Source organism: Pan paniscus, chromosome 9 (assembly GCF_029289425.2).
Source record: "Pan paniscus chromosome 9, NHGRI_mPanPan1-v2.0_pri, whole genome shotgun sequence".
Lineage (NCBI taxonomy): Eukaryota > Metazoa > Chordata > Mammalia > Primates > Hominidae > Pan > Pan paniscus.
In genome coordinates, this window is record NC_073258.2 from 7,798,772 (window position 1) to 7,870,860 (window position 72,089).

The following is a 72,089-nucleotide window of genomic DNA, read 5'->3' on the forward strand; positions in this document are numbered from 1 at the left end:
GTTCTTTGTTTACGAGGTCACCTCTACCAAGTACACTTGTGATATCTATAAAGAGTATCTCCTTGGTGGCCTCACTCTTCATGGGCTTTGAAGTCCTCTTCCTGCTGCTCTGAGTTGGCATATACATGTGAGTGCCCAAGAGTAACAACCAGGTGGCTTCACTGAATCCCTGCTTTTGTAAATTAAGTTTTTTTCTATTGCTGGAAGTGTCCCGCCTGTTGCTTACAATAAAGGCAGATGTATGGCATTAAAAAAAAAAAAAGAAATAATAGAAGTTAGGCAAGGATTGGGGCATGAAGGTTGAAAACAAGAAGGAAAAGGAGCCCAAGGAAATGCAAGTGTTGTAAAATGTGCTAAGTAGATGTCTGGGTGGCATTCCTCCATGAGAGAAAGCTTAAGGGGAGAAAGAGACCCTGAGTGTCTTCAAAACTCAAAGTTTTACGAACGGAATGATTAGTCTGGAGAAATCATTTTTCATCAATACAGGATCTCAAGTGTTTCCCCGCAATGAACCCAACCACACACACACACACACACACACACACACACACACACACACACACACTGGTGAGTGGACGACATTGTTTTACAAGTCATGATGCAGCGTCTTGGAATTACAGTTTTTTTTGTTTTTTGTTTTTTTTTTACTTCAAGCTATGGTGTTGAGTACATGATCCTAACCACCAATTAATTGTTCCTTTAAGCCCTTAACCTCTTGACACACATACACACACACTCTCTCTCACACAAAAGCGCCACACACACAATCATAAACACACATCAACACCACTCAGCTCCATGAGGTACACTCACTACTTTTATTAAACCAAGCACAGATACCAAGTTTTTGAGTGTGAATGCAGAAAGAAGATATATTGAGGTCGATTTTTCTCATAGATACTACTAAGATTATATTGTCTGGAATCTTATGTGACACAGAAAAAGAACAACTCTGCCATTTGGCCATTTGCTTGTGTTTGGACTTGTGAAGGTCTTTCCATCATTCTGTTATTGGAAAGCGGGAAAGTAGCATTTTCATGAGGATTCTATTAAAAACTAGGGACCATATGCAATACATCCAGACTATATTTAGTGTACAATAGAAAGCAATTACCATAGCAATTATGTTCCCTAGCTGTCTTCTCTCTTTGCAAACCCCAGCCCCCACTCAGCATGACATGGCAGGTATAAAAATAGGCAACTCAGACCCATTTCTGTAAAGGAGGAGAAGATTGTGTTAGGAATGGAAGAATGCCTGGGCTGGAGAACAGGGCTTCACAACAGTGTAGTGATAGATTCACCCACATATTATGTGATGTGGACCTCTGAGCCAGGTACTATCTCATTCTCCATGGTTGCAATAAGGTCGATTATAGATTCAATAAAGGAAGAGGTATCTCAACACTATAGAAAGAGTAAAATTTTCAGGGTTCAACAAGCGACCACCTAAGGGCAAAATATTTTCCTAAATTTTGACAAACTTTAAGTTCAAAAAGCTCATCTAGCTATGACAAAGTTTGACATAGTTAGATGAGCTTTTGATCTGTGCACTTTCCCTCGACCTTGACCACCAATCTTGACTTCACAAAAACATTGGAATTTGGGGGGATATGGAGGCAAGCCAAATGCAGAAACAGGAGGTCATGGTAAGGCTATGATGCAGTTTAGGAGCTATGTGATGTGTCATTTCTGTGACAGGATATGAGAGCTGCACATCTTTCTGTTTAGAAATTCCTGCCATATTTGTAATTCTCAATGGTCAGTCTCCTTGCTGGACTATAAATTCAACTACATGCCAGCTTTAAGCACAGTGCTTTGAAGAGAGTAGGAGCTTAAAAAATATTCTGTATTAAATGAAAAAATAAACTAAGCGTGAGAGGTATTTACGTGTCTCTCTATTCCTCTTCTCACTCCATCTTCATGTGCATCTCTGGATATCTCTGATTTTGTGCACTCTAAGGCAGCCCTCTAAGCTGTTTGCCCATCCAGCATATGACAGAAGACTCTTCAAAGTGAATGATCAAAGTCCCTTGTTTACAGGGTCCCCCCACCCTCTTCCTTCCTGAGCATGTGTTCTGGATATGCTGAAGCCAACCTCACAGGACTTTGTTACCTTTCCTAAGTTTCTATTGGTGAATTTCCACTTAATATAGTTTTATTAAATGATTTTAGTAAATAATTTTTAATCATTGTAGCTTCTATGGTGGATACACAAGGAGAAGCAGAGAGAGAGGGAAAAAAATTACGTAACAGAAGGCTACAAGGGGATTTCTCAAGCAACTGCTTCTTCTTGTCATTCTTGTCACAGCAGTGAATCTTGGGCAAATAAGGGACACTCAATAAAACCAAATGTGTCAATAATCATGCTTGTAATAACCTTGAATTCAAGTGGTAGCTTATCACAACTGCTAAATAACTTTTCTTCTTTGTCTGGTGAGTTCTGTAGACATTTAGAGTATAGGGCTGGCAACTGTGTTTAAAATAAGTTGTCTATTATATCAGGACTCCATGGAAACATCTAGTGAACCAGAAGGGCTGGTGGTGAGAACAGTGTTATTAGAATACCACTGGTGTTTGCCAGCTGTGGAAAACATGGGTATAGAGCATACACTGATGCCAAAGGCAAACCAATGCATGGCTGGTCCCGGCATGGCAACAAGTAACCAAATATGGGAGGAGAGACAAGATCAAGCATACTGTAGAAATCGCTGTGAAGAGATGCATTTAGATGAAAAGGTAACCCAATTCTGGTCTGCCAGTCAGCAACCATTTTCCTGTCTATGCACAGGATAGGATATGGCTGTACTACCTTGAAGTTTTTCACAAAGCACATTGATACACAAAAACATTATCGAGATGCACATGTCATCGGTTTGCCATGACAGGGCTCTTGGTGTGAATCTGACTACTGTCTTAACACACCTCCAAATGTGTTGAGGCCCTAATGAGAAACATACCTGATTTTATTCAACCCAAACTGATACATTTAAATTGTCCTGTAATTATTTTAAAAATAGATATAAGCTTTTGAGGGCAGATATTATAATCCAGGCATCACCTCCATTACCCACATTGTCTAGCACATTATAGATGCTTAGTATGTGCTGGCCTGATGACAGGATGAAGTTTAAGTTGCTAACCATTCTTAGAGGAACTCTGCTTACCTCTTGGGTTCTGAAGGGTCTGACTGTGACCAGAGAGGCATGAAGGGGGCAGGCTCAGCATGATCACCAGCACTGAGAACCACACAAACTGAAGAACTGCCAGGTGCTGGCTAGTGGGAGACTTAAGACCAACAAACCACCCTATGGAGCAGCCAGGTAATCAGCATGTTTGGGGGCTAACTGTTAATGGAAGAGTTGCTGAGGGGTATGCTTACTTGTCCAGTTGTGTGTGACTTAGAGATGAACCCAGTGGGCAAAATAAGAAACAGTATGTGAAGAGGATAGAGCAAGCCTTAAGTAGGAAGTTAAGGATGAGGGAAACAGGAAGGAAAATCAGTAGGAAAGTATAGAAGACAAAGGAGAAAGGGCCAGAGAAACGGAAGGAAGAATCTGAAAAGGAGCTCAAGGGAAGGTTCCTCTGTGGGTAGCCTGTTAAAGAAAAGGCTACATTACAGACTCATGACTGTAATCCCAGCACTTTGGGTGGCTGAGGCGGGAGGATCACCTGAGGGCAAGAGTTCGAGACCAGCCTGACCAACATGGTGAAACCCTGTCTCTAATAAAAATACAAAAAAATTAGCCGGGCCTGGTGGCAGATGCCTGTAATTGCAGCTACACAGGAGGCTGAGGTAGGAGAATCGCTTGAACCTGGGAGGCGGAGGTTGCAGTGAGCTGAGATCGCGCCATTGCACTCCAGCAGCCTGGAAGGCAAAAGCAAGATGAGAAAGAAATAGAGAAAGAGAGAGAGGTAGGGAGGGAAGAAGGAAGGGAAGGAAAGGAAGGAAGAGAAGAAGAAGAAGAAGGAGAAGGAGGAGGAAAGGAAAGAAGGAAGGAAGGAAATCAGGGTATTCACTTGAGATTCAAAGTCTTTAGAATAAAAATTAAAATTTGGGAAAATAAGTTTGTATTGATGACTAATTCCAATCCCAAGCAAGGGTCTCTGTGCAATGCAGGACTGGGAAGGTTTAGGCAGGGGTGCTATCTGATTCATGAGACAACAGGCACAAAGTTCTAGTCCCTGCCTGGACTTGGTGTCATCTCTTGAGCACATGCCTAATGGTCTCCTAACATTCCCCTCCCAAAGTTTGAAAATGCTTCCACCTCCCCCTGCAGTCCATGAACCAGGATAAAATTCTCTAGCAGCAGAGACCAAAGACAGTCTCTCAAGTCTCAGGAATGTGGTTCTGAAGGAAGAGAAGCTCTGACACACATACACATGCCACCTTGCAAAGCTACTTAGTGACACAGAGTTTTAGTTATTTCATTGTGAACTGGAATAAAATCATTTTGAAAGGAGATTTTTGAAGTTAAAAGCATTGCCAGAAAGGAGTCACAATCCAGACCCTAAGAGAGGGTTCTTGGATCTCATGCCCAATAAAGAATGTGGGGCAAATCCATACAGAAAAGTGAAAACAAGTTAATTAAGAAAGTAAAGGAGTAAAATAATGGCTACCCTATAGGCAGAACAGTCCTGAGGACTGCTGGTTGCCCATTTTTATGGTTATTTATTGATGATATGCTAAACAAGGGGTGGATTATTCATGCCTCCCCTTTTCAGACTGCATAGCGTAACTTCCTGATGTTGCCATGGCATTTCTAAACAGTCATAGTGCTGGTGGGAGAGTAGCAATGAGGACGACCAGAGGTCACTCTCGTCACAATCTTGGTTTGGTGGGTTTCAGCCAGCTTCTTTACTGCAACCTGTTTTTTCAGCAAGGTCTTTATGACCTGTATCTTGTGCCAACCTCTTATCTCATCCTGTGACTTAGAATGCCTAACTTTGTGGGAATACAGCCCAGTAGGTCTCAGCCTTATTCTACCCAGCTCCTATTTGAGATGGAGTTGCTCTGGTTCAAATGCCTCTGACAAAAGGAACAAAAATGTTGTTTCTGGTATGCTAGCACCCAGAATAGAGGCACTTGCAAAATATATGCATTCAAAAATGTATTTTTTTCACTTGTGCTTTCTGCCTATATCTATTTTTATGTCCTCATGCTTAAATCTTGACCAAGGCTATGCATTTTCCTATCCTTACTCAGCAGTTTGTGAGGAATCAGACATTCTTCAAAGTTTCACTTCTACCAGAGTAGAGCTACTTCTCTTCTAATTATATCTTACACCCCACAACTAACCCAAGCTTCACTTGGTTCTTTGCTCCTATGGAGACCCAGGCTCACTCAGAACTCTCTTTCTTTGTTTTTTCCTCTGCCATTCAGATTTGTTGCGTCTTCAACCAATAACTTAACTATGAACCAGCATGAAAAATCCTGTTAAGTGTTCTGTAGGCATCTTGAAACCTATTGTTTCATGCTTCTTCATACAGTCTTATGCAGTAGTTTTGGGAATTAAACAGTTTGGTTTACAATCCCACCTTCCACTTATTGGCTGCGTATCCTATAGCAAAGCACTTTATCTTTCTGTGTTTTGGTCCACTCATCTTTAAGTGGGGATACCAATAGTACCCACATGGTTGAATTATTTTAATGATTAAATACATTAATATGTCTAATGTGTTCAATAGTGCCTGGTCCATTGTAAGTATTATAGAAATCATTGCTGCTATTATTACTATAATCGTCATTGAAAATTTTGTGAAAATTAGACAATTTCACCTTTGGGCTGAGAATATACTGTGTCTGGCTCTGACAAAGAAAATAATAACCTTTAAAAAGCTCTCTCACAATCATAATACTTGAAGTTACACAAGATATTCTAACATAAAGACTTGTGTTTTATTCTCACATGCATGCTGTGAGAAAGCAGAGCATAGTAGAGGTTTCAGTTTTATCTGTCAAGAGCAAAATTTGAGGTTTCTAAACACTGAGTTACTCAAAATATTATGCTTTAAAACTGAAGGAAGCAAAACCTCAGCATAGGCCTTCTGAAAGCTTACGATGGCTTTTTTCTCCCCCCCCACCCAGGGCAAAGTGTTCTTAGGAGCAAGATGTTGGAATTTACACCATTCTTATGTGGATTAAGAGAGGTTTCCTTCTGAGGATGTTAGAAGCCTCTGCTCAGAAGCTTTTTCTTTCCGGATCATGCTTACAGATCTGATTACACCCAAGAAGCCTAAATTGTGTGTCAGCCAACTAGATGTGGACAAGATAGTTTTTAGCCTCCTTCTGGGACTAGATATTCATTCATCAAGATGAGTGCCTTTGAAGCAGAATCTGTGATAGGGTGGTTGGGCCACCTAGAGACATAAGGCCATGACTAGAATCTAAGGATGAAGTCTTTAAAAATAGGCATTCATTCATTTATTCATCCATTCATACATATAACCTGAGTCCCTACTGATATTCTAGTACTGAATGAGGCCAACATGATAGAAGAAGATATGTATGCCTATGTGTGTGGGGTAGTAGAAACAAAGTCACGGCTTAACAAATATTAATTAAAGTTATTATTACTAGTTAGTGGAATACTATTAACAATAATATTTTAGCAGCCACTATTTGCAAAATGTAACAATTTTAGGAGAATTACATCTATTATACCTCAGTAAAACTCTATGAAACAGACTTTTTCTATATTTTTTCTGGATAAAAAATAAAATCTGATAATTTGAGACATTTAAAAAAGTATACGACTAGTAAGTAGTTGAATTTTTAAAATTTTCCATTCAATATCCTAAATATGTCTATGATACAAATTTTAAAAATTATATATACTCCATGAATATTAAATATAAAGTAAAGACCTTTTATCCTTACCTTTCTATCCTCCCTGGAGATAATTTCCCTTTATAATCTGCCATACATGTCTCTGCATCTTTTCTACACATTTATATATACATACATGAACATACTCAAATAAATAGTCCTATTGGCTGGTAGCAAGAGCTATGTGTAGCACTGTTATTTCCATGACGCCACACTAAAATCAGTGCTGCTTGTCTGCATTTTTGTGTTATAGTGAATGTAGACTAAAATCCAAAATAAGTCAACAGTTGTTAAAAGTGATGACCTCATTGGTTTTGCTATCAACATAGAAAGAAAGGGAAGACATTTTCTCAGGATTTTTACTCAAGGAAAGGCAGTGGGGAAAGAGGCTTTGGTATTCTGTGTCAATCCGTATCAACAAGATCTTCAAACCTCCCTCTGCATGGCCCCAGGAGAGTCAGTGTTCTACAAACCTCTCCTGCCATCTTATGGTTTGTACAGCATGTGCAAGCTGCTTCTATAGAAATGCATATAGAAAATACAGGTATATAAATGCTAGAGGCTACCAAGTTGTAATTTAAAAATAATGCTCATAATCATCAATGTATTTATTATTATCATTAACAGTCACAGTCTTTTATAGTAAATCCTAAAGTTGAAGGTTTGAATGTTTAATGCTATGAAATATTAAATAAGTGATGATAGTATCTTTTATGCTGACTGTCCAGGATTGGAAATGCTACAGCAAAGTGAGATAGGCATTTTATGTATATCATCTACAAAGACTAAACTAAAATAGCTGGGTTGTCAGGTCAGAGCAATTTACAGGGAAAATTAAATTCAAATCTTCAGAGGAGCATTTGTTGATATGTCTCTGTCCAATTTGAGGGCAATAATTTAATGCCAGAAAATATCTATTCTTTTTTTTTTTTTTTTTTTTTTTTGAGACGGAGTCTCGCTCTGTCGCCCAGGCTGGAGTGCAGTGGCGCGATCTCGGCTCACTGCAAGCTCCGCCTCCCGGGTTCACGCCATTCTCCTGCCTCAGCCTCCCGAGTAGCTGGGACTACAGGCGCCCGCCACTACACCCGGCTAATTTTTTTGTATTTTTAGTAGAGACCGGGTTTCACCGTGTTAGCCAGGATGGTCTCGATCTCCTGACCTCGTGATCCGCCCGCCTCGGCCTCCCAAAGTGCTGGGATTACAGGAAAATATCTATTCTTTATCTCACTCTGTTTCTTTCATTCTTCCTGTCTTTCTCCCTTTCTCACTCTTTCTGTGTTTAGAAATGAATAATAGAATAACTAAATACATTTATTTGACAAGCGGTCATTGTTTAGTTGTTTGTTTATCTAATGAGAGGCTTCTCTATTTTAGCAACTACTGGGTACATAGAATACATTGGTGCATATATTCTCTGTTTCTACGAAGCTTGTATTTTAACAGGGAAAGGAAATAATAAAAAAGTAACAAAAATAATTACAACCTCATATAGCTGCTATGAAAGAAACAAAAAATTTGATGCCATAGAGAATAACAAAATTTATGTAAGCTAGTGTGACAAATGCGGGTTCTGAGAGGAGGTAATATTTCAGCTGTGACCTGAGAGTTGTAGAGGCAAAAGAAGTATTGCCATAGTGGTATTGCTCCTGGAGCTCTGGTTCAATGAGCAGACAGAAGGAAGAGAACCATATGATCATACTTCAGGAAAAAGACTTCCACATGATTGGGGCTACCCAAAGGGACTGGTTTTTCCAAGAGCAGATAATTTGAGTGATAAAAATAGTGATTTTGAACCCTTCCTTCTGCTAGCCCTAGCTATGGACCACCATGGATATTGAAGTAAGGGCTTTGTTTTGGAATTACTCTCCACACATTCTGAGTATATACAAGGGCACTGAAATATTCTAGAAAGTCCATAGCACATTCTGATGTTTATACTCTAAGCCACACAGCACCTTTCCCCGGATCTAGGGTCTTTCACATTAGGTTAATTTTTTAAAAACTCAAACACAGAAGTTCAAAAAAATTGAATATATAATTCTCATTCTCTGTGGCTCATAAACATTTAATAGAGACATTGATGAAACGTAAAACCCTGAGTTGTAGGCCGGTGATATAAAATTTCAACATAAAGAATGAACAAAATGACCAGAGGCAGAGGTACCCTGAGAGACAGTGATAGCTGTATCTAAAGAGTACTGACATAAAAAATAGAGAAAAACATGTATCTCATTATATCCAAAGGGTTACATAAGTTTTAAGAGTGGAAATAACATGAAGGACCCTAAACAATTAGGAAACAGAATTTGACTTGCTTCAGATAAAAGCTTTTAAAATATTTTATCTGAAACAAGTAAGCTTGTTCAAAAAATATAGGATATATGTGTACATAGTGAGATGATTACTTCAATCAAGCAAATTAACCTATCCATCAATCCAACACCTTCTATAGTTACCTTTTGCTTTTTCTTTGTGTAAGGGCATCTAACATCTACTGTCATAACAAATGTTTAGTTTACACTACAGTATTAAGTCTTCATGCCATACACTAGATCTCTAAACTTATTTATCCTAGACAGCTGCAAGTTTATAACCTTTGACCTACTTGTCCCTATTTTCTCTTTCTTTCTTCCCCTTTTTACACTGTTTCTATGCATTTGACCTTATTTTTCTTTTGAGATTCCACATATAAGTAATATCATGCCTTTATTTGTTTCTGTGTCTGGTTTATTTCACTTAGCAAAATGTACTCTAGGTTTATACATTCCCCCCATCTCCTTTTTTAAGGCTGAATAATATTGTGATATCATATATACATATGACATATATCACAATATCATATACAGACCTGTCACAGTTTCTTTATCTGTTCATCTATATATAGATACCACTTAGATTGTTTCCATGTCTTGGCCATTGTGAATAATGCTGCAATTAACATGAGAGTGCAGATAGCTCTAGAAAATGCGGATTTTATTTATTTTGGATACATATAGAGCAGAGGAATTTCTTCATCATACAATAACTCTATTTTTAGTTGTTTGAGAAACTTCCATACTGTTTTCTATAATGGCTATGTTAACTTACATTCCCACCAGCTATGCACAAGAGTTCTCCTTTCTCCACAGCCTCTCCAACCCCTATCTCTTGTCTTTTTTGATAATAGCCATCTCAACAGATGTGAGTGATACTTGTGGTTTTGATTTGCATTTTCCTGATGATTGGTGATGTAGTGCACCTTTTCATATGCCTGCTGACCATTTGCATGTCTTCAGAGAAATGTATATTCAGATCCTTTGCTCATTTTTACTTAGGTGACTATTATATTTTTTCATATTTAGTTGATTGAGTTCCTTATATATTTTGGGTATTAGACTTGTATCAGATATATGATCTGTAAATATTTTCTCCCAAACTGTTCCTTTTGATGATTGTTTTCTTTGCTGTGCAGAAAATATTTAGTTTGATGTTGCTCCACTTGTTTATTTTTGCTTTTGTTACCTGAGCTCTGGCACATTTTACAGAAAACAATTTGAAAATTTGTATGAAACCACAGAACACCCCCAAATGGCCAAAACAACAGAACACCCCCAAATGGCCAAAACAATCTTGAGAAAGAAAAACCAAGTTGATGGCAGCACACTTTCTGATTTCAAATTATATTACAAAGCTATAGTAATCAAAAAAGTATGGTACTATCATATAAATAGACACATAGACCAAATTGAACAGAATAAAGAGCCCAGAAATAAATTCACATATATACAGTCCAGTAATTCTCAACAAGGCCACCAATACAATAGGGGAAGGATAGTCTCCTCAACAAATAGTGTTGGGAAAACTGGATATCCAAATGCAAAAGAATAAAACTGGACCTTTACCATAAACCATAAGTCAACTCAAAATAGATTAAAGACATAAATGTAAGACCTGAAATCACAAAACTCCTGGAAGAACATGTATAGAGATAGCTGCTTGATATCAGTCTCAGCAATTTTTTAGATATTGTCTTGATTTGAAGAAAATTTTCACTGGAAGTCTATATTGACCGATTTTTTCTTTCACAAATAAAGTTCCAGTTTTTGAACCAAGATGGTTAAATAGGAACAGCTCTGGTCTACAGCTCCCAGCGTGAGCAACACAGAAGTTGGGTGATTTCTGCATTTCCATCTGAGGTATGGGGTTCATCTCACTAGGGAGTGCCAGACAGTGGGTGCAGCGCACCATGTGCCAGCCGAAGCAGGGTGAGGCATTGCCTCACTCGGGAAGCGCAAGGGGTCATGGAGTTCCCTTTCCTGGTCAAGGAAAGGGGTGACATACGGCACCTGGAAAATTGGACCACTCCCACCCGAATACTGTGCTTTTCCGAGGGGCTTAGGAAATGGCACACCAGGAGATTATATCCTGCACCTGGCTCAGAGGGTCCTACGCCCACGGAGTCTCGCTGATTGCTAGCACAGCAGTCTGAGATCAAACTGCAAGGCAGCAGCCAGGCTGGGGGAGGGGTGCCCACCACTGCCCAGGCTTGCTTAGGTAAACAAAGCAGCCGGGAAGCTCAAACTGGGTGGAGCCCACCACAGCTCAAGGAGGCCTGCCTGCCTCTGTAGGCTCCACCTCTGGGGGCAGGGCACAGACAAACAAAAAGACAGCAGTAACCTCTGCAAACCTAAATGTCCCTGTCTGACAGCTGTGAGGAGAGCAGTGGTTCTCCCAGCACACAGCTGGAGATCTGAGAACGGGCAGACTGCCTCCTCAAGTGGGTCCCTGACCCCTGACCCCCGAGCAGCCTAACTGGGAGGCACCCCCCAGTAAGGGCAGACTGACACCTCACATGGCCCGGTACTTCTCTGAGACAAAACTTCCAGAGGAACGATCAGACAGCAGCATTCACGGATCACGAAAATCCACGGTTCTGCAGACATCACTGCTGATACCCAGGCAAACAGGGTCTGGAGTGGACCTCTAGCAAACTCCAACAGACCTGCAGCTGAGGGTCCTGTCTGTTAGAAGGAAAACTAACAAACAGAAAGGACATCCACACCAAAAACCCATCTGTACATCACCATCATCAAAGACCAAAAGTAGATAAAACCACAAAGTTGGGGAAAAAACAGAGCAGAAAAACTGGAAACTCTAAAAAGCAGAGCGCCTCTCCTCCTCCAAAGGAAAGCAGTTCCTCACCAGCAACGGAACAAAGCTGGATGGAGAATGACTTTGACAAGCTGAGAGAAGAAGACTTCAGATGATCAAACTACTCTGAGCTACAGGAGGAAATTCAAACCAAAGGCAAAGAAGATAAAAACTTTGAAAAAAAATTTAGACGAATGTATAACTAGAATAACCAATACAGAGAAGTGCTTAAAGGAGCTGAAGGAGCTTTGGAGCCAAGGCTCAAGAATGACGTGAAGAATGCAGAAGCCTCAGGAGCCGATGCGATCAACTGGAAGAAAGGGTATCAGTGATGGAAGATGAAATGAATGAAATGAAGTGAGAAGGGAAGTTTAGAGAAAAAAGAATAAAAAGAAATGAACACAGCCTCCAAGAAATATGGGACTATGTGAAAAGACCAAGTCTACGTCTGATTGGTGCACCTGAAAGTGACGGGCAGAATGGAACCAAGTTGGAAAACACTCTGCAGGATATTGTCCAGGAGAACTTCCCCAATCTAGCAAGGCAGGCCAACATTCAGATACAGGAAATACAGAGAACGCCACAAAGATACTCCTCGAGAAGAGCAACTCCAAGACACATAATTGTCAGATTCACCAAAGTTGAAATGAAGGAAAAAATGTTAAGGGCAGCCAGAGAGAAAGGTCGGGTTACCCACAAAGGGAAGCCCATCAGACTAACAGCAGATCTCTCAGCAGAAACTCTACAAGCCAGAAGAGAGTGGGGGCCAATATTCAACATCCTTAAAGGAAAGAATTTTCAATCCAGAATTTCATATCCAGCCAAACTAAGCTTCATAAGTGAAGGAGAAATAAAATACTTTACAGACAAGCAAATGCTGAGAGATTTTGTCATCACCAGGCCTGACCTAAAAGAGCTCCTGAAGGAAGCACTAAACATGGAAAGGCACAACCGGTACCAGCCGCTGCAAAATCATTCCAAAATGTACAGACCATTGAGATTAGGAAGAAACTGCGTCAACTAACGAGCAAAATAACCAGCTAACATCATAATGACAGGATCAAATTCACACATAACAATATTAACTTTAAATGTAAATGGACTAAATGCTCCAATTGAAAGACACAGACTGGCAAATTGGATAAAAAGTCAAGACCCATCAGTGTGCTGTATTCAGGAAACCCATCTCACGTGCACACACACACACATAGGCTCAAAATAAAAGGATGGAGGAAGATCTACCAAGCAAATGGAAACAAAAAAAGGCAGGGGTTGCAATCCTAGTCTCTGATAAAACAGACTTTAAACCAACAAAGATCAAAAGAGACAAAGAAGGCCATTACATAATGGTAAAGGGATCAATTCAACAAGAAGAGCTAACTATCCTAAATATATATGCACCCAATACAGGAGGACCCAGATTCATAAAGCAAGTCCTTAGAGACCTACAAAGAGACTTAGACTCCCACACTTTAATAATGGGAGACTTTAATACCCCACTGTCAACATTAGACAGATCAACGAGACAGAAAGTTAACAAGGATATCCAGGAATTGAACACAGCTGTGCACCAAGTAGACATAATAGACATCTACAGAACTCTCCACCCCAAATCAACAGAATATACATTTTTTTCAGCACCACACAACACCTATTCCAAAATTGACCACATACTTGGAAGTAAAGCACTCCTCAGCAAATGTAAAAGAACAGAAATTATAACAAACTGTCTCTCAGAACACAGTGCAATCAAACTAGAACTCAGGATTAAGAAACTCACCCAAAACCACTTAACTACATGGAAACTGAACAATCTGCTCCTGAATGATTGCTGGGTACATAACGAAATGAAGGCAGAAATAAAGATGTTCTTTGAAACCAGTGAGAACAAAGACACAACATACCAGAATCTCTGGGACACATTCAAATCAGTGTGTAGAGGGAAATTTATAGCTCTAAACGCCCACAAGAGAAAGCAGGAAAGATCCAAAATTGACACAGTAACATCACAATTAAAAGAACTAGCTAAGCAAGAGCAAACACATTCAAAAGCTAGCAGAAGTCAAGAAATAACTAAAATCAGAGCAGAACTGAAGGAAATAGAGACAAAAAAAAAACCCTTCAAAAAATTAATGAATCTGGGAGCTGGTTTTTTGAAAGGATCAACAAAATTGATAGACCGTTAGCAAGACTAATAAAGAAAAAAAGAGAGAAGAATCAAATAGACGCAATAAAAAATGATAAAGGGGATATCACCACCGATCCCACAGAAATACAAAGTGCCATCAGAGAATACTACAAACACCTTTATGCAAATAAACTAGAAAATCTAGAAAAAATGGATAAATTCCTCAACACATACACTATCCCAAGACTAAACCAGGAATAAGTTGAATCTCTGAATAGACCAATAACAGGATCTGAAATTGTGGCAATAATCAATAGCTTACCAACCAAAAAGAGTCCAGGACCAGATGGATTCACAGCCAAATTCTACCAGAGGTACAAGGAGGAACTGGTACCATTCCTTCTGAAACTATTCCAATCAATAGAAAAAGAAGGAATCCTCCCTAACTCATTTTATGAGGCCAGCATCATGCTGATACCAAAGCCTGACAGAGACACAACCAAAAAAGAGAATTTTAGATGAATACCCTTGATGAACATGGATACAAAAATCCTCAATAAAATACTGGCAAACCGAATCCAGCAGCACATCCAAAAGCTTATCCACATGATCAAGTGGACTTCATCCCTGGGATGCAAGGCTGGTTCAATATATGCAAATCAATAAATGTAATCCAGCATATAAACAGAACCAAAGACAAAAACCACATGATTATCTCAATAGATGCAGAAAAGGCCTTTGACAAAATTCAACATCTCTTCATGCTAAAAACTCTCAATAAATTAGGTATTGATGGGATGTATTTCAAAATAATTGGAGCTATCTATGACAAACCCACAGCCAATATCATACTGAATGGGCAAAAACTGGAAGCATTCCCTTTGAAAACTGGCACAAGACAGGGATGCCCTCTCTCACCACTCCTATTCAACATACTGTTGGAAGTTCTGGCCAGGGCAATTAGGCAGGAGACAGAAAAAAAGGGTATTCAATTAGGAAAAGAGGAAGTCAAATTGTCCCTGTTTGCAGAAGACATGATTGTATCTCTAGAAAACCCCATTGTCTCAGCCCAAAATCTCCTTAGGCTGATAAGCAACTTCAGCAAAGCCTCAGGATACAACACCAATGTGCAAAAATCACAAGCATTCTTATACACCAATAACAGACAAACAGAGCGCCAAATCATGAGTGAACTCCCATTCAAAATTGCTTCAAAGAGAATAAAATACCTAGGAATCCAACTTACAAGGGACGTGAAGGACCTCTTCAAGGAGAACTACAAACCACTGCTCAATGAAATAAAAGAAGATACAAACAAATGGAAGAACATTCCATGCTCATGGGTAGGAAGAATCAATATCATGAAAATGGCCATACTGCCCAAGGTAATTTATAGATTCAATGCCATCCCCATCAAGCTACCAATGACTTTCTTCACAGAATTGGAAAAACTACCTTAAAGTTCATATGGAACCAAAAAAGAGCCCGCATTGCCAAGTCAATCCTAAGCCAAAAGAACAAAGCTGGAGGCATCATGCTACCTGACTTCAAACTATACTACCAGGCTAGAGTAACCAAAACAGCATGGTACTGGTACCAAAACAGAGATATAGATCAATGGAACAGAACAGAGCCCTCAGAAATAATGCTGCATATCTACAACTATCTGATCTTTGACAAACCTGAGAAAAACAAGCACTGGGGAAAGGATTCCCTATTTAATAAATGGTGCTGGGAAAACTGGCTAGCCATATGTAGAATGCTGAAACTGGATCCCTTCCTTACACCTTATACAAAAATTAATTCAAGATGGATTAAAGACTTAAATGTTAGACCTAAAACCATAAAAACCCTAGAAGAAAATGCAGGCATTACCATTCAGGACATAGGCATGGGCAAGGACTTCATGTCCAAAACACCAAAAGCAATGGCAACAAAAGCCAAAATTCACTAATGGGATCTAATGAAACTAAAGAGCTTCTGCACAGCTAAAGAAACTACCATCAGAGTGAACAGGCAACCTACAACATGGGAGAAAATTTTCACAACCTACTCATCTGACAAAGGGCTAATATCCAGAATCTACAATGAACTCAAACAAATTTACAAGAAAAAAACAAACAACCCCATCAACAAGTGGGCAAAGGATATGAACAGACACTTCTCAAAAGAAGACACTTATGCAACCAAAAGACACATGAAAAAATGCTCATCATCACTGGCCATCAGAGAAATGCAAATCAAAACCACAATGAGATACCATCTCACACCAGTTAGAATGGCAATCATTAAAAAGTCAGGAAACAACAGGTGCTGGAGAGGATGTGGAGAAATAGGAACACTTTTACACTGTTGGTGGGATTGTAAACTAGTTCAACTATTGTGGAAGTCAATGTGGCGATTCCTCAGGGATCTAGAACTAGAAATACCATTTGACCCAGCCATCCCATTACTGGGTATATACCCAAAGGACTATAAATCATGCTGCTATAAAGACACATGCACATGTATGTTTATTGCAGCATTATTCACAATAGCAAAGACTTGGAACCAACCCAAATGTCCAACAATGATAGACTGGATTAAGAAAATGTGGCACATATACACCATGGAATACTATGCAGCCATAAAAAATGATGAGTTCATGTCCTTTGTAGGGACATGGATGAAATTGGAAATCATCATTCTCAGTAAACTATCACAAGAACAAAAAACCAAACACCGCATATTCTCAATCATAGATGGGAATTGAACAATGAGAACACATGGACACAGGAAGGGGAACATCACACTCTGAGGACTGTTGTGGGGTGGGGGTGGGGGGAGGGATAGCATTAGGAGATATACCTAATGCTAAATTACAAGTTAATGGGTGAAGCACACCAACATGGCACATGTATACATATGTAACTAACCGGCACATTGTGCACATGTACCCTAAAACTTAAATAATAATAATAATAATAATAATAAATAAAATAAAAAAATAAAAAATAAGGTTCCAGTTTTTTCAGGTTTCCATTGTTTCCTCTAATAATTTTCTTGTATGCAATGTGTCTTTTTCTATGTCTGCTTTTAAGATTGGTATACATTTGTTGTTTATGCCATTTGTAAGATATGCATTTAGTTGTTTTATTTTTTAATTGACATTGCTCAAGATTAGCTAAAGATATGAATTAATAGATTTTCTTTATGTCCAGATTTTGAAACATTCAGTCAATAATTCCTCAAAAAATGTTCAATCCATTTTTTCTCTCCTTTTAGAATTCTAATTTCACATATGGTGGACAGCTTGATACTTTCCCATGAGTCTGGCTTTCTGGGTTTCTCTCCCTGGCGTCCTCTCTCATCATGTGATCTCCTTGCATGCACTTGCTCTTTGTCTGCTTTCTGCCATGTTTGGAACCAGCATGAGACCTTTATCAGATGCAACCGCCCGATCTTGGACTTTTAAGTCACCAGAATCATGAACCAAACAAAACTTAAAAAAAAAAAAATACGCTACCCAGACTCAGGTACTCTGTCATAGCAAATCAAAATATGCAAAATACACTAAAACTTTAGCCCAACTTGGAGTGGGGAGAAGAGATGGTTTCCCAAAAGGGGTCTCTCTGAAAAGTTTTCACAATGAAAATGAAAATCGGTTCCCTTTCATAATGACTGAAGAGAGGTAGGATGTTACGAAAGAAGGCGTTTCTGAAAGAGTTGCTGTGGGAAGATGTGGAGACTTCTCTGTAAACCTTCCAGACTCTCTGTGCACACACAGATGCAGGTGTCTAGGGAGGCAGGGGGATGGACAAAATGAATTGCAACACGAAAATTTCTTAGGGGCTGTGGACCCGTCCAGAAGACCCTTTTGGCAATCCTAACTTCTGTGGGTCTCTCCAGTCTGAAAGACCCGCATCGATCTCACACCACAAAATGGAGTTCTTCTGGGAAGGACTTGTTCTAACAGGCCTGAGAGTGAGGTGACCTTGTGGCCATTTTCTGTGACAGAGACACCTAAAAAGAGTCTGTTGTGAGTCTGGAGACATTGAGAACCCTGTGAGTAAGGATTTTATTTAGGTCTGTTTCTGGTCAGAGTGGGGATTTAAGGCTTGGTCAATATGATTAAGACTAAAGGCCACACACATAGATTTGTGTGAGATTACCATCTGTAAAAATCTGAAAAAGCTAAGAAAACCTATCTCTCTCCATCAATTTTAGTTTTTATGTGTTTGTAAGATGTAGATATGTCTATTTTGTGCATGAGAGAGAGGAAGATCATCCTCAAAGGAAGAATGAACTGGTTGGCAGCTTTCAGCTGTGTAGTGGGTATTGAGGACACGGGAAGGTGGTGCTGGAAGAAAAGCCACATTTTCTTGCGCCCTGGCGATAGTAGGGCCTTGGTGCTGGTCAGAATTTAAGCCTATCCTTGGGCTGAATGCTCCCCCTGGTGGCTACATTGGAAAACCACAGCATGTGTACAGACCTTGGGGATTCAGTTCTCCTGAAGGAATCTCCTACTTCACCAAGCCTGGCTCAGTGGGCTGGCTAGGTATCAATTCTGGATAGAGGTTCCTTAAATAAAACTTATACTGGCCCCTTGAAAGCCAGGCTTTCCACCCCACCATACCCCCACCCCACCTCTCTCTCTCTGTCGCTCGCTCGCTGTTTCTCTCTCTCTCTCTCTCTCACACACACACACACACACACAAACAATATTACATGCAATGAAAACCATTTGCACATTAACAAATAGGCACACTGTTACAGTGACACTTTTCACTTTTAGTAATGGATTTAGATTCTTTAATAATGAATTCTATCTAATACCTTAAAGGTTAAGGCCTGAATGACTCACACTAATGTGTTGATACTTCACCTTCCCCAACCATCATGCACCCACATTCACTTCACCTAATATTCGCATGATTACCCACGATGATAGAGATAGGTCCGAGGACTTGCTCCTTCATTGTCCCCATCATCCTCCTCTTGGCCTCCAGGCTTCAGAAACTACCTCTGCCTTCCTAGCCTGGGCTAGTGACCCTATTTTGGAAACTTCATTGAACAATCTAACATCTTTACTCAATGTGAGCTTCATAAAGGCAAGACCATGACATGTTTATCTGTCTGTCTTCAAGTTCTTGATCACAGTTTCTCGCAGGACGCACTTAATGCACGTCAATGAAAATTGATGAGAATGTTTAATGGAATTTCAGTCACACTTCAAAGAGGACTATTTTGTGATATGATAAAACAAATCTGAAGATCATTTAGAGCAATAAAGAATCAAAAATGCTGAGTTCTTTCATTTGGTTTTCAAATAAATCTATTGCTTGGAAACTGGTCCTTCAATTATATAATTCAGAGAAATAGAATATAAAGCTATTATACAGACGTTAGTTTTAAAAAGTAAGCAAATATTAGAGATCTCTAAATGGTAGGTTATCGACTAAACAGTATTGTTTATCTACGTAAAAAGCTGTCAATTACATATCTGCATCCAGCTTGATACACCAAAATAACATCTGTTTCCAGTGCAGACTTTAAATCCTTCCTGCATATTGTTAACAATGTACTCTGGAAAATATGATTGTTATCTCCTGCCTTTTTAAACCCAACCATCAAAATGTGTACCATGTTTGACGTGTCATATAAACTCATTCAGGGTCTTGCCCCTGCCTACCTCTACTGTTTTATTCCAAGGTATTAACTCTCTTAAATGTTATATTTGAGCACCGGAAAATCTTATACTTCTCAAAACACATAAACAACTTTTCCTCACCTCCATGCCCTTGCTTACACTACCCCTCCTTTTTGGAAATACCTTTCTATAAAGCCCTATCTGTGGTTGATTCTTACTGAGTCTTCATAGCTCAGGTTGGGGCCTTCCCTGGCCCTCACCTGTGGGCCAGGTGCTACCCACAAATATTAATATAATTGCTATGTCCATCTCTTACATTGCGCTAAGATAGTTGTTTTCCTATCTTATATGTGATAGATGCCCCTGAATAATAGCAATATTTGCTGTTGCTGGTAATAATAGCAGCATTGTTGCTGCTATACTGTCCTTGGCTAGGATCCCAGTGAAATAGGCTAAAATCATGTTCTTAATAAATGCAGGATTTTCTCAAATTTTTCTGGTAGTGGTGCCCTCTCCTACAAGCCTAAATGAAGATGCTCAGCTCCTTCCTATTGTACCCAAGCCAGAACCTTCCTCATAACTACAATTTAATAAGACATTCTGCTCTCTGCATCTTGTCCTATCACCCTGACTCTCCTACACTCTGGCCCTAACAACCAGTTACTTACCCGGTGTAAGGTGGTGCCACTTCTGTCTGGGTGTGGTCTGATCACACTGGCATGTCATAAACTTCATGGGTCTCTGTCCTGGTTTTAGATCTGTATGCCCCATTTTGGAGCTCATCCCCACACAACTCTAATCAACCATGCCCTATTTAAAGGATGTAATACCTTGCTTCATGCCAGTCTCCAAGAGTGTGTGTGTGTTTGTGGTGGAGAGGTTGTGTGTGAGTTTTGAAAGAAAAGAGAAATGTACACATGACCTGATCACATTAACTCAGGTTCTGTAGCATAGTCTGGGGAAGAAGTACAAGACTATTTTTTTTTTCTAAATGTTGATGGCATTTGCTACCAGAAAAGAAGCAAAAAAGTTTTGTAAAGGCTACTTGTTGTAGGGCTCATTGAAGGAATGTCCAGTGCATTCAAAGATGAAGTAGAGAGCTTTGGGAAAGCCTGAGACACTGACCTGGACATTTGTTTGGGGTAGGATTGAATATGCAAGATTGACTTCTAGGTCCAAAGATATAGAGGCTGGCAGAGATGGAGGGCAATTTAATTATCTGCGGTAAATGGAAATATAAAAATAGACAGGAAAATGAGTGCAGGAGTGAGAGAATCTTGAAGTAGTGGTGATTGTGGTGCTTCAAGGCAGATGTGCAATTTAAAAGCCACTGTGAATATCACATGGATAATCCTCTTCATATACTACATCCGACCTCTCTGGAAAACGACGGGTCCATTACTAGTGGATAACAGAAGACAGTAAATAAAATGATAAGTGATATGAATTGACTTCTTTATGAAATTAAAAATAAACAGATAAGGCAGTAGTACTTTTGTTGCAGCAGATGTCTGTGTAGCCAAAACCTGGGGACTGAATGCTAAAAAGTTAGGGCTCTTCAGCTTCAGGAGACAGGGGTGGAGATAAAGAAAGTTTCCTGCCCATAGGATTCCCAGCCTGGGGACCCTTTGTTTACCATTAAGTTCTCCCAGCTGGAGCCATGGTCTTTAGGAGGATAAATCCTTCTGTGACAGCCACAGCCTTGTGCCTCTCAGTGACCCTTGTGTCATCCTTATGCATACTTTTCTTTCTTCCTTTGGAACCCACTCCTTGGCTTCACATTTTTGTTATTACCTGCTGGTGAGTCTCACTACTGTCTTGTGCCGGGGTTTCAGGAGTGGGTAATTAGGGGGACATAGGAGAGAGGAGGGAGAAAATGCGAGAAAATGGGAATGCATAGGTATCACAAAAGCAGTGAGCCCAAAAAGACATGGTCTCAGTTACAATTATGGCTTTTCCCCCAAATGTTTGAATGTCCTTAGCCAAATGGATTCCCCACATTCCCTGCACTAAGCCTAATGGGATTTTTATTTCTTTGTTTTCTTTTGTTGTTGTTTCTTTGTTTCTTGTTTTTAGAAATGAGGTCTAGCTCTGTTACCCAGGCTCCAGTGCAGTGGTGTAATCATAGCTCACTGTAAACTCAAACTGGATTCAAGCAATCCTCCCACCTTATTCTTCCAAGTTGCCAGGATTATAAGTGTGAACCACCATATACAGCAGTCTGGGCCTTAGATTTTTCACTTGGAAAATGAAGTCTTAGAAACCAGGGTTCTCACAGAATCTCTTCTGATATTCTCAGAGTCTATGCACAGAACCAGAGCCAGAGAAAGAACAGAAAACAGGACCTTCTCTTGCTGGAAAAGAGGCGAGCTCATCTGCAGTATTCTGTTAGGAAGGCCAGGAGGCAGGGCTGCCTCACTCCCCTGATGAGTGCCTGCATGGCCAGGCCAGCCCCTCCCTGGATCATGTCTAGAGGTCAAGATGGCAGAAGCCCTCTGGTCTCTATACTCTTTCCTGCCGAGCCATCTGGTATACACACCCTGTCCTTTCTCTCATCAGAAAAACAGTCATTCACTTATTCAACAAATTATTAAATGCATTTTATATGCTGGTCCAGTTAACATAGAAAAGACCCCATCCTCAATCTGCTTATTTTAATCCAAACAACACCTTGTAACTTCCCCAGTATCCAGGATATGGCCTTCGCCTTCCAAAATCCTCCTCTATCCTACTAAAAACAGGCATGTTTACAGATGAGTTTGACCACTGTGGAAATGTTCTCTAGGGGTTCAAAAATGAATAATCTGGTTCAAGTCCTTGTGTTTAGGTGCAGCGTCTTTTGCATATTCTCCTATTTACAAGAAACAGTATCCTCCACCAATGTAGTTCATTAAAAAATAACTAATATTAAATTCAAACAAAACAATATTTAGACACAGGTGAGGTAGAGAGCCAATTACTCATTGTATACTGAAAATCTCTTTTCAGGAATTTTCTCCTGTGATCTAAGATGAATCTACTCTGCCTTGAATATTATAATTATGTTGCAATTAGATGTAACTGACTGCTCTGAGTGGACTCCTCCATTGCTTAGTAGACATGAAAAAATGACTGTTGCTCTCCTATCATGGATAATTCTCTCTCTTGCTAGGAGAAATCCCCTAAAGCTTCCTTCCCAAGAGGAAGTATCCTTTCCAAGAGAAATAATCCCAGTCCTGTCATTGTCTCTGTATAGACATCTTGTTTCTACCAGATCCTTCTCCCTGTCCATCTCATCACTCTGAAGTTGGTGAACACAGAGCTGACAACAGAACCCCAGGCACAAAGAATCAGGATAAGAGGTGAGTACTTTATTTATTCACCCATTTAGTTTTTCATGCAAAAAAATATATGTATAGTGGTACCTACCACATCTTAGACACTGTCAGGCTCCAGGGGCCTTTAGAGAATTCCAGTCTAATCAACTTAAAAAATGAATTATTAGGTTGGTGAAAAATTAATGGCAGTTTTTGCCAATATAAATTTATGTTCTAAACATGTATAATAAAGAATATTTATAAATACTACCTATAATATATAAATATGTTGTACAAAGTATATATAAGTATAAGTATGTGTACAAATATATAACAATATTTTTGTATATTTATGTTTACATATATAAATATACAGACACATATATGTACACTGTATACTTATATATAAAAATATCTATAAAGTATATAAAGAATATATAATGTATATACTAAAATGTATATTCTATAAAGTATATATGAGTAAATCTATACACTTATATGTTATTTAAACTTATACACATTTGTACTTATATGGATGTATAAGTATGTTCTATATATATATCAGTAAGTATATATAAATATAAAAATACAAAGAATGTGTGTGTGTATTTACACCTTAATAGTACATTACAGGTACTACATGAGAACAGAGAAAGATTTACCTAATGCTACAAAAGGAAGTCAGGAGAGATTTGACAGAAGAAGTGATATTTGTACTAAGTCTTAAAGGATCCGCAAGTGTTTACTGGTTGGAAAAACGGGTGGTTTTTGCCAAGAAAGCAATAAATACAGAAGCATAAAAACAAGAAAAGTATGTGTAGGGAATTGAAGAAAACAATGATATGGGTGTGTTGACTGGGAAAAGATGGGTTTGGAAAGGTGCCAAAACAAGAAGGGCCTGGCTAAAGATGGTGTTACAGGGTGTTTGAGGCTACCAGGGCCATGCATAGAGAGACAAAGGTTCATATCTTATCCTGATTTTCGCTCACTACCAGGCCTTGGGATGATTGTTTACCTTTTTGTAGTTTTCTCCTTGTGAAGTAGGGATAAAATGTTTCATAGTTACAAGAAATATTCATGATTATGTCAAGCTTTTCACAGCATCTAAATCATGTATGGCCTCAATAAATTGGACGATCGCCACAGATCTTTTACAAGTTTGAACTTTATTCTAATGATGGGAGCTACTGAAGGACTGAAAACAGTGCAGTGATTCATAGAGTTAGCACTTGCTGCATAATCTCGGTGGCTGCAGTAGAGGATGGACCAAGGGAAGGAGGAGCCTGGATTTGCATGTTGAATGACAGGTCAGGCAAGCAGGTGTGGAAAAGCTAAGAACAAGGACATCAGCTACAGAGATGAAGATGAATAGATTACAGGGGTAGATTAAAAGAACTTAGTTAAAAATTAGATACAGAAAGAGGGAGAGGGTTGAGTAGAGCATCAGCTCAAAAATGTTGTCTTGAATGGCAGGAAATGGTGAATAATATTATAAAAAATGCATAAATATGAGAAGAATCAGGTGTGAAAAGATGGATGCTGATGCTGGGCTCAATATTAGACATGTTGAGTTTCATCAGTATCCTTTTGGAAACACCTAGTGAGAAGGCAGAAACTCAGACCTGATATGTAACGGAGTTATCTGGACTAGAGATTAATGTCTAAGAGCCACCACTGTATAAGTAATAATAATAATAGATAATATAATGAATGAGAAGTTAAGGTGTTCAAGGACAGTAAACTGAATAACATAAATATTTGAGCAATGGAAATAAGAGAGTGCATAGAAGCTATCACAAAAATCAGAAGAGAACCAGCAGATCTTGGCATTAAGAATTTCTAGAGAGAGCTCTAAAAAGGAAGGCATGGCCGGAGCACACAACTATTGCACAAAAAAATCAATAAAAGCAGGTATGATTAAGACTCTCCATTGCATTTGGCCCCTAGAAGTCACTGGTGAATTTAAGGAGCATTGCTTTAGCTAAGTGGGTTTTAAAAAAAACATTATAGGGTGCTTGGTTGAGTAGTAAACTGAGAAGTAAAGAAATGGAAAAGATAAACTTGGACTATTTTTTACCCCTTGCCAAAGTGATGTAAGCCTTATATCCATGCAGCACCTCTGCTCTCAACTCGAAACTCACAAGTATAATAAAATTCAAAGTAGCTTGCGTGACCTGCAAGATCATACATGACGTAGCATTTAGCTGCTACTTCAAGTGCATTTGCCACCATTCCCCACCTTGCTTCCTCCATTGAATATACATTGGCCTTCTTTTGTCTTTTAAACTTGTCAAGCTGCTCTCTGCTTCAGGAACTTTCACTTGTTCTTCCTCCTTCCTTGAATGTTTTTCCCTAAGATAGCCACACACTTGCCCTCTGATTTTGATTTCTTCTCTAAAATTACCTACTCAGAGAGGTCTTCTCTGACTACCCTATATAAAATGCATCACTCTTACCTTCCTCCTTTGCTCCATACTTCTTTATTGCATTACATTACCTTGCATTGCAGTATGTATGTATGTGTTTATTTTTGTCTCTGTTCTGTTTCTGTTCATTGTATTTTCAGTACCTAGGTGTAAAAGTAATTGCAGTTCTTGCCATTGAAAGTAATGGTAAAAACCACAATTACTTTTGCACCAACCTAATAGAATTATGTCTGCCATGTAATACAATTTCAATATGTATTTATTGAATCAATTAATAAATAATTATTGAAATAATTGAATATTGAAATAATTATTGAAGTAAGATTAATGGTAATGATATTTAATAATTTATTCAAATAATATTTAAAGGATTCCAATGATGTGGTGGCTAAAAAAGTCAATCCCTAGAGCTAATATTAAAATTAAAAAAGAGACAGTCATGGTTTATGTCCACAAGGCATTCACATTATAGAGGCAATACAGAAATTGACAATGCTGCAGGGAAAATATCATGGTAATTAGTGCATCGTGAACTACAGGAACACATAGGAGAGGGTATTCAAACTAAACTTGGGGAATTTAAGAAGGCCTTCTGAAGGACATCGTATCTAAGCTAAGGTGGGTTATATTAGTAGAAGTTAACTAGACAAAGATTAAGGGAAAGCTATTTCAGGAAAAAATGTTTTTATTCCAGGAAGAATGAAAATACAAATGTTTACCTATGAGCAAGCATACTAGATAAACTGGAAGAATTGTTTAGTGTCATTAACACCGTGAATATACAGAGAAAATTAGGATAGATAAGAAAATAGGATATACACAGAGAGAAAATAAGGTAGGGTCTTGAATGTCATTTTAAACCTTTTTTACTTCATTAAAAACTTGTTTATGTATATGTCTCTCTTGCTATATAGTAGTCAACTGAATACAGTAGTACAAAAGATGAGTCACTGGAATAGTCCCGAAAGAGTGATCTGAATTAGAATAGCATCAATGAAGGTGACGGTGAGTAAACAGACTTGAGGTATTCAGTAAACAGAAACCCCAGGACTTGGTGATTGGTTGATTAGATACTACGGAGAGATGTGTTATGGAGAAGTCTAACATAAAACATGACATTTGACTTGAGCCACTGAGATAATGAAAAGTACAGATGTTGCTAGAGTCTGGAAATCAAGAGAGAGAAAGACAAGTTCTGGAATTATATATTTGTTATTTATCAATATATGGATGGTAAATGAAATCATGGGAGTGGATGACATTAAGAAGAAATAATAGAATATGGCCAGAAAATTGCCAAGGATGGGAAGAACTATACTTAAGGGTTCAGCAATAAAGGCACACCAGCAAAGAGGCAGAGAGGAACTGAAATCATTGAAATACAGAGGAAAACTGGTGAGGGCGAGGTTATCAAAGAAAGTTCAGTAAAGTAGTGAGATTGGCGGAATTCATAAGGGTGGAGTAGATAATACTAAAGGTGATGATGACCATGGTACTGCTTGTGATGTTGTGAATGTTAGTGAAGCTGAAGAATTAATAACCAGAAATATCCATTTATTTTCAGCTCAATCCCCGAGGAATGTCAGTCCAATATTCGCTCAGTCCTCAATTCATGCTGCTATCCAACATTACTCAGTTTAGCCCCATATTCTATCTCACCAGCTTTCCTGGATTGGAAGGCATCAAACACTGGATTTTCATCCCCTTTTTCTTTATGTACATGGTTGCCATCTCAGGCAATTGTTTCATTCTGATCATTATTAAGACCAACCCTCGTCTGCACACACCCATGTACTATCTACTATCCTTGCTGGCCCTCACTGACCTGGGGCTGTGTGTGTCCACGTTGCCCACCACTATGGGGATCTTCTGGTTTAACTCCCATAGTATCTACTTTGGAGCGTGTCAAATCCAGATGTTCTGCATCCACTCGTTTTCCTTCATGGAGTCCTCAGTGCTCCTCATCATGTCCTTTGACCGCTTTGTGGCCATCTGCCACCCTCTGAGGTATTCGGTCATTATCACTGGCCAGCGAGTGGTCAGGGCAGGCCTAATTGTCATCTTCCGGGGACCTGTGGCCACTATCCCTATTGTCCTCCTCCTGAAGGCTTTTCCCTACTGTGGATCTGTGGTCCTCTCCCACTCATTTTGCCTGCACCAGGAAGTGATACAGCTGGCCTGCACAGATACCACCTTCAATAATCTGTATGGACTGATGGTGGTAGTTTTCATTGTGATGCTGGACCTGGTGCTCATCGCACTGTCCTTTGGACTCATCCTGCACACAGCAGCAGGCCTGGCCTCCCAAGAGGAGCAGCGCCGTGCCTTTCAGACATGCACCGCTCATCTCTGTGCTGTGCTAGTATTCTTTGTGCCCATGATGGGGCTGTCCCTGGTGCACCGTTTTGGGAAGCATGCCCCACCTGCTATTCATCTTCTTATGGCCAATGTCTACCTTTTTGTGCCTCCCATGCTTAACCCAATCATATACAGTATTAAGACCAAGGAGATCCACTGTGCCATTATCAAGTTCCTAGGTCTTAAAAAGGCCAGTAAATGAGTCCTGGGGCTAAAACTCCCCCTAGAGGCCTATAAGAAGGCCCCAAATTGGACTGAAAATTTGGAGTATTGAGTATATAGCATGCTCTTAAAGATTTTTTGCCCCTGTCCTAAATAAAATATGGGCAAATTTATTTCTGGAGTTGCGGCTTTAAAAAACTGAACTTCTCTTGCTTAGATTTTAATGCCTCCTCCTACAGCTGAGAACTGGCATTTTTGGTAGCATCAAAGCTATCCAGAAGGCAACTTTATTGAAGGTCATCATCAATGTAACTACAACTAAAATGAAACTAAATAAAAACTAAAAAGAACAATAAATACCAGAGCACCCAGAGGAGAGCCTGGCAGAGACCAGGTAAATGCCATTTGCTCTAACTCACCTCCGGAAATACACCTCCTTCCATGGTTCCTTGGGACTGCTTCCATCTTCTCTACCTGGCCAAGTTTCTTCTCATCTTTTTCTATCCTGGTCAGCAGTAACTTTCAGACCCCCGAGTCACATCAGAAACCTCAGAACTCCTGCATTCTTCCTCAACACCTGTTTCAAGCAACACCCACCCCCCAATTTCTGAGGTTGTGCTCTCTCCTGACCATATTCCTCTAGAAGAGACTTTGATCCTATCCTTGACTCCTCTCATCTCTGATTTTACCTTACAACCTCAAGTCTGACATTAAGCTGAAGTCAGGATTTACTTGTAGGTGTTTTAGTTGTGTGATATTGAACAATGACATGTAACGTGAGAAAGCTTCAGCCAAGGAAACTCTCACAAACATATTGAAGTCACAATCCCATTGCTCAGGAGGAAATAAACTTTACACTGGCTGATCAGCCTGTCCCTACGAGTGACTAAATGCAATCCTTGCAGGGGTCTCAGCTTTGAAGTTGCTTCCTCAAGGACATTTTCACAGATAGCTCCTCCCTTTCCAATGGTAGAGCACCAAATGCTCCATCGGTTTCCTTCCACAGTGCCCTGCATTTCCTGTTGTAACATTTGTCACACAGTAATGTCCTGTTTATGAAGGTGTGTGCATGTGTCCATTAGAATGACTAAATCAAGATCCCTGGAGGAATTATGCATGTCTTGCTCACCAGTAAATGTATATAAATGCAATGCCTAGCACATGCCATATACTCAATAAATATTAAATGTATGCGTGGACATACAGACACATAAAGAGGGATCCAGAGCTAACAGAAGTTCTCTTCTTGTCTCAAGGAACTCCTCCTCTTCACATTCAGAAGCCCAAGAAGACACCTTTCTGCTGGCATCCATCAAGGTGGTATCTTCATTGTCCCAGTTCTACTTTACTCAGGCCCTCTGGATCCTCCCACCCATTCTCCTACAGGTTAAAATTACCATGAGGCCAGGCACGGTGGCTTATGCTGTAATCCCAGCACTTTGAAGACCAAGGTGGGAGGATTGCTGAAGGCCAGGAGTTTGAGACCAACTTCAGGCAAAAAGATTACTTGAGTCCAGGAGTTTGAGACCAGCCTGAACAATATAGCAAGACCCTATCTCTACAAAAAAAAATTAAAATTAGCCATGTGTGGCGGTGCACGTCTGTAGTCTCAGCTACTTGGGAGGCTGAGGTGGGAAGAATGCTTGAGCCCAGGAGGTTGAGGCTGCAGTGAGCCATAATCACACTACTGCCTGGGTGACCAAGTGAGACCCCGTTTCAAAAATAAAAAGGAAAACAAACAAAATTACAAAGCGAAATTTAAAAAAGAACCAAACTCTAAAAATATGTATGTATGTTTGTGCGGTTTCTTGTGTATGTTTGTGTGGTATCTCATGTTTGTATGTGTGGGTGTTGTCAGACTCTCAGGCTTGGGAGGCCCTCTGGAACCTAGCAGTTTCTGCAGCCTTACAGGCTGGCACTCCTTAAACATAGGTTCCATTCTAAACTTTAATTTACATCCACATAGCAGGCCACATTACTCAATAGCAGTTCCGAGACTTAGAATATTCTTCTCCATGTTGAGAGGAAATTCCTATTCTATAGATCTCATTTGGTAGAATGGGGTATAAAAAATATAGGATTTGGATTTAGATTAGCACTGAAGTCCCATTTTGCCTCTTATGAACAAATAGACCACTGACATCTAAATTTCATTCTTTTCAAATTAGGAAATACCTACAGGTAATAACATATTTGAAAACTTCTACCTTACTCAAATTTAAAATGCAAATTAACATATCTTAATTTGTTACTAAACGAATATTGAAGAATAGAGTTAACAATCAATATCTGGCTGGGCGCGGTGGCTCACGCCTGTAATCCCAGCACTCTGGGAGGCCGACGCGGGTGGATCACGAGGTCAGGAGATCGAGACCATCCTGGCTAACACGGTGAAACCCAGTCTCTACTAAAAATACAAAAAGTTAGCTGGGCATGGTGGTGGGCGCCTGTAGTCCCAGCTACTCAGGAGGCTGGGGCAGGAGAATGGCGTGAACCCAGGAGGTGGAGCTTGCAGTGAGCCAAGATCGTGCCACTGCACTCCAGCCTGGGCAACAGAGCGAGACTCCTTCTCAAAAACAAAAAAAAGAAAAAAAAATCAATATCTGTGCTGTTAAGTATGTGGTAAAAGAGCTATTTTCACATACCAGAATGAAAACATAATTTAATTTGCCTTTTATGAAAAACAAAATACATCACAAGACTTGAAAATATTCATGCTCTGTGTCTCAGAAATGCCACTTCTAAAAATCTGTCCTAAATAAATGATAAATTAAAAATTTAGGATGTAAGCTGTTTGTGGCAAAATTTTTTTCCTGTTTGCTCACAGTTCTAAATCCATCTCCTAGGTCAGTGATCAATAAATATGTGTTGAACTATTTAATAAGTGAATATTATAATTTGTGTTATTGTTCATAATTTTAAGAATGTAAGCATACAAAATGTCTAGAATAAAAATATTACATAAATCAAAGCATATTCATTTGATACACTATTATTAAAATGACATTTAAATGCTTAGGAAACTGTTGGCAAAATATTAAATAAAAAAATAAGCAAAATTATGTACAGAACAATCACTATGTAAAAGGCTATAAATATTTGTATCAAAAGAAAAACAGCTGTTATATATAATCTTATTTTCTATATAGATTTCCCTATCTTTGCCATATACAAATTTTCTGAAGAAGACATTTCAGTTTTATAATCTAAAAAGAGCATTTTACGATGACTATAAAAAGTTATATACGATTATGCTGAAGATGACAATGAAGATGATAATTATGATCATGATAAATGCTAATATTTATTAAGCATTTAACTCACGGTAGAGAGGGCTGAGTACTTTTTATTTTCATTATTTTACATTATTTCATTTAATTTTCTCACCAAACCTGTGAAGTAGGGAGGTATTATTATTTTCAATGTTTTAAAATTAGGAAACTGAGGTTCACAGAGGAAAGCAACTTTCCTTAGTTAAATCATTAACGTAAGTCAGAACTGAAATTCAATATCAAGCGCATCTGATTTTCTTAAACCATTATGCTGGACTCCTCTCCAAACAGGGCCACTCGTTTCAGGGCCATGTTTTCCATGTTATACTGAAGGAAGTCCCATCACTTGGCTTCTCCCTAAATTTTTTTTCCCTTTCCTAGAATATGTTATCTATTTTTCCATTGAGTATCAAGAAAAGATAGCAACAGAAAACAGTAACATAAAATTATTGTATTAAATACTTTTTAATAGACTTGATTTTAAGAGTTATAGATTCACAGAAAAACTCAGTAGAAGGTACTGAGTACCTTCTATTTTGCATATCATGGTTTTTTAAGCACATATTATAAACTAGGTATTATTCTAAGGGCATAATACACTATAAGTCACTTTATCTTGACAATAACCTTATGAGATGGGTACTACTAGATTACCCATTTTACAGATAAGTACACTGAGGCTCAGAGACAAAATATCTTGCCCAATATTATACCAAGTTTGACAGTTCTGACTGTGGTGCTTGTAGTTTTACCTATGCTCCACTGATTCAACAACAACAACAAACCAAAAAAACCATAAAATCAGCCAAAGCTGTACATATTCCTGCTAATGACAGTATCTGCTTTAAATCGTCTGGCCCATTCCTCAGCACAAGCCTATATTCCTGCAGGCAAAAATCTTTACAACTATCCCCTGTTATTTAATATCCACAAGCCTCTCTAAGCCTTTGAAATTGATACTGTATTTGTAAAACACAGATGGCTCATGTAATTGAAGTTCACATAATTTTATGTCTTGCTTTGTGCCAACTCTGAGCCTTTTTGAATGATAGTGCAGACATTAGTAAGGAAAGCTTGCTAAATATTTGTATCACCTGGGAAGCCTGTTTTTGCTTCATCAGGGGAAGTTAGTTTTTTTCACATCAACCTCCTGCAGAAGACAATGCTTTCTGAAAGACAGAGTTTGTCTTATTAATGCTTGCATTCAAATATCTGACCCAAAGCTTGTGATCTTTACATACTTGCTCAGTGAATGACAGTGAATAACTACCTGGTTGTAAAGACTGTCTCAAGGGGAGTTTTGTCTGGGAAAAGAAAAGAAAGACAAAAAAGAGGACTGAGAAGCACCCAATAAATTTTCTTATGAAGTTGGCAGCTGGGGAGAGAAGACAGTGAAGGATCCTCTGGCTCACTGAAATACCTCCTAGAGGTACTCATGGTTCACTAAATTTCCATTTAAGATAACTGGGCATCTCAAATGCTTTGGTCTAGGAGGATGCTAATCCCTCTTTGACATTTCATCAAGTCTGCGTCCATCTAGGGAGAATCCTTTGAGGGCCAAAGACCCAAGGAAGAGAGAGAGCTTTATAAGTGCCAGTGCAGCCCACGTAGAACAGCATCCTGAGTCAAATGGAAGATGCTGGCATGGAGTGGAAGGGCTGCATGGGAAAGAAGCTACAGAGAAGAAGGGACCAGTAAGTTGTTGAAGGTCCTTTGTTTTGTGGATAAAGGAAGTCACTGGAGTGACCTCTCTAATATCCCTTATCTAGCATGACTATACGCAGGGTTATGGAATAGGGCAGCTTCCAGGAAGATGGCCAATCTGTTGTTAGGGCTGCTGTTCTGTCATATCTCCCATGATGTTTTTGATGGGGAAGACAGATCTGGACTTGTTACTGGGCTATGCCTTGTAGAGAATGATACAGGGTTGTGGCAGGCAAGGAAACATAATCTCAGCAATTGCTCCAATTGATGAAGCTTCTAACATTTCAGAGTGCTTTCCTCCACAGCCCCACTAAACCTAATAATTTCTCTCGAAAAGAGGCAGGGCCCATGTGGAAATCTTTCAACATAGTAAAAAAGCTAAGGTTTAGAAAGATTCAGTAACTTTGCCAAAGCCATATGGAAGGATTGTCCAAAAACCTGTTCAAGAGCTCATGGCTTCCCACTCCAAATATCTTACGCTTCATTGTTGTCAGATTATTGTTCAATCTTTTCTTAGAGCTCACTGCAACATTGCTCACTGGAATGTTGGAAAGTACAACTAATAAAATGTGTCTATTGAGTATTTGTTTCTAACTGTACTCCATTTAAAATTGCATATGAATGGCTCTCTAATCTATGGAGTAGGTAGAATTGTCTCAATTTTTCAGATGAAGAAACTAAGATTAATCAGATACTTTGCACAATCATAGAGTGAAGAGCTATTGAAGTTATGATTGTAATACAGATCTGGTCCCAGAGACACTGCTCTTAACCACACTGCACTGCCTAATGAAAATGTGCCTAGGCTGCAAGACAGGGATGCCCTCTCTCACCACTCCTATTCAACATAGTGTTGGAAGTTCTGGCCAGGGCAATCGGGCAGGAGAAGGAAATAAAAGGCATTCAATTATGTAAAGAGAAAGTCAAATTGTCCCTGTTTGCAGATGACATGATTGTATATCTAGAAAACCCCATCGTCTCAGCCCAAAATCCCCTTAAGCTGATAAGCAACTTCAGCAAAGTCTCAGGATACAAAATCAATGTGCAAAAATCACAAGCATTCTTATACACCAATAACAGACAAACAGTGAGTGAACTCCCATTCACAATTGCTTCAGAGAGAATATAATACCTAGGAATCCAACTTACAAGGGATGTGAAGGACCTCTTCAAGGAGAACTACAAACCACTGCTCAAGGAAATAAAAGAGGATACAAACAAATGGAAGAACATTCCATGCTCATGGATAGGAAGAAACAATATCGTGAAAATGGCCATACTGCCCAAGGTAATTTATAGATTCAATGCCATCCCCATCAAGCTACCGAAGACTTTCTTCACAGAATTGGAAAAAACTACTTTAAAGTTCATATGGAACCAAAAAAGAGCCCGCATTGCCAAGTCAATCCTAAGCCAAAAGAACAAAGTTGGAGGCATCACACTACCTGACTTCAAACTATACTACAAGGCTACAGTAACCAAAACAGCATGGTACTGGTACCAAAACAGAGATATAGATCAATGGAACAGAACAGAGCCCTCAGAAATAATACCACACATCTACAACTATCTGATCTTTGACAAACCTGACAAAAACAAGAAATGGGGAAAGGATTCCCTATTTAATAAATGGTGCTGAGAAAACTGGCTAGCCATATGTACAAAGCTGAAACTGGATCCCTTCCTTACACCTTATACAAAAATTAATTCAAGATGGATTAAAGACTTAAATGTTAGACCTAAAACCATAAAAACCCTAGAAGAAAACCTAGGCAATACCATTCAGGACATAGGCATGGGCAAAGACTTCATGTCTAAAACACCAAAAGCAATGGCAACAAAAGCCAAAATTAACAAATGGGATCTAATTAAACTAAAGAGCTTCTACAAAGCAAAAGAAACTACCATCAGAGTGAACAGGCAACCTACAGAATGGGAGAAAATTTTTGCAATCTACTCATCTGACAAAGGGCTAATATCCAGAATCTACAGTGAACTCAAACAAATTTACAAGAAAAAAGCAAACAGCCCCATCAACAAGTGGGCAAAGGATATGAACAGACACTTCTCAAAAGAAGACATTTATGCAGCCAAAAGACACATGAAAAAATGCTCATCATCACTGGCCATCAGAGAAATGCGAATCAAAACCATAATGAGATACCATCTCACACCAGTTAGAATGACGATCATTAAAGTCAGGAAACAACAGGTGCTAGAGAGAATGTGGAGAAATAGGAACACTTTTACACTGTTGGTGGGACTGTAAACTAGTTCAACCATTGTGAAAGTCAGTGTGGCGATTCCTCAAGGATCTAGAATTAGAAATACCATTTGACCCAGCCATCCCATTACTGGGTAGATACCCAAAGGATTATAAAACATGCTGCTATAAAGACACATGCACACGTATGTTTACTGCAGCACTATTCACAATAGCAAAGACTTGGAACCAACCCAAATGTCCAACAATGATAGACCGGATTAAGAAAATGTGGCACATATACACCATGGAATACTATGCAGCCATAAAAAAATGATGAGTTCATGTCCTTTGTAGGGACATGGATGAAGCTGGAAACCATCATTCTCAGCAAACTATCGCAAGGACAAAAAACCAAATACCACATGTTCTCACTCGTAAGTGGGAATTGAACAATGAGAACACATGGACACAGGAAGGGGGAACATCACACACCAGGTCCTGTTGTGGAGTGGGGGAAAGGGGGAGGGATAGCATTAGGAGATATACCTAATGTTAACTGACGAGTTACTGGGTGCAGCACACCAACATGGCACATGTATACATAAGTAACAAACCTGCATCTTGTGCACATGTACCCTAAAACTTAAAAGTATAATAAAAAAAAAAGGAGCTTTTGGGCTGAAACAATGAGTTTTTCTAGATATAGGATCATGTCATCTTCAAACAGAGACAATTTTACTTCCTTCCTTCCTTTGTGAATACCTTTATTTTTTTTTTCTTGTCTGATTGCCCTTGCCAGAACTTCCAATACTATGTTTAATAGGAGTGGTGACAGAGGTTATTCTTGTCTTGTGCTGGTTTTCAAGAGGAATGCTTCCAGCTTTTGCCTATTCAGTATGATGTTGGCTGTGGGTTTGTCAAAGATGACTTATTATTTTGAGGTATGTTCCTTCAATACCTAGTTTATTGAGCGTTTTTTTAACATGTTTTTTAACATGTTGAATTTTATCAAAGGCCTTTTCTGCATCTATTGAGATAATCATGTGGTTTTTGTCTTTAGTTCTGTTTATGTGATGAATTACATTTTTGATATGTGTATGTTGAACCAGCCTTACATCCCAGGTATAAAGCCAACTTGATTATGGTGGATCAGCTTTTGATGCGCTGCTGGATTTGGTTTGTGAATATTTTATTGAGGATTTTCCCGTTGATGTTCATCAGGGATATTGGCCTGAAGTTTTCTTTTTTGATGTATCTCTGCCAGGTTTTGGTATCAGAATAATGCTGGCCTCATAAAATGAGTTACAGGGGAGTCCCTCCTTTTCAATTGTTTGGATTAGTTGCAGAAGGAATGGTACCAGCTCCTCTTTGCACCTGTGGTAGAATTCAGCTATAAATGCATCTGGTTTGGGACTTTTTTTGGTTGGTAGGCTATTTATTACTGTCTCAGTGTTAGAACTCATTAGTGGTCTATTCAGGCTTTCAAATTCTTCCTGGTTCAGTCTTGGGCGGATGTATGTTTCCAGGAATTTATCCATTTCTTCTAGATTATCTAGTTTATTTGCATAGAAGTGTTTATCTCTGATGGTTGTATTTCTGTGATGTCAGTGGTGATATCCCCTTTATCCTTTTTTATTGTGTCTATTTGATTCTTCTCCCTTTTATTCTTCATTATTCTAGTAGTGGGCTATCTATTCTTCATTAGTCTAGTAGTGGGCTATTTTATTTATTTTTTCAAAAAACGGGTCCTGGATTTGTTGATTTTTTGAAGGGTTTTTCATGTCTCTATCACTCTCAGTTCTGCTCTGATCTTGGTTATTTCTTGTCTTCTGCTAGCTTTGGGACTTGATTTCTCTTGGTTCTCTAGTTCTTTCTGCTGGATGTTAGGATGTCGATTTGAGATCTTTGTAGCTTTATGATGTGGGCATTTAGTGCTATAAATTTCCCTCTTAACACTGCTTTAGCTACATCTCAGAGATTCTGGTATGTTGTGTCTTTGTTCTTATTAGTTTCAAAAAACTTCTTAATTTCTGCCTTTATTTTATTATTTTCCCAGGTGTCAGTCAGCAACAGGTTGTTCAATTTCCATGTAGTTGTGTAGTTTTGAGTGAGTTTCTTAATTTTGAGTTCCAATTTGATCGTGCTGTGGTCTGAGAGATTGTTTGTTATGATTTCAGATCTTTTGCATTTGCTGAGGGGTGTTTTACTTCCAATTATGTGATCAAATTTAGAGAAAGTGCCATGTGCGGAGGTTGTAGTGAGCTGAGACCATGTCACTGCACTCCAGCCTGGGCAACAAAGTGAGACTCCATCTCAAAAACAAAAAAAAAGAATAAGTGCCATGTGTCACCAAGAAGAATGTATAGTCTGTTGTCTGTTGTTTTGGGGTGGAGAGCTCTGTAGTTAGCTATCAGATCCACTTGGTCCAAAGCTGAGTTCAAGTCCTAAATATCTTTGTTAATTTTCTGTCTTGGTGATAATATTGAGTTACAGGGGAGTCCCTCCAGCACACCAATGGGTCTTGACTCTTTATCCAGCTTGTCATTCTGTGTCTTTTAATTGGGGCATTTAGCCCATTTACATTTAAGGTTAATATTGTTGTGTGTGAATTTGATTCTGTCATCATGATGCTAGCTGGTTATTTTGCAGACTTGTTAATGTAGTTGCTTCATAGTGTCATTGGTCTATGTACTTCAATAGGCTTTTGTAGTGGCTGGTAAAGGTTTTTTATTTTTCTTTCCATATTTAGTGATTCCTTCAGGAGACCTTGCACAGCAGAACTGGTGGTGACAAATTCCCTCAGAAGTTGCTTTTATGAAAAGGATTTTATTTCTCCTTTGCTTATAAAGTTTAGATTGACTGGATAAGAAATTTTAGGTTGGAAATTCTTTTCTTTAAGAATATTGAATATTGGCCCCAAATCTCTTCTGTCTTGCAGGGATTCCTCCGAGAGGTCAACTGTTGGTCTGATAGGCTTCCCTTAGTTGGCAACCTGGCCTTTCTCTCTGGCTGCCCATAATATTTTTTTCCTCATTTCAACCTTGTAGAATCTGATGATTATGTGTCTTGAGTTTAATCTTCTCATGGAGTATCTTACTGGGCTTTTTTAGATTTCCTGAATTTGAATGTTGGCCTGTATGGTTAGGTTGGGGAAGTTCTCCTGGATCATATCCTGAAGTATGTTTTCCAACTTGGTTCCATTCTCCCCATCTCTTTCACTTACCCCAATCAGTCATAGGGTTGGTCTTTTTCATAATCCCATAGTTCTCAGAGGTTTTGTTTGTTCCTTTTCATTCTTTATTGTCTAAACTTGTCTGCTTGTCTTATTTCAGCAAGATAGTCTTCAAGTTCTGAGATTTCTTTCTCTGCTTGGTCTATTCGGCTATTGATACTTGTGATTGTATTGTTAAGTTATCACATTGTATTTTTCAGCTCCATCAGGTCATTTATGTTTCTCTCTAAACTGATTATTCTGGTTAACAGCTTTCAGTAATGTTTTATCACAGTTCTTAGCTTCTTTGCATTAGGATAGCACATACTCCTTTAGCTCTGCAAAGTTCATTATTACCCACCTTCTGAAGCCTACTTCTGTCAGTCCATCCATCTCAGCCTCAACCCAGTTCTGTGCCCTTGCTGGAGAGGTGTTGCAATCATTTGGAGAAGAGGATCTCTGGCTCTTTGAGTTTTCAGCATTTTTACATTGGTTCTCAATTTCATGAGCTTATCTATCTTTGATCTTTTGTGGGGTCTTTTTTGTTGATGTTGTTGTTCCAGTTTTCTGTTTGTTTTTCTTTTAACAGTCAAGCCCCCTTCTCTAGGGCTGCCTCAGTTTGCTGGGAGTCCACTCCAAACCCTATACATTTGGGCCCCTCCTGCACCTGGAGGTGTTACCAGTGGAGACTACAGACCAGAAAAAGATGGCTGCCTGCTCCTTCTTCTGGGAGCTCCGTCCCAGAGGGGCACCAACATAATGCCAGTGGGAACAGTCCTGTATAAGGTGTCTGTTGATCCTGATGGAGGGGGTCTCACCCAGTCAGGAGGAACAGGATCCAGGACCCACTTAATGAAGTAGTCTGGCTGACCCTTGGTGGAGCCAGTGTGGTGCCCTCTTGTCTGGACTGCCCTGACTCTTCAGAGCCAGGAGGCAGGAAAGACTAAGTCTGCTGATCCACAAAGACTCCAGCTTCCCCTCCCTCCAGGGACTCTGGCCCCAGGAAAATCAGAGTTCTGTCCATAAACCCCTGGTTGGAGTTGCTAATATCCCTTTTTTTTTTTTTTTTTTTTTTTTTTGAGATGGAGTTTCACTCTTATTGCCCAGGCTGGAGTGCAATACCACGATCTCAGCTCACTGCAACCTCCACCTCCTGGATTCAAGCAATTCTCCTGCCTCAGCCTCCCGAGTAGCTGGGATTACGGCGCCTGCCACCACACCCATCTAATTTTTTGTATTTTTAGTAGAGACTGGGTATCACCATGTTGGTCAGGCTGGTCTTGAACTCCTGACCTCAGGTGATCCACCCACCTCACCTCCCAAAATGTTGAGACTACAGGCGTGAGCCACCGTTCCCAGCTCAAGTTGCTGATATTCTTACAGGGAGGCCTTGCTTGGTGAGAAGGGATGAATCTGGGACCCACCTAAAGAAGGGGTCTGGCTGTGATCTGCCACAGCCGCTGTACTGTGCTGTGGAGAATTTTTCTTGGTTCAAACCATCCAGTCTTCCCAGCACTGGCAGGGGAAAAACAGCCAACTGGTGCTGCAGTGATGGCAGCCACCCCTCCCTCCAGGAACTTGGTTTTTTTGGGCAGTGTCCAGCCTGCTTCCACTAGCCACAACCTGAGTGGCTGCCAAGAGTGTGCACAGCTCTATGCTTGGGTCCCAAGGCCCTGGTTGCATGGGGATCTCCTGATCCACAGGTTGCACAGGTCTGTGGAAAAAGCATGATTTCCCTGGTGGGGTAGCATAATCACCTTTTCCCTTGGCTGGGGGTGGGAGCTCCCCTTGCCCCCAGCAGCTACTGGTTGGGCTGTCACTCCACCCTGTTTTCCTTGCTCTCTGTGGATCACACCAACCAACTTGTTAATGAGAGAACCGGGATACCTCAGTTGAAGGTGCAGAATTCACTCACTATTTACATTCTCGGTGGGACCCACCAAACACAGCTGCTTCTAATCGGCCATCTTGGCCCCTCCCTCAAACATTTCTTAAATTTGTTTTAATTATTGATCTTGGAAATAAAGACTTAGGGAAAATTAGTTTTCAAGTGTGATAGAGAATGTTTCCATTTAATATTAAAATTTTCTTCTTTTGGAAAATAAAATATACACAAACTGTCTTACTAAGTATATTTCAGTTAGATACAGAAAACATGGTGTTTGTTTTAATTCCGTAATGGTATGCAAAATAAGAGAAATGTCTTCTAACACTGGCCAAACTCTATCTTAGTATATTTGGGCTGCTATGCAAAAATACCATAAAATGAGTAGCTGATAAACAACAGATATTTGTTTCTTATAGTTCTAGAAGCTGAGAAGTTCAAGATCAAGGCACTGACAGATATGGTTTCTGGTGAAGATCTACTTTCTGGTTCATAGATGATGTTTTCCCACTGTGTCCTCACATGGCAGAAGGATCAAGGTGACTTTCTGGAGTTCCTTTTATAAAGGCATTAATCCCATTCATGAAATCTCTGTTCTCATAACCTGTTCAGTTCCAAAGGCCCCACCTCCTAACACTATCACATTGGTGATTCGATTTCTGCATATGAATTAGGAGAGGGGAAGAAACATTCAGGTCATAGCAATCTTATTTATTTTTATTTAGTTATAAGAAAAGGTTTGGAATTGCTTTTTGTCTTTGAATCATGATTGGTCTCAGAAGTGGTCATGGGTGAAAATATGGAATTGAGCTTTTTTCTCATCATCCAGAAAACCAACAGGTTTAAATGAGCATTTCATATCTGCTTTTTTCTCATCCTGAGACATATCTGTAATAGCAGTTAGACTGAGAACCAGGAACATTTTTTTCTATTACAAAGATGCATTTACTAGATAATTGTCAGGATACATTGTATGTTTCTTTGCTAAGACTCAGATATGACATCCCTCTCTAGACTATGCCTAATTTCTAACATGCTTTTAATAAGCAGAAATTTTTGTACAACAGGAGCCCCAGACAACGTTTTTGTTTGTTTGCTTGGTATTGCCTCTTAGTTCTCCACATAACGTCCCACTAAACAAAATCATTAAGTCACTTTGTATCCAGCCCTCTGCTTATACAAATTCTGTTTTTCTCCTATATATTCAAGCAGATCTATGCCCTCATGTTTTAGCAATAAACACAAAGAATTTGGTTCACATCTAAGCATTTGCTTTAAAGGGGAGGAGTATGAGCTTTGCTAATCTATCTTATAATTCTCTTGGTACACAGATGATTATCAGTGATGACAACCATATGATATATTCATTATCTTATTGACCAAGTACTCCTGTCCTCCTAGAACAAACAGATTTGTGGGCAAACTTTTCTCATGAAAATATGGCAAATATTCTTTGTTTCATTAGTTGCAATGATATGAAACATGTCTTTCTGAGAAAGGTGTGCAGTTTTTTTGGAATGACTTACTTGAGAACAATGACTAATGAACATAACTCTAATTTTCATTCATATGTCAAAGATTATTAAATTATTGTCAAACTCAATGAATGTATAATGGTAATGGTAATAGGGCTGAAGACTGAAAAAGGAAAATATGACCAAAGTCTTCCAGAAAACAATCCCAGTTTATAACAAAAAGGACAACCTCCTTTATGTGTATATTTATGCCAAATGTTTGAAGCAGGCACTGACATTTGGGAAAAAATAAACCAACAGCTGAAATTCAACTTGGTGTTCATAAGAATTATCCATCCATTGATCTTTCATCACAAGTTCTGATCTTTTTCAATTCCAATGAAGGTTATTTCAATACTACTTTGGCCACTCATTCCATAGCCATATTTTGTACCTCATGATCAGCCAGAAGTAGTTTTCTTCTCTTTTTAAACTCTAGTACCCCATTTCTTAATCACAGATATGTGTGTGTGTGTGTGTATACATTTGATCTGATCTAGATTAGATCTAATCTATACCACATAACCTATCATTTAAAGCATTTTCTCATCAGTTATACAAAATCTCCTTCTCTCTTGTTAAGCCAGTGGCACAAAAAAAAAGTATTTTCAAAGCAGTTTTATTAAGTCTTATAAATGGGTTCACAGTGGACTTTCAACATAAATTGCATTTTTTTTCCCTCATCAGTCAGAAAATTACCGAATGAACCAACCATATACAAACAATCAAAACTCATTGGTTCAACATTTTTAATTCTTCTTAACACTGAGTTGTGGAAGTAGCCAATTTCTGCTAGCTCTCTCTAGCCATCATATGCTGGGAAGCTCTATTCATCATATCTTTTTGACTAATCTTTCCCCCTTCCTTATGCCAACCTAATCTGGAAACTTTTCTCACTATAGCTTAACCCCTTACATTCTGTCGTCTCCTGAAATTAAACACTCTTGACGTTCTCTGGATACCAACAATTCTTGGACCTTGTCCTTTCTTAATAAATACATGTTATAAAAGTGATAGTTGATGACCAAAATAGACTAATGTATTATTTCTTTATGATACAATCATCCAATAATACTTACATCAGCTAATATTTCTACTGCACTTTTTATAAGCCAGATGCTAAGAAATCTAGAAGAAATGAATAAATTCCTCGACACATACACCCTCCCAAGACTAAACCAGGAAGACGCTGAATCTCTGAATAGACCAATAACAGGCTCTGAAATTGAGGCAATAATTAATAGCTTACCAACCAAAAAAGTCCAGGACCAGATGGATTCACAGCCGAATTCTGCCAGAGGTACAAGGAGGAGCTGGTACCATTCCTTCTGAAACTATTCCAATCAATAGAAAAGAGGGAATCCTCCTTAACTCATTTTATGAGGCCAGCATCATCCTGATACCAAAGCCTGGCAGAGACACAACCAAAAAAGAGAATTTTAGACCAATATCCCTGATGAACATCAATGCAAAAATTCTCAATAAAATACTGGCAAACCGAATCCAGCAGCACATCCAAAAGCTTATCCACCATGATCAAGTGGGCTTCATCCCTGGGATGCAAGGCTGGTTCAACATACGCAAATCAATAAACGTAATCCAGCATATAAACAGAACCAAAGACAAAACCCACATGATTATCTCAATAGATGCAGAAAAGGCCTTTGACAAAATTCAACAACCTTCATGCTAAAAACTCTCAATAAATTAGGTATTGGTGGGACGTATCTCAAAATAATTGGAGCTATCTATGACAAACCCACAGCCAATATCATACTGAATGGGCAAAAACTGGAAGCATTCCCTTTGAAAACTGGCACAAGACAGGGATGCCCTCTCTCACCACTCCTATTCAACATAGTGTTGGAAGTTCTGGCCAGGGCAATTAGGCAGGAGAAGGAAATAAAGGGTATTCAGTTAGGAAAAGAGGAAGTCAAATTGTCCCTGTTTGCAGATGACATGATAGCATATCTAGAAAACCCCATTGTCTCAGCCCAAAATCTCCTTAAGCTGATAAGCAACTTCAGCAAAGTCTCAGGATACAAAATCAATGTGCAAAAATCACAAGCATTCTTATACACCAATAACAGACAGGGAGCCAAATCATGAGTGAACTCCCATTCACAATTGCTTCAAAGAGAACAAAATACCTAGGAATCCAACTTACAAGGGGTGTGAAGGACCTCTTCAAGGAGAACTACAAACCACTGCTCAAGGAAATAAAAGAGGATACCAACAAATGGAAGAACATTCCATGCTCATGGATAGGAAGAATCAATATCATGAAAACGGCCATACTGCCCAAGGTAATTTATAGATTCAATGCCATCCCCATCAAGCTACCAAAGACTTTCTTCACAGAATTGGAAAAAACTACTTTAAAGTTCATATGGAACCAAAAAAGAGCCCGCATCGCCAAGTCAATCCTAAGCCAAAAGAACAAAGTTGGAGGCATCACACTACCTGACTTCAAACTATACTACAAGGCTACAGTAACCAAAACAGCATAGTACTGGTACCAAAACAGAGATATAGACCAATGGAACAAAACAGAGCCCTCAGAAATAATGCTGCATATCTACAACTATCTGATCTTTGACAAACCTGACAAAAACAAGAAATGGGGAAAGGATTCCCTATTTAATAAATGGTGCTGGGAAAACTGGCTAGCCATATGTAGGAAGCTGAAACTGGATCCCTTCCTTACACCTTATACAAAAATTAACTCAAGATGGATTAAAGACTTAAATGTTAGACCTAAAACCATAAAAACCCTAGAAGAAAACCTAAGCAATACCATTTAGGATATAGGCATGGGCAAGGACTTCATGTCTAAAACACCAAAAGCAATGGCAACAAAAGCCAAAATTCACTAATGGGATCTAATTAAACTAAAGAGCTTCTGCACAGCAAAAGAAAGTACCATCAGAGTGAACAGGCAACCTACAGAATGGGAGAAAATTTTCGCAACCTACTCATCTGACAAAGGGCTAATATCCAGAATCTACAATGAACTCAAACAAATTTACAAGAGAAAAAAATCCCATCAACAAGTGGGCAAAGGATATGAACAGACACTTCTCAAAAGAAGACATTTATGCAGCTGAAAGACACATGAAAAAATGCTCATCATCACTGGCCATCAGAGAAATGCAAATCAAAACCACAATGAGATACCATCTCACACCAGTTAGAATGGCAATCATTAAAAAGTCAGGAAACAACATATGCTGGAGAGGATGTGGAGAAATAGGAACACTTTTACACTGTTGTTTGGACTGTAAACTAGTTCAACCATTGTGGAAGTCAGTGTGGTGATTCCTCAGGGATCTAGAACTAGAAATACCATTTGACCCAGCCATCCCATTACTGGGTATACACCTAAAGGATTATAAATCATGCTGCTATAAAGACACATGCACACGTATATTTATTGTGGCACTATTCACAATAGCAAAGACTTGGAACCAACCCAAATGTCCGACAATGATAGACTGGATTAAGAAAATGTGGCACATATACACCATGGAATACTATGCAGCCATAAAAAATGATGAGTTCATGTCCTTTGTAGGGACATGGATGAAGCTGGAAACCATCATTCTCAGCAAACTATCACAAGGACAAAAAACCAAACACCACATGTTCTCACTCATAGGTGGGAACTGAACAATGAGAATACATGGACACAGGAAGGGGAACATCACACACCGGGGCCTGTTGTGGGGTGGGAGGAGGGGGCAGGTATAGCATTAGGAGATATACCTAATGTTAAATGATGAGTTAATGGGTGCAGCACACCAACACGGCACATGTATACATATGTAACTAACCTGCACCTTGTGCACATGTACCCTAAAACTTAAAAGTATAACCAAAAATAAATTAGAAAAAAGAAATTTACATATATTAGTTATTTAAATATGCTGGATAAATACTATTACACTCATTTCACAAAGATACTGACTCTATATCTTTGCTCGTTTCCCTTAGGTTCTCTGGATATTGAGAGAGGCTGATGTAATTATCTGGGTAATTGCTCCTCAGGGAACCTAACTTTCTCCCCATTACTCTACTCCTAGAGACTCTGATCAGCTTTTTCAAAAAATGGGCAGCATTCCAGCCCCAGGACTAAGAAGATATGAATGCCACAGTGGCAGGGACTTGCTGAAGTGAGCTTCCCCATCCCACCTGAGGCTCAGAGTCCAGTTTCACTTGTGAGTGCACAAGCCCATGATCCCTGATATGGCTTGGCTCTGTGTCTCCACCCAAATTTCATATTGAATTGTAATCCCCTATATGTCGGGGGAGGGACGAGGTAGGAGATTATTGGCTCATGGGAGCAGTTTCCCCCATGCAGTTCTCATGATACTGAGTGAGTTTTTATGAGATCTGATGGTTTTATAAGGCAGTTTTCCCTCTTCTTGCTCACTCTCTCTTGCCTGCCACCAAGTCAGATGTGCCTGCTTCTCCTTCTGCCATAATTGTAAGTTTCCTGAGGCTTCCCCAGCTATGTGGAAATGTGAGTCAATTAAACCTCCTTTGTTAATAAATTACCCAGTCTCAGGTAGTATCTTTATAGCAGTGTGAGAATGAACTAATACAATCCCCAAGCCCTGCCTTCTGAAGCAGCATTCAGGACTCCCAACCCCATGTCACGGTGTGAAGCCCTTAGCATTTTTCCTAAGACAGTAGTCACCTCCCTAGCTTCTTGAACCTGTCTGGCAGAAGGAGAGGAATCATATCCTAAATTGGTGGCAGATGGAAAACAAAACAAAAACACCAGAGCACATCATGAATTCTTGAAATAGTTTTGCCATCATATTATCTTGGGTTACTCACGAAATGCTTATGTCTGGTTTATATGCTCATCTATTAAGTGGGAAATTCTTGTCTCCTTGTTTACCTCACAGATGTGGTCTGAGTATCAGTGAGCCAATAACAAGGAAAGACAATTATTAATAAAAAGTTGGAAATAAGCTGACTGTGATTGACTCCTGAGAATTCCTGAAAGAGATATAGAGTGGAGAGAATATTAACATTCACTGGTTGCTAAAGGCTCACATTAAATATTTAGAGCCAGTCCCTGAGGTAAGTATTAACATCTTTATCTTTAAAAACAAAGATACTAATGTGCACAAAGGTAAAGTACGTAAAGTTATACCGAACGTAAGATTCACCTCCAATTCTGTCCAGCTCCAGGGGTACAGTCATCACTGTCCCACATTCTATTTTTTTTCTGCTGATTTGTTGTGTCCTATTATACTGGGCTATAGACCACATGATCCCTTTTGTAACCTTTCAAGCTAAAATGCTCTTGTCAAACAAATCCTATACTCAGGAGAATGATTGTGTTTTAAGAACTCTTTCAAGGAGATCTGACCCTTATCTGGCGGTGGAGACTCTGGAGATGGAAACTGAGAAGGATGCAAAAAAAAAAAAAAAAATGCAAGAAAGAAAAAAAAAGGAAGAAAACAAAAGAGACCACAGACAGGCAGAGAAGGCAGAGGAGGAGAGACTCTAGTTTCAAGTATCAGTCAAGATTTGTTTCTTCCAATATCCGGTTATTTGAGGTGTGGCAGGCAAGATATAGGGTGCAGTGGGATCAAGGATTCAGTAAGGCAGCACATGGGAACAACAGCTGCTCAATCCAGAGGCAGATCAATATTTGGTCTATTTAAGGAACTAAGAAGGCTATGTTGAGCTTTTGGAGGTGAGGAAGGAACATAAGGGCATAAGAATGCAGAAGACAAATGTTTCTCATTTTCAGCCATAAGATGTTCTGATGTGTGATCATTTGTTAAGGTCAATAATTTGTCCCTGAATTTCCCTGCCCTACATTTTAACATAGCCCACAGCACAGAGCTTTTCCTAAGCTGATAATCTATTATGTTACATTGTATCAGAGCACAATAAGTGTCCAAGGATCTTGTATTTAGTCTATTTAGTCAGGCAATTAATTTTTTTCTTTCCATATTTTCATGATAGCAAAAATATGAAAAAATAAATTATTTTAATATCCTATTACATCTACAGTTTTTATTTTCTCCATATTTTATTTTAGTTTTTGTCAAAGTGCCATGTTATATGCCCACTGCCACGGCCATGATAATTTCCCCCTTTTTTTTTTTCCTGCACTACATTGCATCCAACTTAGCCTGGAAATTTTCTACTAATTCTTAGGTCTTAGCTGAAATGCCACTTTCCAAGGAAAGCTTTTCCTGACTTTTAAGAATAAATTGGGTTTTTCCCTTTAGGACCCTCTCAAAGTATCTTGAACATTTCCTTTGTAGTACTTAATATAATTGTAACCAGCTTGGAGATAAGACTTCAGCATAGGTGACGACTGTATTTGAATATCTGTGGAAGAAGATTTGTTCTCTGTGAGCTGTGGTTGAAAGTTGCAGAGATTTTCTGAGTAGGTCTAGGACTCTGTGTTGCCTTGGTCCCGCAAGGTCCTTGACATAGAGGTGTGCTCACTGGTTATAGATCTGCAGAGCAAAGAAGAACTTCATAGTAACCATTACGGAATAGTGAGGTCCCTGTTGATGCGTAAGTTCAGCAGTGGCTGAATGGAAAGTTCGTACAAGAATCAGATTTTCAGCACACGTGGGAAGCATGTTTGTTCGTGTGTGAATAGGTAAGCAGGTGTGTCTGTGTGTGTTTGTGTGCATTTTGGTGAATGAGTTGAAAACAATCTTCAGAGGTCCTTCCTACCATGCTAGTCTAGGATTCTAATGTTATAACTGCTGACCTAGACAATGCTTATCTCAAAACACACCCAATCCAGGCAGGTGGTTTTCTCTTTCCCTCTATTGCCTTCCTCTCCTCCCCAGGAAAAGAACATCCTTGAAAATCTGTTTAGATTTCCACTGTTGTTGCCGTAGTGTATTCAGCAGTGTGTCTGAGCTAGAAAGAAAAAGTCCCGATGGATAAGGTAAGTTTCTTTGAGAACTGTTGAGTCAACAGATTGTGGATGTCATCGTTGACAGAATATTTTCATGAACCTTAAAGTCTGCACACACATCCACGAACGTAGGTTCCTTCTCCTTCCTGAATATTCCATGCCTTTGCACATAATCTTTCTAGTTGACTCCTAGAATTTTCAAAACATGGGACAGCTAGCCCAGTGTGGGTCCAAATTCTATGCTTTTCTAGTTTAATTCTCTGCCACTTGCTCCAGGCTCTGGCCACTGCCACTATCTCAGCCTTGCTTAATTATTCATACAATTATATTCATTCATCAGGTAATTTTTAGCTCTTTTTATATACCATGCTATAGACCTTGTCTTTGTATATTTACCAATAAAATATTTTCACCTATTCCTGATATTATTCCATATCTTATTTTGGGATTGCTTACATTTCTCTGTCTCCCCAGCAGCTTTTAAGGGCCAGACATCTCCACACCAACACAAGGCAGTCATTTCTAAGTTGATCCAAGGTGCACTACACCTTAAACGCATAATCTTTCTTTTCTTTCTTTCTTTTTCTATCATTCCTTCCTTCCCTCCTTTTCTTCTTTCTTTTCTTTTTCCTTCCTTCCTTTTCTCTCTTCCTTCCTTCCTTTTCTCTCTCTCTCTTCTTTCCTTTTCTTCTATTCTTCTTTCCTCTCCTTTCCTTCCTTCTTTCCTCCTTCCCTCCCTCCCGCTTGCTTTTCTCTTTTTCTTTCTTTTCTTTTCTCTTCTCTTTTCTTTTGTCTCATGCTGTTACCCAGGCATAAGTGTAGGCGTGCAATCCTGGCTCACTGCAACCTTTGCCTTCTGGGCCCAAGTGATCTTCCCGCCTCAGCCTCTCAAGTAGCTGGGACTACAGGCACACTCCAACAAGCCTGGCTAATTTTTGTATTTTTTTTAGTAGAGACAGAGTTTCGCCATGTTGCCTAAGCTGGTCTCAAATTCCTGGGCTCAAGCGATCTGCCTACATCAGCCTCCCAAAGTGCTGGAATTACAGGCATGAGCCACTGCACCTGATCAGACACATAATTTTCTTTCTGCCTATAACGTAATATAATTTTCTAGAACATAATTTTCTATCTGCCTATGACAGAAGCTGTAGCACTCTCCATACGGGAAATTTCTTGATGGTGGTCATTTGTCAGTTTTTAGAAATAAGAAGTTTGGCCACATAAATCTGTGAGTTTGCTTTTTTCTTCCCTTCCCTCAGTGCCCAGTTGTCTTTCTTCATAATGATGTCATCTCACTAATTTGTTTCTAATTTTCAAGGTGGCACTGATCCCTGAGGATGATATGTCAACATGAAAATTTCTAATAACTCTTTGGGGTTTTTACCTATGACATTCATTTTGGTTGGCATCCCAGGGCTGGAGTCAGAGCACCTCTGGATATCCGTCCCCTTCTGCCTGATATACATCATCATTTTCCTTGGGAATGGCATCATTCTTCACGTCATCAGAACAGATATTGCCCTACATCAACCCATGTACCTCTTTCTTGCCATGTTGGCACTGGCCGAGGTTGGTGTCTCTGCATCCACCCTGCCTACCGTGTTAGGCATATTCCTTTTTGGAAATACTGAAATTAGTCTTGAAGCTTGTCTTTTCCAGATGTTCCCCATCCATTCTTTATCCATGATGGAGTCAGCTGTGCTGCTGGCCATGTCTTTGGACCGCTTTATAGCCATCTACAGCCCACTGAGCTATACAGCTATCCTAACACTGCCCAGGGTCTTTGGCACAGGAGCTATTATAGTACTGAAAAGCATTATTCTCATGGCTCCGTTGCCCATTCTCTTATGGCATCTGCCCTTCTGTGGCCACAATGCCCTCTCACATTCCTATTGTCTGCACCCCAATCTTATCTATCTATCTTGTGGGAACATTTCTGTTAACAATATCTATGGGATTTTCATTGTTACCTCTACTTTTGGGCTGGATTCGTTGCTGATTGTGATCTCCTATGGGCTCATACTCCACACCGTATTGGGTATTGCCACTGGAGAAGGGCGGAAGAAGGCACTCAACACATGTGGCTCACACGTCTGTGCTGTGCTTGCTTACTATGTGCCTATGATTGGCTTGTCTATAGTGCACCGCCTTGGACATCGTGTGTCCCCTCTGCTGCAAGCCATGATGGCCAATGCCTACCTCTTCTTCCCACCTGTTGTCAATCCTATTGTCTACAGCATTAAGACCAAGGAGATCCATGGTGCCATTGTCCGAATGCTATTAGAGAAAAGACGCAGAGTGTAGCCAAAAACCACAGTAGGAAGAAATGTTTTTGTTTGTTTGCTTGCTTTCTATAATAACAGGTGGCCCTAGATTGCATGTTATGCAATTGATATCACCTTAAAACATGGCGTCTAACAGGAAGTTCTCTATAGTCTGTCCATGAACTGAGGTGAGGGTGCAGGTAGAGGTGAATTATGTGTGACAGAACAGTACACAAAAGTGAGGCTATTTTAAAACATGTGGTATGAGGTTTTCTTCATTACCTTGCATACCTGGAGCAGGAATGCAGAAAAGATTGTAACACAGCACTCCTAATAAGGAAAAGGCACCTGGGAGTTAGAAGGTGTAATGGGAAATCTATTGAGCCCTCTGTGCTAGGAAGAGAGGAAGTGAAATGTATTACATTGTCTTCAGTTATTGCTCTCTGAATTCAATAGGAGAGAAACATACCAGCTAGTTCAAAGGAGGCTTCCACTACAGGCTATGATGTGGCATTCACCCAACCTCACCAAGGCCCCAAGTTGGAAGTCTCGAAGACTACAAATCTTGTTTATTATGCAAAATTCTGGGATTCTCCCATCCAGGTTGTGAGAGGTGAAGCCAGCTGGGCTTCTGGTTGGGGGGGGTGGGGAGGGGACGGGGGCGGGGAGGGCGGGGGGCGGAACTTGAAGAACTTTTCTGTCTAGCTAAGGATTGTAAATGCACCAATCAGTGCTCTGTGTCTAGCTAAAGGTTTGTAAACACACCAGTCAGCACTCTGTGTCTAGCTAATCGGGTGGGGACTTGGAGAACTTTTCTGTCTAGCTAAAGGGTTGTAAATGCACCAATCAGCGCTGTGTGTCTAGCTAAAGATTAGTAAATACACCAATCAGAACTCTGTAAAAACGCACCAACTGGTGCTCTGTGTCTAGCTAAAGGTTTGTAAACACACCATTCAGCACTCTGTAAAATCCCACCGATCAGTACTCTGTAAAATGGACCAATCAGCACTCTGTAAAATGGACCAATCAGTGCTCTGTAAAATGGACCAAGCAGCAGGATGTGGGCAGGGCCAAATAAGGGAATAAAAGCTGGCTGCCCAAGCCAGCAGCGGCAACCACCTGGGGTCCCCTTGCACACTGGAAGCTTTGTTCTTTTGCTCTTCACAATAAATCTTGTGACTGCTCACTCTTTGGGTCTGTACTACCTTTATGAACTGTAACACTCACCTTGAGGGTCCTCGGCTTCATTCTTGAATTCACCAAGACCAAGAACCCACCGTTGCAGAAGCTCTTAAAGAGGCAAGCATCCTCTTTGTAGACGTTCGTATTTTCTACCTTGTTGGATGCTCTTTTGCAGGCATTTAAAATGATGTAAAGAGTTTATACTTACATTTTCGGGGAAAGAAATTAAGATTTTTAACATAAAATATATACTAAGAACTTTATTATTTTCATCATTTCCTATAGCAACTCTAAGAAATAGGATTAATGTAATTATTACTTTTCAGATGAAAAACTGATGTTTACATACAGTAAACATCTTTCTCAAATCTATGCATCTAAGACCTAGCATTGGAATGTACCCGGGTAAGACTTCAGAGTCTGAGCTCTTAATGCCTAAATTATGTCAACTAAGCAAGAAATAAAGCCTTTGATCTCATTAGTAGTCAGTCAAGTAGAATTTATTGAGCATACTCAATGGGTCAGGTATACTTCTAGACCCTAGAGATAAAGCAGTGACAAAAGATACAAGGTTTCTTCCACTCAAAGAACTTAGAAAGAACTTTTTTTTTTTCTACATTCTCTGTCTCTGCTGTACATTTCACTTTCTGGAATGTTGTTTAGAAACAACTTTTAAATTGACCTTATAATGCTTCTTATACAAATAACCACACACCTATAAAGCTTCTGAATATAAATTTAAATATTTTAAATAGTTTGCTTGCATTTTGCATTGTAAAGATGTCAATAATTGACAAAGAGTGCTTTTACAAGAAGTCTTAATTTCTTGCACAGTTAATGGTGTGAGTCTGCCTCCAGGTTTCCATGTATCCTGTTTCTAGAGATTCTGAGCTGGGGATCTGCAGTTGTCTATAACCATACCCTAAATTAATAGCCCGCTGATAGATGACACAACTCCATAGAGGACAATGCCTCCAAATTATCAATGGAAACCAAGCAAGTAAATCCACAAGAAGAATCATTTCATCAATGGCCAGATAAATAAGACAGTGATTATTTCCTGGGATGAGAAGAGAAGAAACATCTGAGTAACATTAGAGTATCTGTAAAAAGATGTCCCACAACTAGGGAGGTACAGGAAAAGACGTTAGGACCAGATTGTTAAATGGCTTAACATAAAATGAGAATCTTAGGAAGTCATTTCCATTTTCCTTCTGAGATTGCATAGTGAATTCTCAGCCTTCTTAAATATTATTACTATATTTAGTAAATGTAAGGCCATTGGAAATACTGAAGCTCTGTAAAGATAACTTCTCCTTAGATGTTTCTCAGATTATAGCCAATTTACTGAATATCTTCGGCTTCATTCTAGAATGGATTTCTTTATATGTAATGCTCCTTCCAATTCTATTTTTTCCAATCTTTATCCTGCAGTCCAGTCTCAAAGACAACATCAGGTTCAGGAAGAATCCTAGAAAATCACACAGTGAAAAGAATCTTGGAATCTCTTGGTGTCTATGAAACTGTGTAATAAGCAGAATCTGATGGCTTTCTGGGATTTTCTACCTTTATATTCTATGCTAACTTAAAATTTATACCTTCGGAACTACCTTTTATGTTCTCAACAAGACAAAGTTATAAGTCGTTATATTCAGCTAAGCATGGAGCTAAATTAAAAATTGGGACACTAAATAACCACTTTCACATTTATCCAGTGAATATGAGTTTGTTTCAAGCCAATTCTCCTGCCAAGAACAATTAGAAAAGATATAGAAATAGTTTTAAATGACTTGAGAGAGCATTCAAGGCAATGAGGATGTAAAGATCAAGATTCCAAAGAGAAGGGAAGCCTAGAGAAGTGAGCCTGATATTTATTGAGATTTTTTCCCTTAAGGAATGTATCAATTTAAAAGTAATAGATGAGTAAATAAGAAGAGCTTACAGAAAACTCAGAGGGTTGCAGTACAAGGAGACAACTGTCAGAGCTACAAAAATAAGTACTCAAATGCATAAAGACAGTGAAAATTTTTATTACACCTTTTCTAGTAAATAACACAACTAGCCCAATACCACAAAATTAATGATTTAAAAGATTTGAAAAACATCATTAAAAATACTGATCTTATTAATAATTAAAAAGCAAGAAAATAACAATTATGTACTACCCATTTTGGAAGTGCATGTAGAACGCCTACCAAAACTGACAGTACTGTGGGGCATATTTCTTGATCTGTATTGAGGGTACAGGATATATTTTTTGTGATAATTTTTGAGCTATATACTTAGAAGATGGACACTTTTATCTATGAATATTCTATGCCAATTAAAAAGCATATAATAATAATCACCTGCCTGTGTGGTGATGAGTGAATCTCTGCACATTGACTTTTACTAAGTCTTTTGCATTGAGTTCCACATGGTATCATCCCCTCTTCCTGAGTTTCAGCTGCCTTAAATACATGAAACTTTCTGACTTCGAAGAATTGCATGGTTTCTTGTTCACTTCTTCCTCTGTAATCAGTTGGGCTCTGTATCTCTTTGCTCTGCAAAATCAGTTGTCACACACATCCATGTGCTTCCCATTTTCATTTTTTGAAGATTTCTCACCCGCTTTTGATTTCTCACACATTATGCTATTCACCATGAGTTAATAGTTGTATTAATACCTGAATAAATACATGTGTTCAATTTATCTGCTTTACATATTTTGATTTACACATTTTTCTCCTTTTCTGTCTTCCATCAGTTTTTTTTTATTATTTCCCCTGTTTATTCTGGAGTTATAAACTGTACTTCTATTCTCATGGGTACACTTTTAATATCTGTACTTTATAAATTTCAATGTTATTCAAAATATCCTTCATTCTCTTCAAATAAGCAAATAATTTATTTTTAATTATCATATATTTCCTCTCTGCCATTTTTCCTATCAATAATGATTAATTTTGTATCCACATTTTAATAAAATGTTATTGACAAAGGTTAAACATTCACATGCTTGAAATTTCAAGAGATTTGAGAGAATATATTTTGAAAATATTCACTTTCAGTCTATATTTCAATAATTCTGGCTTCCCTCCCCAAAAACATATTTTCACAGGGCTTATGATACCTTTTTCAATTTTTCACTGACCGTCCCTGAAGCTACATCTTACATCACTCTTTTTCTCTCTGAACTACAGCAATATCAAATATCTTTCATTTGCTGCAGTTCCAAATTAGCTTTCACTGTTTACAGCAAGTTGCTTCATCCGTCTATCATGATTATTACTCTTCCTTGCTCACTCCAGTCCCTTCCTCCTTATCCTTTAATTTTATCCCAATAATTGCTTTCTAAGTGACACCTTATTTTATCCCATGTATTAGGAAAAACCTCCTAGCTTAACACTGTCAAAATTCTTTCCTTCCTTCCCTTCCTCCCTTCTTTCCTTCCTTCCTTTTCTTCCTTTGCTGTTTTCCTGCAATGGCCTTGGATATAATTTGGAAAAAATATAGCAGTCACAGCAACTGTTCTAATTCCTTATGTTCTCAATCTATTTATTAAAACAAGAGAAGTCATTCATGACATCCAATTGGTGGTCTGGTGCTATTAGCTAGAGACTGGTCTGGCACTCACAGCTAAAGTTTGGTGTTCTTTTGTTAAATATAAACCATTCAGAATGTCAATAACATACAAGACCAGCCTGTGACCACAATGTATCCAGAAAAAAAAGACCATTTTATAATCCAAACATAAACATTGTCCAAGCCTCAAAACACCAAGCACTTCCCCTCAGTTAATGAGAGTGACTCCAGATTTATTATCAACTCAGCCTTAATCTCACTTTCTGTAGACAAGATTTATGAAGTTATCAAAGGAAAATTTCCCCTACTTCCTGAAAGCATTTAATTCATAGAAAAGCATCAAATCCTTAAGCCTTCCTCAAAATCACCAAAAACAAGCCCATAACCCATAATAATATTTTTGTAACACCCTCCTAATTCCAAATGTTGTGCATTCTTCATCACTAAAAGTAATAAACCCAACTTGTTGATCTATAGGTATGTTCTTGGTGGTACTAGCCTTTTTTAAAAGGGATGCCCTGACTTCTAAGCAGGATGTTGTATTCTATGGAAGACCAATATTCCTGCTGAAAATAACTAGAAAAGTCATATTTTAAAATCACTGTGTGTGTCTGTGTGTGTTCAAAGGCATTAGGAAGCTATGAAGCAAGGGCAACAACAGGTTGCCCTCTCAGATTCTGGAGAGTGGAGAATCTGGGAGAGGTAAACTGACATCTAGAGCCATTTTCTTTCCCTGGAGGCATATGTCAATTCTCTGCAAGAGGAAAAGGATGAGGATATGGGCTTTGCCCAGACAGAGGGAAAAAGACACACCAGCAGAACAGAAAAGAACTTTGAATTAACTAAAGTAAATCCAATTAGTATTTTTCAAAAAGTAAAGGAAAATGGGAAAAAGCTGATGAAATAATGGAAAAATTCACCAAAGAATTGAAAAATATTAAAAAATAATTCAATGCAAATTCTAGAACTAAAAAAAATCTATCAAAATAAATGCATTTAAAAGAATATTAAAGGCAATAGAAAGCTCTTCCAAGAAAAGAAAAACAAGTCAATAGAAATAGCCAAATGAAAGCACAAAAATTGAAAATATAAAGACGTGAAATACATGTAGGACATATTTTAAAAATGTAACATTCATGGAAACTTAAACAATAGAGGAAAAGGAGGTACAGAAGCACTATTTCAAGAGATAATGGTTGAGAATTCCCCTAAACTGGTAAAACGCATCAATCCATATATTCAAGAAGGTCCACATAGTTTATGAAAGCCCTGAATAAGCATATCATATTTAAATTAACAGAAACCAGTAACAAAGAGAAATACACTGAAGTCAGTCAGAGGAAAATGTCTCATTATTTTTAAATGATCAAAAATAGTACAAACAGCTGGCTTCTCAGTAGAAATGTAAGACACTGAAAGATAATAGATTTATGTATGTAAAATAACCACCAACATCCCATTCTATACACAGTGAAAATATTCTTTTAAAATGAAAAAGCAAAGAAGTTTTCACATAAGCAAATACTGAGAGTATTTGTTAGCAGCAAACCTGCGTTATATCAAATAAGTTCTTTAGTCAAAAGGAAAATGAACCCAGAGACAAGCACAGAAATATGGAGTGAAATTAAAAGCATTGGAAAAGGTAAATATGTAGAAGAAAACAAACACTGACTGAAAAAAACAATAATACTCATGTTGTATTGGGGTTTAAACATTCTTTGAACTATAATTGTGGCAGGAATCATGCAAAAAGAAAGAGATATCATTTGAGTTTTTTAAGTTCTGAGCTTCTATCTAGCATTACTGGGAAAATTGAAAAATGGTAATTTATAGTAGACGATAAGATGTCAAGATGCAATTTGTTATCTATGAGATAATCACTAAAAGAATAGTAAAATACGGTCATGTTTCACCTAATGACTTTTCAATCAACAACGGACTGCATATAGGACAGTGGTTCCATAGATTATAATGAAGGTGAAAAATCGTATCACTTGTTATTTACTATACTTTACTTTTATTGTTATTTGAGAGAGTATTTCTTCTACTTAGAAAAAAAAAGTTAACTGTAAAAAAGACTCAGGTAGGTCCTTCAGGAGGTATTCAAGAATAAGGCATCATTATCCTAGGAGATGACAGCTTCGTGTATGTTATTGTCCAAAAGATCCTCCAGTGGAACAATGTGTGGAAGTGGAAAACAATATACTGATGATCTTGATCCTGTGTAGGTCTAGGCTAATGTGTGTGTCCGTGTCTTAATTTTTAACAAAAATGTTTAAAAAGTAAAAATAAATACATAAATTTTAAAAATAAAAAATGTGTAAAATAAGGATGTAAAGAAAAAAATATTTCTGTACCACTGTACAATGCATTCATGGATTTAGCTGTATTATTACAAAACAGTCAAAAAGTTAAAGTATATAAAGTAGAAAAGATACAGTAAGCTAAGGTTAATTTATTATTGAAGAAAGAATACAATTTTTTATAAATTCAGCATAGCCTAAATGTCCAGTGTTTATAAAGTCCATAGTAGCAAACAGTAATGTCCTAGGACTTTTCATCCACTCACCACTCACTCACTGATTCACGCAGAGCAACTTTCAGTCCTGCAAACTCCATTCATGGTACATGCCCTATTCAGGTGTATCATTGTTTATCTGTTGTAGCATTTTTTACTATACCTTTTCTATGTTTAGATATGTTTACATACAAAAATACCACTGTGTTACAATTGCTTACAGTATTCAGCAGAGCAACATGTACATGTTTGTAGCCTAGGAGCAATAGGCTACATCATATAGCCTAAATGTGTAGTAAGCTGTACCATCTAGGCTTGTGTGAGTACAGTATGATGTTTGCACAACTACAATATTGACTAACAACACATATCTCAGGACATACCCCTGTTGCTAAGTGACACATGACTGTATTTCTAATAATACATTAATAAATGGAAAATGAAATAAGTCCCCATTCATGGGCATTCAGAATGATTAAAAGGAACATAATTGTGGTAGACCAAATAATGTCTCCACCCCTGTAAGAAAAGTCCACATCCTAATCCCTGGAACTTCTGAATATGTTGGTTTACATGGAAAAGGGCAGTTAAGGCTGCAGATGGAATTAAGGTTGCTGATCAGCAAACCTTAAAATAAGGTGAAAGTCCTGCATAATCAAGTGAGCCCAACATAATCACTAGTGTCCTTTGAAGGGAAATGTCCTAAGAGGCAGAAGTGTACCAGAGAAAAGGCAATGTCAGAAGGACTCAGCCTGAAGTTGCTGGCTTTGTAGAGAGAGAAATTGACTAAAAATCCAGGAATGTGGTTGGCCTCTAGAAGCTGGAAAAGGCAAGAAAATGGGTTTTCCCTAAAGCCTTGAGAAAGCAAGGTGGTCCAGCCAATCTCTTGATTTTAGCCCAGTGAGGTCTATTTCAGATTTCTGAACTACAGACTCTAAGATTAAAAAAAAAAAAATGTTGTTTTAAGCTATCACTTTTGAGGTAATTTGCTCTGGTCACCACAGAAAACTAATATAACGGCACAGACCTTTCTCTCCTCCTCCTCAAATTCAAGCTTCTCTGCTCAAGGGACATTACACTCTGTGGATCTTTACAGATATGGTAGTCCTTCTGATATGCAAATCATTTGCCAAAATATGACTGTATCTTCTTGAGTAAATCCTAGATGCCTGGTCTTTTCAGGGCTCCAGGAAGCATTAACAGTGAAAGCATTAAAAAGCATCTAACCGGGAGGAGCCAAGATGGCTGAATAGGAACAGGTCCAGTCTACAGCTCCCAGTGTGAGCGATGCAGAAGACGGGTGATTTCTGCATTTCCATCTGAGGTACCGGGTTCATCTCACTAGGGAGTGCCAGACAGTGGGCGCAGGTCAGTGGGTGTAGCGTACTGTGCGCCAGCCGAAGCAGGGCGAGGCATTGCCTCACTCGGGAAGCGCAAGGGGTCAGGGAGTTCCCTTTCCTAGTCAAAGAAAGGAGTGACAGATGGCACCTGGAAAATCGGGTCACTCCCACCCGAATATTGCGCTTTTCCAACGGGCTTAAAAAACTGCGCACCAGGAGATTATATCCTGCACATGGCTCAGAGGATCCTACGCCCACGGAGTCTCGCTGATTCCTAGCACAGCAGTCTGAGATCAAACTGCAAGGCGGCAGCCAGGCTGGGGGAGGGGCACCCGCCATTGCCCAGGCTTGCTTAGGTAAACAAAGCAGCTGGGAAGCTCCAACTGGGTGGAGCCCACCACAGCTCAAGGAGGCCTGCCTGCCTCTGTAGGCTCCACCTCTGGGGGCAGGGCACAGACAAACAAGAAGACAGCAGTAACCTCTGCAGACTTAAATGTCCCTGTCTGACAGCCTTGAAGAGAGCAGTGGTTCTCCCAGCATGCAGCTGGAGATCTCAGAATGGGCAGACTGCCTCCTCAAGTGGGTCCCTGACCCCTGAGCAGCCTTACTGGGAGGCACCCCCCAGTAGGGGCAGACTGACACCTCACACAGCCCGATACTCCTCTGAGACAAAACTTCCAGAGCAACGATCACACAGCAGCATTCGCGGTTCATGAAAAAACCACTGTTCTGCAGACACCGCTGCTGATACCCAGGCAAACAGGGCCTGGCATGGACCTCAAGCAAACTCCAACAGACCTGCAGCTCAGGGTCCTGTCTGTTAGAAGGAAAACTAACAAACAGAAAGGACATCCACACCAACAACCCATCTGTACATCACCATCATCAAAGACCAAAAGTAGATAAAACCACAAAGATGGGGAAAAAACAGAGCAGAAAAACTGGAAACTCTAAAAAGCAGAGCACCTCTCCTCCTCCAAAGGAACGCAGTTCTTCACCAGCAATGCAACAAAGCTGGACAGAGAATGACTTTGATGACTTGAGAGAAGAAGGCTTCAGACAATCAAACTACGAGCTACAGGAGGAAATTCAAACCAAAGGCAAAGAAGTTAAAAACTTTGAAAAAAAATTTAGATGAATGAATAACTAGAATAACCAATACAGAGAAGTGCTTATAGGAGCTGATGGAGCTGAAAGCCAAGGCTCGAGAACGATGTGAAGAATGCAGAAGCCTCAGGAGCCAATGCGATCAACTGGAAGAAAGGGTATCAGTGATGGAAGATGAAATGAATGAAATGAAGCAAGAAGAGAAGTTTAGAGAAAAAAGAATAAAAAGAAACGAGCAAAGCCTCCAAGAAATATGGGACTATGTGAAAAGACCAAATCTACGTCTGATTCGTGTACCTGAAAGTGATGGGGAGACTGCAACCAAGTTGGAAAACACTCTGCAGGATATTATCCAGAAGAACTTCCCCCAATCTAGCAGGGCAGGCCAACATTCACATTCGGGAAATACAGAGAATGCCACAAAGATACTCCTCGAGAAGAGCAACTCCAAGACACATAATTGTCAGATTCACCAAAGTTGAAATGAAGGAAAAAATGTTAAGGGCAGCCAGAGAGAAAGGTCGGGTTACCCTCAAAGGGAAGCCCATCAGACTAACAGCGGCTCTCTTGGCAGAAACTCTACAAGCCAGAAGAGAGTGGGGGCCAATATTCAACATTCTTAAGAAAAGAATTTTCAACCCAGAATTTCATATCCAGCCAAACTAAGCTTCATAAGTGAAGGAGAAATAAAATACTTTACAGACAAGCAAATGCTGACAGATTTTGTCACCACCAGGTCTGCCCTAGAAGAGCTCCTGAAGGAAGCACTAAACATGGAAAGGAACAACCGGTACCAGCCACTGCAAAATCATGCCAAAATGTAAAGACCATCGATGCTAGGAAGAAACTGCATCAACTAATGAGCAAAATAACCAGCTAACATCATAATGACAGGATCAAATTCACACATAACAATATTAACTTTAAAAGTAAATGGACTAAATGCTCCAATTAAAAGACACAGACTGGCAAATTCGATAAAGAGTCAAGACCCATCAGTGTGTTGTATTCAGGAAACCCATCTCACATGCAGAGACACACATAGGCTCAAAATAAAAGGATGGAGGAAGATCTACCAAGCAAATGGAAAACAAAAAAAGGCAGGGGTTGCAATCCTAGTCTCTGATAAAACAGACTTTAAAGCAACAAAGATCAAAAGAGACAAGGCCAATACATAATGGTAAAGGGATCAATTCAACAAGAAGAGCTATCCTAAATATATATGCACCCAATACAGGAGCACCCAGATTCATAAAGCAAGTCCTTAGTGACCTACAAAGAGATTTAGACTCCCACACTTTAATAATGGGAGACTTTAACACCCCACTGTCAACATTAGATAGATCAACGAGACAGAAAGTCAACAAGGATACGCAGGAACTGAACTCAGCTCTGCACCAAGCGGACCTAATAGACATCTACAGAACTCTCCACCCCAAATCAACAGAATATACATTTTTTTCAGCACCACACCACACCTATTCCAAAATTGACCACATACTTGGAAGTAAAGCTCTCCTCATCAAATGTAAAAGAACAGAAATTATAACAAACTATCTCTCAGACCACAGCGCAATCAAACTAGAACTCAGCATTAAGAAACTCACTCAAAACCACTCAACTACATGGAAACTGAACAACCTGCTCCTGAATGACTACTGGGTACAAAACGAAATGAAGGCCGAAATAAAGATTTTCTTTGAAACCAACGAGAACAAAGACACAACATACCAGAATCTCTGGGACACATTCAAAGCAGTGTGTAGAGGGAAATTTATAGCACTAAATGCCCACAAGAGAAAGCAGGAAAGATCCAAAACTGACACCCTAACATCACAATTAAAAGAACTAGAAAAGCAAGAGCAAACATATTCAAAAGCTAGCAGAAGTCAAGAAATAACTAAAATCAGAGCAGAACTGAAGGAAATAGAGACACAAAAAACCCTTCAAAAAATTAATGAATCCAGGAGCTGGTTTCTTGAAAGGATCAACAAAATTCATAGACCGCTAGCAAGACTAATAAAGAAAAAAAGACAGAAGAATCAAATAGATGCAATGAAAAATGATAAAGCGGATATCACCACCGATCCCACAGAAATACAAACCACCATCAGAGAATACTACAAGCACCACTATGCAAATAAACTAGAAAATCTAGAAGAAATGGATAAATTCCTCGACACATACACTCTGCCATGACTAAACCAGGAAGAAGTTGAATCTCTGAATAGACCAATAACGGGAGCTGAAATTGTGGCAATAATCAATAGCTTACCAACCAAAAAGAGTCCAGAACCAGATGGATTCACAGCTGAATTCTACCAGAGGTACAAGGAGGAACTGGTACCATTCCTTCTGAAACTATTCCAATCAACAGAAAAAGAGGGAATCCTCCCTAACTCATTTGATGAGGCCAGCATCATCCTGATACCAAAGCCTGGCAGAGACACAACCAAAAAAGAGAATTTTAGACCAATATCCTTGATGAACATTGATGCAAAAATCCTCAATAAAATACTGGCAAACCGAATCCAGCAGCACATCAAAAAGCTTATCCACAATGATCAAGTGGGCTTCATCCCTGGGATGCAAGGCTGGTTCAATATATGCAAATCAATAAATGTATTCCAGCATATAAAGAGAACCAAAGACAAAAACCACATGATTATCTCAATAGATGCAGAAAAGGCCTTTGACAAAATTCAACAACCCTTCATGCTAAAAACTCTCAATAAATTCGGTATTGATGGGACGTATCTCAAAATAATAAGAGCTATCAATGACAAACCCACAGCCAATATCATACTGAATGGGCAAAAACTGGAAGCATTCCCTTTGAAAACTGGCACAAGACAAGGATGCCCTCTCGCACCACCCCTATTCAACATATTGTTGGAAGTTCTGGCCAGGGCAATTAGGCAGGAAAAAGAAATAAAGGGTATTCAATTAGGAAAAGAGGAAGTCAAATTGTCCCTGTTTGCAGATGACATGATTGTATATCTAGAAAACCCCATTGTCTCAGCCCAAAATCTCCTTAAGCTGATAAGCAACTTCAGCAAAATCTCAGGATATAAAATCAGTGTACAAAAATCACAAGCATTCTTATACACCAATAACTGACAAACAGAGAGCCAAATCATGAGTGAACTCCCATTCACAATTGCTTCACAGAGAATAAAATACCTAGGAATCCACCTTACAAGGGACATGAAGGACCTCTTCAAGGAGAACTACAAACCACTGCTCAATGAAATAAAAGAGGATACAAACAAATGGAAGAACATTCCATGCTCATGGGTAGGAAGAATCAATATCGTGAAAATGGCCATACTGCCCAAGGTAATTTACAGATTCAATGCCATCCCCATCAAGCTAACAATGTCTTTCTTCACAGAATTGGAAAAAACTACTTTAAAGTTCATATGGAACCAAAAAAGAGCCCGCATCACCAAGGCAATCCTAAGCCAAAAGAACAAAGCTGGAGGCATCACACTACCTGACTTCAAACTATACTACAAGGCTACAGTAACCAAAACAGCATGGTACTGGTACCAAAACAGAGATATAGATCAATGGAACAGAACAGAGCCCTCAGAAATAACACCGCACATCTGCAACTATCTGATCTTTGACAAACGTGACAAAAACAAGCAATGGGAAAGGATTCCCTATTTAATAAATGGTGCTGGGAAAACTGGCTAGCCATATGTAGAAAGCTGAAACTGGATCCCTTCCTTACACCTTATACAAAAATTAATTCAAGATGGATTAAAGACTTAAATGTTAGACCTAAAACCATAAAAACCCTAGAAGAAAACCTAGGCATTACCATTCAGGACATAGGCAAGGGCAAGGACTTCAGGTCTAAAACACCAAAAGCAATGGCAATAAAAGCCAAAATTGACAAATGGGATCTAATTAAACTAAAGAGCTTCTGCACAGCAAAAGAAACTACCATCAGAGTGAACAGGCAACCTACAAAATGGGAGAAAATTTTCGCAACCTACTCATCTGACAAAGGGCTAATATCCAGAATCTACAATGAACTCAAACAAATTTACAAGAAAAAAACAAACAACCCCATCAAAAAGTGGGCGAAGGACATGAACAGACACTTCTCAAAAGAAGACATTTATGCAGCCAAAAAATACATGAAAAAATGTTCACCATCACTGGCCATCAGAGGAATGCAAATCAAAACCACAATGAGATATCATCTCACACCAGTTAGAATGGCAATCATTAAAAAGTCAGGAAACAACAGGTGCTGGAGAGGATGTGGAGAAACAGGAACACTTTTACACTGTTGGTGGGACTGTAAACTAGTTCAACCATTGTGGAAGTCAGTGTGGCGATTCCTCAGGGATCTAGAACTAGAAATACCATTTGACCCAGCCATCCCATTACTGGGTATATACCCAAAGGACTATAAATCATGCTGCTATAAAGACACATGCACACGTATGTTTATTGCGGCACTACTCACAATAGCAAAACTTGGAAACAACCCAAATGTCCAATAATGATAGACTGGATTAAGAAAATGTGGCACATATACACCATGGAATACTATGCAGCCATAAAAAATGATGAGTTCATGTCCTTTGTAGGGACATGGATGAAGTTGGAAATCCTCATTCTCAGTAAACTATCGCAAGAACAAAAAACCAAACACCGCATATTCTCACTCATAGGTGGGAATTAAACAATGAGAACACATGGATACAGGAAGGGGAACATCACACTCTGAGGACTGTTGTGGGGTGCGGGGAGGGGGGAGGGATAGCATTGGGAGATATACCTAATGCTAGATGACGAGTTAGTGGGTGCAGCACACCAGCATGTCACATGTATACATATGTAACTAACCTGCACATTGTGCACATGTACCCTAAAACTTAAAGTATAATAATAATAAAAACAAAACACAACAAAAAAAAAGAAAAACAAAACAAACAAACAAAGCACCGAACCAATCCAAATGTCCATCAGTGATCGACTGGATTAAGAAAATGTGGCACATATACACCACGGAATACTATGCTGCCATGAAAAGGATGAGTTCATGTCTTTTGCAGGGACATGGATGAAGCTGGAAACCATCATTCTCAGCAAAATATCGCAAGGACAGAAAACGAAACACCACATGTTCTCATTCATAATTGGTAGTTGAACAATGAGAATACATGGACACAGCGAGGGGAGCATCACACACCCGAGCCTATCGGGGGGTGGGGGGTTAGGGGAGGGATAGCATTAGGAGAAATACCTAATGTAGGTGACGGGTTGATAGATGCAGCAAACCATCATGGCACATGTATACCTATGTAACAAAGCTGCACATTCTGCACATGTACCCCGGAACTTGAAGTATTTAAAAAAAAAAAATAAAGCATCATCTGGTCTCACTAGAAGTTCCTGAGACACCACAGCATCCTTTGGTGAGTGTTTCTTGATATCGGTAATAGGGCAGTTTCTGATTATTTCTTGAGGCATGTGGTCATTTTTTGAGTCATGTGCAGGTATATGAATTCTATATCCTAATGTGACATCTGAGGACTTACTTTTGATATATCTTCACTCTCCTTCAAATTGTCTAAAATGTTCCCCTTTATCTTTGAAATGATGTAAGATTTCTTATCTTCTCTATGTTTGCCATAATGAGACTTTTGGGGGCACACTTGTGTGTCACAGACATCCCAAAATCATGATGGTAAGCTAATGCTTTACTCATAGTGCCCAATTTATATCTATATCCAGGAATGAAAATGTCTTTAGCATCTCAGGTAATAAGGAGTTATCAGGCACACCTAGAGAAAAGAAGTGCTTTTAAGAACATAGTGGTAATGTACTTTGGCTTTGGAATTCAACAGAACTACAGTTGGTCCTCCATATTTGTGGGTTCCACATTCATGGATTCAACCAATCTTGGGTCAAAAGTATTGGAAAAAAAACTTCCATCTACACTGAACATGCACAGATTTTTTTCCCCTGTCATTATTCCCTAAACAATATAGAATATCAATTATTTACATAGCATTTATATTGTATCAGTCATGATGAGTGATTTCAAAATTATTTAAGCATAAAGGAGTATGTGCATAGGCTACATGCAAACACTACCATTTTAGGTATGGAACATGAACATCCACAGACGTTGCTATCCAGGAGAGCTCCTGGAAACAACCTCTCACATTGAGAAACGATGATACTTCAAATACTTTTCCTGTCTCTTTTTCAAAGTCTGAAACCTTGGCAAGGGACATAACCTCTTTAAATCCCAGTTTATATACAATGGGCATGATAATAGCTCCTTTTTCCAAGGGTCATAATTAGCACTAACTGAAATTATTTGTATAGCACCTACCATAGATCCAGCATAGGTAAGCACATTTCTATTGTAATATGATTACAATAGAATGTAAGCACATACATAAAGATTATAATTAGAGCTTATGTTTCTATTTACATTTCAATGTACTTAATAGAAACATAAGCTCTAAATATAATCTTTTGAAAACAAATGTTGCATATTTATTTTAATTATCATGATAGGTGATAGATATATAGGCCTTTTAATATTTGAACCATTTATCTCTTTCTACTCTTTTGTTATTACATAAAAGTCTGGCTATTTTCATTAAAAGGTTTTATCCTTATTTAAAATTATTTTATCATTTACTACCAGAAGTAAATTTACTGAATTAAAGTGGCATCTATGATCGAATCATTTTCCAGAAATTAACATACAAATTACACTTAAGAAAGTATGAATGTTTCTACACTGCCATTTCCTTATTTGCATAGCATGTTGTCATAAAAATTTCTCTGTTATTTTGAAAGTTTAAAACACCAATTATATGATTTAACTTTCCATTATTGCATTTTTGGATGCAGTTGAACATTGTTTTATGCTTCTTTGTAGTTGTATTTCTTTTACTGTTAACTTTGTCATATAGTTTTTCTTAATCTATTGTATTTATCTTGATAAATATTGATATATTTAATTTTTGATATTTAAGATAGTAATCTCTTCCATATTTTTATAAATATTTTTGAAATGTTTAAATTTTACCATTTTTTGCTACAGAGAAAATTTCATTTTTAAAGATTATATCTATTTGTCTTTCTCTGTGATTCTTGTCTGTTGCTGCTATTTACAAAGTCTTCACAAAGGAAAGATTTAAATGGTTATATTATTTTCTCTATTTTATTTTTTGTCACTGATTTTCATTTAGTTACTTAATTCATTTTGAAATTAGTTTTGTGGGAATTGAGAGATGAACCACCAAATAGCTAACTATTGAATAATTTTTTTTCTAATTCAGTTTTGATTTCTGTCTTCATTTCCTTATTTCTTGTACATATATATAAACATTTCTTTTTTCTTAGTGTTTCCAGAGGCTCAGGTTAAGATGAATGCCCCTTGAAATTGATGCACAATATTTCTTTCAACTACAGCTCTCTTGCCCCTATAAACTCTATCCCAGCTTCAGAGTACTTATAGAAGGAAGTCTTTTAGAACTAATTTTTGAGAGATTGTACAGTTCAAGCTTAAGCATGCAGTTTCAAATCACATTCAACAAGCTAATGAAACTGTGATTCAATATGGCTAACTTATTGCTCTGTGAGGACACCAGGGGCAGCAAAGGCTGTCACCACCAGAGTTGATTTACTGGCCTCCCTGTGGGACCCAGGTCCCAAGATGCAATGCCTCCGTGTAATCCTGAAGCGACCTGCCACACCTTCCACCCTCCAGACTAAAGATCTGCAAGGGGCTTATATCGCACCTGCTCTCTGAGCTAAGCTGAGAAAACAGAAGCCACAGATGGTGAAGAGGGTACCTCCAAGGCAGGAGAAACCACAGGTAAGACTCCTCTGTGAATCATCAGGAAAAAGAAAAGGGCACATGACTTGTTAGAACATAAGAAGAATTAATACGAGTTATCCACTTAAAGCAGTGCCTAAATGTAGATAGTACTCAATAAATGTGATTGTCTTCACCTGGGCTGTTAAACAGACTTCTGACTATTTCCTCTCTTTCTCTTCTTTCCTATGTTTCCTCCCTTATTTCCAGTTATTTTTTATGTCATAGAAATAAAATCAATATCAGAAGACATTAGCTAATGAGAATAGGACAGAGTAAAAATAGACTGCAGTACAGTAATAAAACCTTAATGAATGAAAAAAATAGGAGATGAAGAAAAAGTAGCAATAGGTTTAGAACTAGTGAAATAGGTGAGAATGCTGCTACAAAAGTCAAAGGAGATATTTGGAAAAAGACACTGGATTTATATCAAAAAAAGATAAAGATTGAATATTAAGCATCACATTTATACAATAGAGTTCATTTTTAGCCTTTGTGAGAACAGTATTGATAGTGAGATTTGTATGAAAGGCTGATTTAAATGTGCTGAAAACTGAATGGGAGTGGGAAAATGGGGGCAGGAAAAATTAGAGTTACCCATGAATTAATATATATTCCGTTATCAAGGGAAGATTAGCTGTGTGGGAGCAGTCTGCAGAATTGGGCTAAGGAAAGGATATCATATATCACAATGTTCTTAAATCTTGCTTTAGTTACCCTCAACAACTCTGAACATTTATTTGTGTAGAATTTGGATTAAACGGGGCAAAGAGATATTATTTCTAATGTTTCTTTTTCTCCCTGAGTGAAGATCCTGAATCTGAAGACACATTCATCAGTCATGTCCCAGGTGACTAACACCACACAAGAAGGCATCTACTTCATCCTCACAGGCATCCCTGGATTTGAGGCCTCCCACATCTGGATCTCCATCCCCGTCTGCTGTCTCTACACCATCTCCATCATGGGCAATACCACCATCCTCACTGTCATTCGCACAGAGCCATCTCTCCACCAGCCCATGTATCTGTTTCTCTCCATGCTGGCCCTGACGGACCTGGGTCTCACCCTCACCACCCTACCCACAGTCATGCAGCTTCTCTGGTTCAAAGTTCGTAGAATCAGCTCTGAGGCCTGTTTTGCTCAGTTCTTCTTCCTTCATGGATTCTCCTTTATGGAGTCTTCTGTCCTCCTGGCTATGTCCGTTGACCGCTATGTGGCCATCTGCTGTCCCCTCCATTATGCCTCCATCCTCACCAATGAAGTCATTGGTAGAATTGGGTTAGCCATTATTTGCCGCTGTGTTCTGGCGGTTCTTCCCTCCCTTTTCTTACTCAAGCGACTGCCTTTCTGCCACTCCCACCTTCTCTCTCACTCCTATTGCCTCCACCAGGATATGATCCGCCTGGTCTGTGCTGACATCAGGCTCAACAGCTGGTATGGATTTGCTCTTGCCTTGCTCATTATTATCATGGATCCTCTGCTCATTGTGATCTCCTATACACTTATTCTGAAAAATATCTTGGGCACAGCCACCTGGGCTGAGCGACTCTGTGTCCTCAATAACTGCCTGTCCCACATTCTAGCTGTCCTGGTCCTCTACATTCCCATGGTTGGTGTATCTATGACTCATCGCTTTGCCAAGCATGCCTCTCCACTGGTCCATGTTATCATGGCCAATATCTACCTGCTGGCACCCCCGGTGATGAACCCCATCATTTACAGTGTAAAGAACAAGCAGATCCAACGGGGAATGTTAAATTTCCTTTCCCTCAAAAATATGCATTCAAGATGAGGGAAGGCATTTCTTAAATTACTGACAAGTATGAGTCATAGGCTTAAGGGGGGAATATATTCAGAATTAGGAAACTATAAAATAAAACTTCATCATAATATTAAGGCAGTATGACAAGTCCCTGGCTTTTAGCATGGAATTTTTGGCTGAGGTGAGCTAGCAGCAGTGATTCTATACAAAAGAGATATGGATCTGAGTTGATAAAATTCTAGCACATCTTAGCAGCTATCCCAACGGGAGGATTTTAATGGATTGAGTAAAGTTCTCTCGAAGCTTGTCTTTCTTTCTAGATATTTTTCTCTCCTACGGGCTTGTTTAAACTTAAACTCCCAGAAGTTTAAAGGAAATCCTGTTGTTGCCCCTATCACCTATTCTCTTAGGCAGCTCCATTTAGGCATTTGGATAAACCTTAGATCTTCTGTTCTGGATCACTCTCACGGGTGATTGGACTTTCCTTTGCAAAGGAATGATAACATTTTGAGGGACAATAGACACATCAAGTTTTTCTGCCATTCAGATTTGCCTAATTAACACCAGCACTTACCTAATCTGAATTAGGTAAATTCAGATTTACCTAACACCCAAGTAATTTAATTTACCTAATAAACACTCAGCAAACAAAATAAACATATGCAAGAAGTCTAAAATTAGTGTAAGGTTTTAAGACTTTTCACAGTTCCTACCTTGCTAGAGTTTTTCAGTATTCAGAATTCAAACTTCTTTCTTGTGGGAAGAAAAACTCATTTTTTTTTTTTTTCGGACCAGAGCAGACTTTTTTCATACTTTTATGTTCTTAATGTAGCTCTGCTTCTTATGGGCAGATTCCCTTGGGCATCATGAATTTTTCACAAGCAAATATTCTAGTACACTGACATGACCTTAAGGATCATAAAAAATATTTTGTGGAAACAAGATAAACTTTCCCAGAAATATCAGTTTGAAGAGACAACTATAAATTTGATCACAGCTTCTGATTGCTGGATTCATGGTGCAGGTGGTCAATATTGGGATCCACTTAGATTTGAATCAACATAGGCAGTGGGAGCACAGTGGAAGGTAGTGTTACAGAACTTTCTCCTTAGTTCCGCTAAAACTGAGCTCTTGTCACACAACCAGGAAGGATTAGGCTCGTAGACACATAGAAGGGTGAGGAAAATGAAAGTTATTCGGGGAAAAGAGAAAAGGGAAAACAAAACAAACAAACAAACAAACAAACAAACAAACAAACAAAACACCTTTCAGCAAGATGAAAGAGTCCTGCTACCAGGTTTCCCGACTCACAGATTGAATCCCAGGTCACCACACAGGAAGAGGAGAGGCCAGGATCTTCCCCTCTGCAAATGGCATGAAGTTCCTGAGGCCGCACTCCCTCCTCCCAGTACACACGTAGGCATTATTCAGAAAGAATCAGTCAGGAAAAGGCAGGCTTCATCCAGGACCAACAGTCCGGTTTTTCAGCCTTCAGGCTGTTATTTAGGGTTGAAGGCAGGGTTTCACTGGGGACCCTTGGCTGCCTCCCGTCTCTGTAAGTAGCATTAGAAGTGAAAGGCAGGGCCTGGCGGGGTGACTCACGCCTGTCATCCCGGCACTTTGGGAGGCCAAGACGGGCGGATCACGAGGTCAGGAGATGGAGACCATCCTGGCTAACACTGTGAAACCCCGTCTCGACTAAAAATACAAAAAATTAGCCGGGTGTGGCGGCGGGCGCCTGTAGTCCCAGCTCCTTGGGAGGCTGAGGCAGGAGAATGGCGTGAACCCGGGAGCCGAGATCGCACCACTGCACCCCAGCCTGGGCGAC

General features: G+C 39.1%; 3 protein-coding genes and 1 pseudogene across 3 annotated transcripts in view; all 4 read left to right on the top strand.

Annotated features, from left to right (window-relative positions):
• Positions 1-998, top strand: part of LOC106635234 (transmembrane protein 258-like) — a 1,102-nt pseudogene extending 104 nt beyond the window's left edge.
• A 20,286-nt stretch (positions 999-21,284) lies between these two features.
• LOC100977464 (olfactory receptor 51M1) lies at positions 21,285-30,878 on the top strand. Its single transcript, XM_057299073.2, has 3 exons — positions 21,285-21,513; positions 22,949-23,054; positions 27,000-30,878. The coding sequence occupies exon 3, from the start codon at positions 27,015-27,017 to the stop codon at positions 27,993-27,995; it is 981 nt and encodes a 326-aa protein (XP_057155056.1). The 5' UTR covers positions 21,285-21,513; positions 22,949-23,054; positions 27,000-27,014; the 3' UTR covers positions 27,996-30,878.
• A 15,838-nt stretch (positions 30,879-46,716) lies between these two features.
• LOC100980872 (olfactory receptor 51J1) lies at positions 46,717-50,958 on the top strand. Its single transcript, XM_003819040.5, has one exon. It carries the CDS (start codon positions 50,005-50,007, stop codon positions 50,956-50,958), a length of 954 nt encoding a protein of 317 aa, XP_003819088.5. The 5' UTR covers positions 46,717-50,004.
• A 16,821-nt stretch (positions 50,959-67,779) lies between these two features.
• The window catches only part of LOC100978148 (olfactory receptor 51Q1), a 4,810-nt gene continuing 500 nt past the window's right edge, over positions 67,780-72,089 (top strand). The window contains exon 1 of the mRNA XM_055094032.2: positions 67,780-72,089. This exon is cut by the window's right edge and continues 500 nt beyond it. Within this exon, the coding sequence (XP_054950007.1) occupies positions 69,338-70,291 (954 nt within the window). The 5' untranslated portion in view covers positions 67,780-69,337 and the 3' untranslated portion in view covers positions 70,292-72,089.

What these genes read in the sequence shown, in the direction of transcription:
- LOC100977464 (XM_057299073.2), top strand. Translation starts at nt 27,015, where the DNA reads ATGTCAGTCCAATATTCGCTCAGTCCTCAATTCATGCTGCTATCCAAC.
- LOC100980872 (XM_003819040.5), top strand. Translation starts at nt 50,005, where the DNA reads ATGAAAATTTCTAATAACTCTTTGGGGTTTTTACCTATGACATTCATT.